The sequence below is a fragment of the Prunus mume genome, linkage group LG2 (genome assembly GCF_029339155.1).
Source record: "Prunus mume cultivar Tortuosa linkage group LG2, ASM2933915v1, whole genome shotgun sequence".
Lineage (NCBI taxonomy): Eukaryota > Viridiplantae > Streptophyta > Magnoliopsida > Rosales > Rosaceae > Prunus > Prunus mume.
The window spans coordinates 27,823,033-27,894,361 of record NC_142699.1 but is presented as its reverse complement, the minus strand read 5'-3'; the positions used below and the strand labels follow the sequence as shown (position 1 = coordinate 27,894,361).

The 71,329-nt window shown below is 36.5% G+C and overlaps 7 protein-coding genes and 4 pseudogenes across 13 annotated transcripts; 3 read left to right on the top strand and 8 right to left on the bottom strand.

Moving 5' to 3' along the window:
- The first annotated feature begins 7,947 nt into the window (after positions 1–7,947).
- On the top strand, positions 7,948–18,179 carry LOC103324143 (TNF receptor-associated factor homolog 1a-like). 4 transcript variants are annotated; one of them, XM_008226181.2, is made up of 13 exons: positions 7,948–8,308; positions 9,142–9,365; positions 10,288–10,399; positions 11,213–11,301; positions 11,405–11,473; positions 11,559–11,688; positions 12,163–12,321; positions 12,688–13,036; positions 13,843–13,955; positions 14,728–14,878; positions 15,531–16,006; positions 16,087–16,294; positions 16,603–18,179. In XM_008226181.2, the coding sequence occupies exons 2-13, from the start codon at positions 9,188–9,190 to the stop codon at positions 17,980–17,982; spliced, it is 3,414 nt and encodes a 1,137-aa protein (XP_008224403.2). In that variant the 5' UTR covers positions 7,948–8,308; positions 9,142–9,187; the 3' UTR covers positions 17,983–18,179. The 4 variants fall into 4 exon arrangements, with proteins under 4 accessions (XP_008224403.2, XP_088901099.1, XP_008224404.1 ...); XM_089044973.1 differs by having other exon boundaries at positions 7,997–8,308; positions 16,087–16,213; XM_008226182.2 differs by having other exon boundaries at positions 7,997–8,308; positions 15,507–16,006; positions 16,087–16,213.
- Positions 18,180–27,189: 9,010 nt separating this feature from the next.
- On the bottom strand, positions 27,190–27,751 carry LOC103324144 (glu S.griseus protease inhibitor-like). Its single transcript, XM_008226183.3, has 2 exons — positions 27,654–27,751; positions 27,190–27,511 (listed from the first exon to the last, which is right to left on the bottom strand). The coding sequence occupies exons 1-2, from the start codon at positions 27,673–27,675 to the stop codon at positions 27,306–27,308; spliced, it is 228 nt and encodes a 75-aa protein (XP_008224405.1). The 5' UTR covers positions 27,676–27,751; the 3' UTR covers positions 27,190–27,305.
- A 5,143-nt stretch (positions 27,752–32,894) lies between these two features.
- On the top strand, positions 32,895–34,715 carry LOC148919968 (ASI1-immunoprecipitated protein 1 pseudogene; annotated as a pseudogene). Its single transcript, XR_016123613.1, has 3 exons — positions 32,895–33,095; positions 33,208–33,276; positions 33,950–34,715. The product of XR_016123613.1 is annotated as an ASI1-immunoprecipitated protein 1 pseudogene (transcript).
- Positions 34,716–35,781: 1,066 nt separating this feature from the next.
- On the bottom strand, positions 35,782–36,440 carry LOC148919967 (glu S.griseus protease inhibitor-like). The gene is made up of 2 exons (XM_089046270.1): positions 36,285–36,440; positions 35,782–36,166 (listed from the first exon to the last, which is right to left on the bottom strand). The coding sequence occupies exons 1-2, from the start codon at positions 36,301–36,303 to the stop codon at positions 35,973–35,975; spliced, it is 213 nt and encodes a 70-aa protein (XP_088902396.1). The 5' UTR covers positions 36,304–36,440; the 3' UTR covers positions 35,782–35,972.
- A 2,056-nt stretch (positions 36,441–38,496) lies between these two features.
- Positions 38,497–39,087, bottom strand: LOC148919966 (glu S.griseus protease inhibitor-like). Its single transcript, XM_089046282.1, has 2 exons — positions 38,974–39,087; positions 38,497–38,863 (listed from the first exon to the last, which is right to left on the bottom strand). The coding sequence occupies exons 1-2, from the start codon at positions 38,990–38,992 to the stop codon at positions 38,670–38,672; spliced, it is 213 nt and encodes a 70-aa protein (XP_088902408.1). The 5' UTR covers positions 38,993–39,087; the 3' UTR covers positions 38,497–38,669.
- Positions 39,088–43,322: 4,235 nt separating this feature from the next.
- On the bottom strand, positions 43,323–44,722 carry LOC148919965 (uncharacterized). 2 transcript variants are annotated; one of them, XM_089046334.1, is made up of 2 exons: positions 44,596–44,722; positions 43,326–44,280 (listed from the first exon to the last, which is right to left on the bottom strand). In XM_089046334.1, exons 1-2 carry the CDS (start codon positions 44,717–44,719, stop codon positions 43,454–43,456), a joined length of 951 nt encoding a protein of 316 aa, XP_088902460.1. In that variant the 5' UTR covers positions 44,720–44,722; the 3' UTR covers positions 43,326–43,453. The 2 variants fall into 2 exon arrangements, with proteins under 2 accessions (XP_088902459.1, XP_088902460.1); XM_089046333.1 differs by having other exon boundaries at positions 43,323–44,719.
- Positions 44,723–46,038: 1,316 nt separating this feature from the next.
- Positions 46,039–48,718, bottom strand: LOC103324218 (serine/threonine-protein kinase BLUS1 pseudogene; annotated as a pseudogene).
- A 6,710-nt stretch (positions 48,719–55,428) lies between these two features.
- Positions 55,429–60,572, bottom strand: LOC148919964 (inhibitor of trypsin and hageman factor pseudogene; annotated as a pseudogene).
- Positions 60,573–61,448: 876 nt separating this feature from the next.
- Positions 61,449–62,293, bottom strand: LOC148919963 (glu S.griseus protease inhibitor-like). Its single transcript, XM_089046511.1, has 2 exons — positions 62,219–62,293; positions 61,449–62,108 (listed from the first exon to the last, which is right to left on the bottom strand). Exons 1-2 carry the CDS (start codon positions 62,235–62,237, stop codon positions 61,915–61,917), a joined length of 213 nt encoding a protein of 70 aa, XP_088902637.1. The 5' UTR covers positions 62,238–62,293; the 3' UTR covers positions 61,449–61,914.
- A 4,979-nt stretch (positions 62,294–67,272) lies between these two features.
- LOC103324145 (ASI1-immunoprecipitated protein 1-like) lies at positions 67,273–69,097 on the top strand (annotated as a pseudogene). The gene is made up of 3 exons (XR_016123517.1): positions 67,273–67,501; positions 67,591–67,659; positions 68,333–69,097. The product of XR_016123517.1 is annotated as an ASI1-immunoprecipitated protein 1-like (transcript).
- Positions 69,098–70,162: 1,065 nt separating this feature from the next.
- Positions 70,163–70,815, bottom strand: LOC148919962 (glu S.griseus protease inhibitor-like). The gene is made up of 2 exons (XM_089047588.1): positions 70,667–70,815; positions 70,163–70,547 (listed from the first exon to the last, which is right to left on the bottom strand). The coding sequence occupies exons 1-2, from the start codon at positions 70,683–70,685 to the stop codon at positions 70,354–70,356; spliced, it is 213 nt and encodes a 70-aa protein (XP_088903714.1). The 5' UTR covers positions 70,686–70,815; the 3' UTR covers positions 70,163–70,353.
- Between the last annotated feature and the right edge of the window lie 514 nt (positions 70,816–71,329).

The following is a 71,329-nucleotide window of genomic DNA, read 5'->3' as shown; positions in this document are numbered from 1 at the left end:
ACTTGAAAAAATATTAAAAATTAAAAATTAAAAACTAATCGAGAACCAAAAAGCCAACAACCACCACCATAGCCCTAACAATCAAAGTGCCACACACAGTGAGATCCACCATGGGGTCGACCGACCCCATGGCAGATCTTGGATTTTAGTGGTAGGGATTGGTTTTGCCCTTGGCAACCATGAAAGTGACCCCATGGAGAAGAAGAAGCCGATGGGCAGTTGGGGTTCTTTTTTTTTTTCAAAAAAAAAATTTGCTTTGCAAAACGACGTCGTTTTGGGCTAGGACTTTTAAAAAATAATTTAAAAAAAAGGGCTGCAACTTCTTCACAACACAGACTCGAAAATAGACCTCCAAAATCCAAATTTTCATATTTCTCCTCAACAACAACCTTAACCCCAATCTCCCCAAGACCTCCACCACTATCTCCTCCCTTGCCGCTTTTGAATGATAGCTTGTTGGTTTATATTGAGAGAAATGTTTTTACTTGTATTGAAAATAAATCTATAATGCTACGTTTTCAAAATATGAAACCTCGTCGTAGACAATTGTAACTTGTAATATTGTTTTTGACATTAATTATGAGTGAAAGTACTATTGTTTCATTCGTCCAAAAAAAGAAGAAGGTACTATCGTTTCATTTTCAATATTTTTTTTTCATCTTAAAAAATTATTGGGTAGTTTACATTATGACCCCATGAGTGGCAATTCCTGCATCCGCCACTGGCCACACACCTAACCCCAACAACAACCCGAACCACCTCACTGGCGGCAACCCTACCTCCATCTTTCACGTTCTGCTAGAAAACTAAGAATGAGACAAAAAACTCATATCCAAACTAGCTACAAAGATCAAATTGGATGGTGATGCAATCAAATTTAATAGGTAACTGAGCTCTTACAAAATAAGGTTGGGAAGAATGGGTTGCGTTAAGAGAGGTGGTGGAAGTTTTGTTTTGTTTTTAAATTTTTTTAAATAAAATATAGTTATTTTATTAAAGTATTAGTTTTTAATAAAAAAAATATTAATGTTTTATTATTTTAAGAATATTTTAGCAAAAAGAATTTGTTTGAAATAATAATTAAAGGATATTTTAGGAATAATTATGGGTGAAAAGATAGGATTGTGTATTTTTAAATTTACATGGCGGGTGGAAAGATAAGGTAGGTGGAGAAATAAGACAAGAGATGGAAATATCATCACTCTAGAAAAAATATTCCTCTCATTTAAAAAGGGGGGAGCCATTAGAGGAAGAGAAACCAAAAGTTTTCTTGAAAGATGCATTAGATTAATTGTGCATGTTTGGTATTCCAGAGAAAATTAATGAATATTAAACGTAAATCCTTTGCATTAATTGCCTGTTTGACATTGCTTATTTGGGGCTATAAGTGATTATTTTAAAATTTTTGAAAACCCAATCTGTTTGGTAAAAGATAAAAAAATCACTTAATGTAAATAATTGCTATGAGAGAAAGTAGGGATCGCCATTTGGCCCATAGGCTCATGGGCCGATAGGGGCCCACTGGGCACATCGAGAAAAAGCCTAGCTCAGCCCATTATGGGCCATGGGCTGGCCCAACTTGTTAGTTAGTGGGCTGGGCTTGGGCTTAGGTGCTTAAAGCCCAATCCGGCTCTTTTGAGCCCACGAAGGCCTAGCCCAACCCGCCCATCAAAGCTCGGCCCGTAGGCCCATATTTAATTATATTATATATAACTTATTTCTTATTATATTTAATTAATTAATTATATATATATATATATAAACTTATTATATTTCCTTCTCTCTTACTAAAAAATGTGTTTCCTCTCTTTGTAAAAGCACTTCGGATCCTCTCTTTGTTATTATTTTTATTTATATTTTTTTTGTCTTTTCCATCTAGCGATATGTGTCCATTTTTTAATTAATACTAGCACAAACCTCAAGTGGGCGAGATACTTCCTTATTACATTATAAACTTAAGTAAATGGAGTAACATAAAAATAAAAGGTAAACTACCTAATACCCCCCTGAACTTTCACGCTTGTCGAAATCTCCACTGTACTTTTTGCTTGCCAATTTAGTCCTCATACATAAATTTTATAGCCAATTTACTCCCCACCATTAGTTTTTGGAAATTTCCATCAAAATGCCCGTCAAATATAAGGGTAAAGTTAGCATTTTACAAGGTATAGTATTAAGAAAAATAAGGAAAACATTATAAAATCAAATAGATAAAAAGAAAACCTCCCACCAATTTCTTCTCCCTCATTTCCTAACCACCACTACATACCACTCCCTTGCACTTGTAGAAACCAGAATCCCCTCCCTTGATTTCTTTCTCCCTCATTCCCCACAGATCCTCCATTTTTTCCAATCCCCTAACCCTCATAACCTTAACTAGCACCCATTACCTTTGATTTCTTCTCCACCCACCTCCACCCCTACAGATTTCTTCTCCCCTCATTCCCAAACCACCACTCACAGACCCCTCGCCTCCTCCTACCCCCACATGCAAACTATAATCGCCTCTCCCCTCCCCCCGATTTATTTCTCTCACATTCGAGCTCTGTGAAGAACGAGAGAAAAAAATTAATTTTTAATTTAGTAGTGAAGTATATGCTTAACATGGTGCTTTTTTAACAGAGATTTGGATGGAAATTGCCAAAAACTAATAGTGATGAGTAAATTGGCGATAAAATTTAGTATGAGGGCTAAATTTGCAGGCAAAAAAGTTCAAGGTGGAGATTTCAACAAGCGTGATAGTTCAGGGGTATTCGGTAGTTTACCAAAAAATAAATGAAGTTAAAAGGCCAAAAACATTTACTTAAATGCTGAAATTGGAAATAAGGTAAGCTCCTAAGGAAAATAAAAATAAAAATTGGAAAAAGCCCGGCTTGTCCCATCTCGTTATTTTCTCTCTCATCCTGAAGCATGGCTCAGTCCAAGGCTTGTTAAATGTGGGTGGGGCTTGGCCCTACCCGTCCATTGGCAATGCTAAGAGAAAGCAATTAGGGAAACCAACTAATGAGCTGCTTTCATTTTTTTGATTATGCGGTAATCAAGTAAGTTTTGAGAGGTGCTGGACTTTAATGAAAATTTTAGAATTCCAAAAATAACCCCATCTATTTCACTCTCACGTCTCTCTTCTCCTCATTTTAGTCTTTTCCTTCCCATTGCTCTCTTCCACGTTCATCTAAGCTCCCCCTTCTCTGTTTCTTCCATTCGTTCTTTAATTTTTCTTGTTGGATCAATTGAAGCCTTCTTTAAAAGCTAAAAGACTCAAGTAAGAGACATATTAGGTTTATTTTTCTTTTCAGTTTCCTTCTTCTCAATTAGGGGTAGGGAAGTTCACTTATTATGGTACAATTTACAAATCGAACTGATATGATAACAAAGATCGGCAAGATTATTATTATCCTTCTTCCTGTAAACTCTAGAAATGCCAATATCATAGTCACTCATTCTCTGGAGAAACCCTAAAAATAGACCTTGTGATCTTCCTTGAGATTACTGATTCGGCAATTACAACTGGAAGACAGAATAATTGTAAATGAGTGAGATAAAGCAGCCATGACTCGTTCCTTTTGTTAGCATCTTACTGATGAAGAATAATCTTTAGAAATGGAATGGTAAAGGTTTTTTCATTGAACAAATGCTTTTCTTAAAGGTGACTCAAAAACCAATATGGACCCCATAATTCGATTATTTAAATAGACAATTCCTTGTTCATACTTGTTAAAAACCAAATTCTTATATATATTTTTTTAATTAGAAAAGGCTTGAGAGAGTGAAACCCAACTCATTTCATTTTATACTACAAAGATAACAATAGCTTGAGTAAAAAAAAAAAAAATTATGGTTTTTAATTAGATGCTCCATTTCAAACCATAGACTAGTCCCCTAAATAATTTCATTATTTACGCAGAAAGTTTTAAACACTTGAATAGAAGAGCTATTTCACCATAATGTTCTTTTTAGTCATTATATACAGCTTACAACACTTTCACACAAAATTTACCAAATACTCAAAAACTGATTATTGTACCAATATCACTTTTAACAAAAAGTTTCCCAAACACCAAACTGGTTTATTTGACAAATGATTTCTCTCATAGCAAATCTGACAGTGATTATTTTCACAGCACAATAATGTCAAACTGGCCCTAAAGAATTTGCATTCATTTTTAGTTGGAATGTTAATGTTAGGAAAATATTGGAAATAAAAGCCCAAATCGTTATATATAAAAATTTGTTGGGGCCATGGCTGTCATCCCTCGACGCACAGGCCCAAAGCCAGCCCTATATATATAAAGTTGATTTCATAGAACTTGATAGACTTCATAGAACTTGATAAAAAGATTTTAGAGTGTTTAAAAAGATTTTGTTTAAATGCCAGATTTCATAGAACTTGATGGAACTTTAGAATTCGTATAGAACTTGATAGACTTTCAGAAGACTTTTATATAATTTTTTAATAAACTTTCTTAAGATTACATTGATGTTAATTGAACAACATGAAATAAAATTTTAAACAACATGAAATAAAAAACCAAATTCATAACATCTTTTTCTTCAATAACATGAAATAAAATCATGTTTAATGAAAAGCAAAATTCATAAGAAACATAGTGACAAATGTATTACAAATTTGAAAGAAAAGATTAAGGAAAATATTTAACATTCATTCATTTTCCTTGATTCGCATTGTTGTCATTGTGCCCAGTATCTCTCCACATATCCAAAGCTATACAAACTCTCTATTCATTAGCATTCTGTCGTTGCTGCTTTTGTGTTTGGAAAACTAGTTCAGGATCTCCTTTATTAACGGGTAACGATAAAGATGAAGAAGATTCGTTCTCTAATTCAACAGGAAATTCATCAGATCTACACACTTTTAGAAGAAAGTTGTATAGTCCGACACAAGCTAACACTATATTTGTTTGTGTTGTATATGAATGGAGGTGCTGACTTGAAAATTGTAAATCATGACTTAAATATACCAAATATCCTCTCAATGACATTCCTCAAGGATGAATGACGAAGATTGAACAACTCAACTTCATTTGCATGTGCATGACCTTGACCACCAAACTCTTGGAGATGATATTGAACACCTAGAAATAGAGCCAAAAATTGGCGTCGATTTGGAAATCCACAATCCACCAAGAAAAATTTACCTGATAATAGATTACATATATGTTAGTATCCAATGTATGACCTAATGTAAACTATAAATGAAAAAATTTAAAAATACCTTGTGGCACTTTAAGTCCATTCCTCCTTGTTAAAGCATCTTGTAGTACTCTTGAATTGTGAGCTGAGCCCTCCTACCCACTAAGGACATATATGAATTCCAAATCAAAGTTACAAGCTGCTAAGACATTTTGTGATATCGTACCGTGACGAAAAATCATGGACCCTAGTAACAAAGCATAAACCCTAACCCCAAGCATAACCCTAATTACAAGTAAAACCTGTAACCCCAAACTATACCCTAATAATAAGAAAAACATGATGAAGAAAAATCATGGAAAAAGAAAATCCAACGAGGTATTGATCAAAGAAAAAATAGGGAGCATACCTTCACAGATTGAGGAAGGAGGCCGTTCGTTTACATTGCGAGAGAAAAGCTAGGGCAAGAGAAAAACGTCTGATGAAATACTTGGGGGAAGGTTGGATTTATTATGGTCTTTGTTATTTATAGCTCTTCCCTTAAAACCTACAAAAATTTATCACTTAATGAAATCCTTCCAAATATATGACCTTTTGAATACACCTAGATTTGATTCAAGTTTTTTATAATCCTTAATTGAATACACCCATATTTGAATGGACTTTTTAAATGTTCATACAAGTTGGAATTGAATACACCTAGAACTTGTAAAACCTCTTTTAGGGCATGTTTACGTATCAGTAATAGAGAAAGTAAGGAATAAGAGAATTAGGAATCGGAGAACAACTGAATCGGTATAGAAGAATCATTCACATTAAGCTGTTTACTAAACATATGGAATTAACAAAGGAATGAGGTTGATTCATGTTGTTATTGTTTATTAATTTTCATCAATCAGAATCCAAATTAATTTGATTACTAAAATGCCTTGCACATTTTCACCACATCACATATATAATTCTCAAATTGGCTAAGGAGACCAAACTAATCCTGTAGCAAACCAGTAAGGCGGTGCTAACATGAGGAATCAATATGTTGAACAAGATGAACATCAAGAGCCCAGTTCAATGATAATGTTAATAATGCCTTTGTCCAGAGCTAATTTCAAACCAAAAAAAAAAAACTCCAATAAATATATATATCTTGCAACTAGTAACTAGTAAACAATCAAATAATAATAACCTGCATACTCTTCATACATTAAATGCATGGAACTTCTTGGAAATGAGTTTTTATTTTTATTTTTAGGGTTGGAGTGTCTTGGAACTTCTTCGTGTGAGTTTTTATTTTTTTTAGGGTTTGGGGTGTTTTGGAATTATGGTAAAGTGGTAATGGTATTTTTAGAAGTTACTAAGAGAAAACATGAATGAGAATCGTATCGACTACTCCCCATAGTTGATCTGATACTTAGTTATGAGGGGATGTGATTACGGATTTTGAGGTGGGGCCCACTTATTTTTTCATTCCTATTGCAAGTAAACGCAGGAGAAGTCAGGAATGGAAATCATTCCCTTTCCTCCCATACCCATTATTGATACGTAAACGTGCCCTTAAAGTTTGTATAATCCAAATTAAATACAACCGAATTTTAAAAATCTTTTTAAACGCTTTATAATCCTAATTGAATACATCCCCCCTTAGATAACACAATTTTGTTCATTTGAAAAATTGTGCAAGTAGTTTTGTTTTTTAATCAAATAGAAACTTCATTAGGTAAACTTCAACGGTACAATCAAAGATATCATCAATACATTTAAAATACCAATACCAAAAGGGCAACAAACTAACATGCTAAAATCAAAACTAACGCGGACAAAAACTGCACAGTTCAAACTACTAGCCCACATCACCTCAATTAGTCATAAGCCCAAACAAAGCCAACATAACCCTAAATCAACCTATGAGCCTAAAAGTACCCTACCACCACCACCACCTGAAGAAGCGTCGTCGTGACTACATCGACAACTGCATCCGTAACATATATGAGGAAAATATGATTTCAAGCGATCTACCTGCGCATAAGAGTGAACAAATAAGCGAAAACAACAACTTTGCCAAGAACAATTGGGTGATTTGCGGCAACCTCCATAAAAAAGATGAAGAATCAAATTTAAAGAACATGAGTGGCATTTGGGAGCGGGTTTTGAGAGTAGGATTTGATTGAGAACATAAACTAAAAGGAGTGATAAGGAACTTCAATTTGACCATGGCTTAGAAGTAACCACCATAAGAGGATTTTTATTCAAAACGCTCCAGTGGACTTATTCACTAACCTAAAAGAAAAGACGAGAATAGAAGAGGAGGATGATGGGCAGTGACATTTCAACCTCCTCCCCCTCTCTGAAATTTTCCTTTAGGACTCACAGAGGAAGAGAGCGGCTAAGGTTTTTGTGCAAGTAGTTGAACAAAATAGAATTTGTTATGTACAAAGATATTTTAATAATCAAATTGGTTTTGATTCTAATTCTTCACAATAATAATTGGTTTTGATGCGAATCATTTTATTTTCATTTAGATTTCAGCAGTTAGTAAACAGTTTAATTGGTATGCATATGACTGACTCTATTTCCTAATTAGTCCGATTACTCGTTAGTCCAATTACTAAACATGCCCTTATACACCCAAACCTAAATAAGAAAAAATGGGTCCCACAAGGTGCAAGGCCAGTGAACGAAGCTCCATGCCTAGTGTAAAAACATGGAAGGAACTACTCTAGGCAGCATTCGTCCACCGACCCTATATAAGCCTCCGCACCGCGACCTCTGCCCCTCTTTTTTCCTTCAAATTGTCGCTCGTGAATTTTATTTTTCTCGAGTACAAAATCCTTTTGATTCTCGCATAAAATTGGTTCTTATAATAACAGAAGGAGAAGAGCACCATCCCTTTTGTTTTTCTATATCTCCATTCTCCACCTCCTCAGACAAAACAAAACCCACAAAAAAAAAAAAAAAAAAAAAAATCCATAAAATGAAAATTGAAAAAACCTAAATTAAATAAAATTAGATTTTCTTTTTTGGGTTCCGCCTTTGCTCAATTCTATCTCTCTCTGCTGCTCCTTCGACCCCTCTCTCTCTTTTTCTCTCTTTCTTCCTCTCTCTCTCTAGAATCTCAGAGCTTCCGTTGGCCATTGTGAATAAGCTCTGGTCTTCGTTGCAGGTTCGTATTACTATTCGATCTATACGATGTCCTTTAGGAGATTCCGTTTTGTATTTCTTCTTTAATTTTTATTTTCGCCTCTGTGTTTCAATAGGGTTTCTATTTGATCGCGTTTAAAGGTGATTGATTATCCGCGATCTTAGTTCTATTGGTTCAGATTATTGTGGGTTTCTATTGGGCTTGAGTTTCCTGCAATTGGGTTCATCAAAATGGTTCTGACTTTTTAGGGTTTTTGATTAAAGAATTTTTTGCTTTCAATCTGTTTGGTTTTAATTCAGCTTGGTTTCTTCAAGTATTTGAAGTTCCGTTTTAGGGTTTATTGATATTTGGTTTTTCTGATGTGGGTTTTTGGTTTAGGGAATGGTAACTCATAAGCTGTTTGGTTCCAGAGAAAATCATTGAAAAAAAGTTGAAATTAAGTTTCTTATTTCTTGCGTTCTATGTCGTTTTGAGTCTTGATTGCTGTAGAACTGTCATCATCTTAGCTAATTAGTCAGTGGAGTTGAGAATTTTGTTCAGTCAGGTCCCAATTAAATAATGTATTATTATTATAAATTTTACGGTCTTCTCCTTGCATTTACTAGCAACCAGTCCGGACAGAAGGGTTTTTCAATTTGTCAATTTTAATTACAATTTACCCCTGAAATCAAAAAGTTGTGATGCATGTATCTTTGGGATGTAATCGACATTTTATTTTTGGGTTTTTAGCATTAAGGTGTGATTTGGTACCAGGAAAATGGCTTGTAGTGTGCACATTCTTTTTTTCATGTGATTGGGGGTTGAAATCCTAATGTTGATAAATTTTTTGTTGGCGGGTTGTTTTTCTTATCTAGTGAGCAAGGTTGAAGGAGTGTGAGGACAGGAATATTGGAGTGGGAAATGGCTGGGATTTCTAGTGAAGATTCTGGAGTGGGAAGGTCTATGGAGGGGATTTCAAGTGGGCAGCGCTGCCTGTCTGGGGAAGCCTTAGCTGAATGGCGGTCCTCTGAGCAGGTGGAAAATGGAACCCCATCTACTTCGCCCCCTTATTGGGACTCTGACGACGACGACGACGGTGGTATAATTTTTATTCACTATATGCTAAATGCCTTGTTTTGTGTGATCCTTTTTTTTTTCAATCAAATACCGGGCTTGTGGAACTCAATGCATAAAAAGAATGATATGTACTTGGATTTGGATTGTGGGAAATGTAGCTGCCAATGTTTTATGGTTTCTCTACAAGTGATTTTGCCAATTTCTTTCAAATACATTTGCCTTGGTCATATTTAAGTTTTTATGCACATGTTGCATCATCAAAAGAGGATATGCCTAACCCTTTTTCTTGAAGTTTGTTAACCTTGTGTGAAAATGTTGGAGAAGTTCTCTTGGGTGTTTATCCAAATCACCTCAAGTGGGAGGTCAATTTGGCTGTCCTAGAGAGACAATGAGAGAGAGAGAGAGAGAGAGAGAGAGAGAGAGAGAGAGAGAGAGAGAGAGAGAGAGAGAGAGAGAGAGTGTGTGTGTGTGTGCGCTCCACTTTTGCCAATGCTTTGCTTGGTTTGACAAAAAAAGGGCTGGAGAATTTGTTCCATATGAATTTTTAAATATTTGATATTTTCAAAAGTACACCTGTTCCGCTTTATGTTTTCTTTTCTACTTGAAACATGTTGTGAGGTGTGTTATTTTGAAAATAGAGGGGGTTTCAGTTCAGAAAATGCTTTTGAGTGCTCGTCTCTGCACGGAATTAGTTTCATACTATGTTATATTTCCCCAAATTACTGACTCTATATGTTGCTTTCATTTTTCCTTTGGTGTATTGCATTTCTGACTTGCCTATCACACCCACATGGAGTGAGAATTTAATCTTCATTTAATCCATTGCAAGAAATAATTTTTACTGTATATTTTCCATATCATCTATGCTAGGGAGTGATTTTGCTTTCAAATTTTATTATGATTATTTTGTTAAAAGTTCACAAACCTATCTTACTTCTTTATAGGGCCCAAACCGTCTGAGTTATATGGAAAATATACATGGAAGATAGAGAAATTTTCTCAGATTAACAAAAGAGAACTTCGTAGTAATGCCTTTGAGGTTGGCGGCTACAAATGGTATGAAACTCTGAACATGATTATTTGCCATACAGCATAGATGTTCAGCACAGAAAAAGTTTCTTGTTATGAATTTTGTTTTCTTGGTTATGTTTCCATATTCAACCTACATGCTGCAAGTTTATCCATGGAATCTGTAAATTTTTATGCATTTGTATCAGCATTTTGCACCAACTGTGTTAGTATATTGAGACACTTGTATAGTTAGGGTAAAACACATTTTTGGTCACTGTGTTTTGACCTGAAAACAGACTTGGTCACTGTGGTTTTAATTTTCCGATTTTAGTCACTGTGTTTGAGTCTGTTAACAATTAAAGTCCAATTTTTAACTTATGTCAAATAGAATGAAAAAAAAATCTGAAAAACATCAAATTGAAAAAAAATGAAAATCCATCAGCCCTTTTTCGTAATGAGTATATTATGTTTTGTATTTTGTACATTACGTTTCCTCTTCCTTATTCTTAATCATGCATGTGATTGATATACTAATTGATTTTAGTCATGGGGGTTCTATTCGAGACCCAAAATTTTATCTTTGGGGGTATGAATAGTCTCCCTTATAATTTCTTTTATATATTATATATATTAAGTACTCTTTTTAGTTAATTACAGATTCCATTTGCACCCACAAAACAGCATGTAGCAAAAAATGCCTTTCTGAAAGGTTGCACAGGTTTTGTAGTTTGAGAATTATGTATACACGCTTGCAAAAAAGTTCCCCTTTAAGTTTGGTGCCTAATTGCCGATGAACACATGTGGCTTGCTTAAACAACCATTTTAAGATGTGAATTTTAAACTTTTGTTACGTGGCAGGTATATTCTAATCTATCCCCAGGGTTGTGATGTTTGCAATCATCTCTCTTTGTTTCTTTGTGTAGCTAATCATGACAAACTTCTTCCAGGTGTGCTATATTTAATTTGTTGGAGTTCTGATGATCGATTTTCTTGATTTTTTTTTTCTTCTTGTGGTGTAATTATAGCATTTATTGTTTGTATGTCTAACAGGTTGGAGTCATTTTGCACAGTTTACAATAGCTGTGGTAAATAAAGATCCTAAGAAGTCGAAATATTCTGGTTGGTTGGTTCATCAATGTTTTAGTTGTAGTGGGCTTTCAATTTTATCCATTACCACTTTTCAGAAAATGCAAATTTTTTGCAGATACATTACATCGATTTTGGAAGAAAGAGCATGACTGGGGGTGGAAAAAATTTATGGAGCTGTCAAAAGTATTAGATGGGTTTATTGATGCTGACACTCTTATAATAAAAGCTCAAGTTCAAGTGATCAGGTGATGGTTGTTTAATGTATAAATTTTTTACTGGAGCACCGATGTTTTATTTCTGACTCCTACATGGGAAAAACTATCATAATTAAGTCTCACCATGGCCCGATTTTGTTTTACATAAGTTATGGTATTTGATTTAAAGGATACGTTGTAGTTAAGGATAGCACTGCATCTCTGGTGGTGATATTGAAGGGACCCTCTTCTTACTGTCTTTTTTATTCTTATTTTTAATGTTTATAAATCTGACTTTCTCATCTGTTATGATTTTGAAGGGCACTCTCTTCTGGTGGCCTTTCTTTTATTTATTTTAAATTCCAGCTTTTGATTGCAAAGTTCTTCATAAAAAAATCACACCTTTTGGTTTGGGTGGCTGCATATTGTTTGGGTAACTTTATATGTTACTTTCTGTGTTTTAATTTGCCATGCATTTTAATCGTCTTTGCAAGAATTATATTTCTTTGCTTCTTGGTTTTATAGGGAGAAAGCAGACCGGCCATTCCGCTGCCTTGACTGTCAATATAGGAGAGAACTTGTTAGGGTATACTTGACAAATGTAGAGCAAATCTGTCGTCGTTTTGTGGAGGAGAGAAGAAGCAAACTTGGAAAGTTGATAGAGGATAAAGCTAGATGGACAAGGTATATCTTTGCTTTGGAACTTTCTTATCATGCTACAGCTTAAATAATAAAGTTGAAATGATCACGATTAGGATTGGCTATACAATGCCTTATCTTGGGAAGACATGATATATTGAAAGCTTTCTTTTACAGTTCTTGTGCGGTTCCTATAAATGTGAATTACCATGAATGTAATGGCATTTTTGCTGTATCTTCTGGACTTCCGTTAACATGTTGACTTGGGTGCATGTGTTTGTAATGTAAGCATACAGATGCACATGTATGTATGCATGCATGCATTCTCTTCTGTTTGTACAAATGTTTTTCTTAGCTTACGGGTTAAATATTGTCTATTTTATAGTAACATTTCTTTTGATATGGTTGCAGCTTTCGCTCCTTCTGGTTGGGTATTGAACAAAATGCTAGGCGCCGTATGTCCAGGGAGAAGATGGATGCAGTCCTGAAAGTAGTCGTTAAGCATTTTTTCATTGAGAAAGAAGTCACATCTACATTGGTAATGGATTCATTGTATAGTGGTTTGAAGGCTCTTGAAGGCCAAACTAAATCCAAGAAAGGTAGGGTGAAACTATTGGAGGCTGAAGAAATGCCAGCACCAATTGTTCGTGTGGAGAAAGATGCGTTTGTATTGGTGGATGATGTGCTATTGCTACTTGAGAGGGCTGCCATGGAACCATTACCTCCAAAAGATGAGAAGGGTCCTCAAAATCGTACAAAAGTGAGTTGCTAACATCCTATGTTGAGCAGTGAAGTTTGGATTGGTTTTTCTGATGCATTTAAGTCCCTATTGTTGGTTGTGTGGTATTGGGGATTACATCCTTTCTTTTAGATATTACTTCGTGATGTTTGTGCTTATTGATTTAATTGATTTGTCAACTATTCCAGTTTCATTCATGTCAAGGACTTTGGGAATCAGTATCGGGGTACAAAAGATAATCTGAATATAAACTAAGTTCTTGTTAACCTAGTATTTAGGTTTAAAGTTCTGTTACCTTTTGAGGAAACAAAGGAAAATTTTCTACCCATTGTTTTCACAATACTTACTGTGAATTATTCTTCACCTCAATGCTTTTGGATATGTCAATACTTCAAACACTGTTATATTCTCTTTATTAATTTATTAGTTTAGTATATCTTCATGTCTAGTGCCATTGTTCACTGTTCAGTTACTGATTAACTGGTTAACTTACTACGGCCTATGGACTGTATAGTTGCCAATAATATGAAGCCCCCGCACCCCTTCTAATGGGAAGTTCCAGCCCTTTGTTTTAGTCAAATTTTGTTCACAAGGGTAAAGATCTATATATTCTGGTGTTTTAGTGATTTAGAAGGATTCTATTAGGACTTTTATTACCTTAATGGGGTGGAAAATTTCTATGTCTAATTTACTAAATATCCTACTAATTGTTGTCGAGGATATGTAATGCATTATGAGTGTGATTGAAAAAGGAGGAGGGCTGAGATACTTAAGGAATTTGATTAGTTTTGCTTGATCTCTGAATAACCATTCTGGTTTTTCTGCAGGATGGAAATTCTGGAGAGGACTTCAACAAAGATTCTATCGAGCGAGATGAAAGACGTCTTACGGAATTGGGTCGTAGGACTGTGGAAATATTTGTGCTTGCCCATATTTTCAGGTATCCTCTTAGCTCAATATGTGTTTTTCTTGCTGGTATAATTATTGAGTATTGTCCCACAGTATTTCTTGTAATTGCCCTTGGTCTTCTTTTTACTAAATTAGTTGTGAATCCCACTTCATAATATTGCAAATTTGTTTCGCGCAATGTGCAGGGGGAGTTATGGTTAATGAATTATCTGTTTGTGAAATGTGTGGTTGATAATGGATATGGATTCTTAGTATTTTGTTCTTAGCAAACTATCTTTTGTATATTTGCTTCCACAGTAAATGGCATGCCATTTTTTAATCCAGGGATTGTGGTTCCTGGGACTACACAAAGTGAAATAGGTGGAGTTATGGCCACTAATTTCGTTCATAAATACATTTTGTGTACGTTGAGTTAGGCTGGTGCCTGGGGAGTGGAATCGAAAATGACATAATTTAGACCATAACCTACTTTGGATCGTCATTTCTCAAGTATTGTAATACTAGAAAAGAGCATTAAGATGTGGTTCTCCATTGTTGGTGAATTAGTATACATACTGTTGAGAATTTTTTCAGTGTCATCAACATTAAAGCTAGAGTTAGCCAGCTTTCTAATGAAGTTAGCCATTTTGTTATAGTTGTTTGAATGTCACTTTGAGTGATGAATTATCACTTTTTTAGATAATGGTAGATATCTTTAGACCATGTTGCCTTTTAACAGTATGAATGGTTCAACAATGACAATTTGATCATATTTATGCGTCTAATTTTATTAATGGTGTATTCTTTGCCCTTTTTACGTGCAGCAATAAAATTGAAGTTGCCTATCATGAATCTGTTGCATTGAAGAGGCAAGAGGAACTCATCCGTGAGGAAGAGGCAGCATGGCAGGCTGAAAGTGAGCAAAAGGCAAAACGAGGAGCAACTGAAAAGGAAAAGAAGTCAAAGAAAAAACAGGTTTGGTTCGGTTTAGAGTATTATGATATTGCCAACTGGCCTGTTCATGCGATTCAGTAGTTGAGTCTTATGAAATGTTCCCTTAACAGTTATCAGCAGAACGACTGTATTTGTTAATGACATCTTAAGTCCTGTGCTCTCATCTAAACTCACCAAATGGATATTTAAAAAAGGCAATTCTGTTTTAGAAGTGTTATTTGTAACCTTTTCTATTAGCCTTGGTTGGAATGCATATTTTTTGCGAATATTGCATCAGTTATTATGCATGGATTCTGATCAGAACAATGTATCTTTTGGCTTTATTTTGTTCCTGCAGTGCACTCTCTGATGTTTTACTAAGTATGGGGTGTTTATTTGTTGACTTTGAAAACAATATTGCCACCAGGGATCCCTTTTATACTAGTCTTACTGTCTAATCTCTTATTTTGGTCCTTCAGATAGGTGAAAAACTGAGTTAAGAAAAGCTTTTCCCAGCTTTATGGTGGAAATAGATAAACTAATAATCAAATGCAACATTTCTGTTAATGTTTGTTCAAACTGAAACCACTGCAATGAGGGGAATGGGGTTGGTAGGTTTGAAAGTTTGTCAAAAATGATAATTCCTCATTTTCCCCTTTGATTCCGACAGGCATCCCTTGCTTCTTTTCTACAGGCTAAACAGAAGAGGAATAACCGGAAGGGGAAAGACAAAGGGAGGGAGGAAAGGCCTGATATACCAGTACAAGAGAAACAAGAAGAAGAAAACCCCACTGAGGAAATGAAAGATTACACAAGGGATGAGGAGCAACCGGAGCTTGAAAAGCCAGAAACACTGGATGATGTATCTGATGTGTCTGATTCAGTGGATGGTGTTACTGAAGTACCTCAGCCTGATTCTGAAGACAGAGATGCTGGTCCAATAAATTGGGACACTGACACATCAGAAGTCCATCCTCCCACTGAAGCCAGCAGCAGTGGAATTAGTGGGCTGTCATCTGTGCAAAATGGAGTATCTGAGAGAAAGAGCCCATCTGTGATGGATGATAGTTCCTCAACATGTTCCACAGACTCAGTCCCATCAGTGGTAATGAATGGGCCATATAAGGGGAACTCCTTTTCTAATTACAAAAACCAAAAATCACCTAGCAGGTAAATATAGCTCGCATTTCTTGCTGTGCAACTGTGATCATACAAGGTACTTTATCATTTTCCTGAATTCAAAATTGCAGGGGGAAACATCAGCGTGGTAAGGCAACAAGTGATGGGAATAATTGGCCAAATGAGATGGATAATCAGCCTTCTGGACCTGTAGCTGATGCAGGATTTCTGAATGATGTTTCTGGAAGTAGTAATAAGGTGCGTGAATCTGAGTCTGAGCCTGCTGTTCATTCATTGCAGGATCGGATTAAGTGGCTGGAGCAGCATGTTGTTAAGAAGGTGATAATTTCTTTCCTTATAATTTTTTGTGGTCTTCCATGACTTGAAGATTGCCTTGCTGTTGTTGGCCTTCACCACCTGGACCCTACTGGTTACTTCTTCTATCTCGTATTTCTAACTGTATAATTGGTTCAAAGGTCGTACAGTCCCCAATATTTCCTATTGTACTTGCACAATTGTCATTATTCCTTGCCACCCATACTCTTTAACACATTAGAAAGCTACATTTATCATCATAACTTGCGATTTTGTTAATTTCTTATTTTTCACGAGTGTGACACAACTGTTGTTTGCATTTCATGTTATAGGAGGAAGAAGTTGTTTCACTGCAGAAAAAATTGAGTATCAAGGATCAGGTTGATTTGGAAAGACCGTTGAAAGAGAAGACATCGGCAGTAACATCCTCACCTGGAAGCCCACCTAAAATTGTGCCCTTGATGGGTCAACCGAAGTCAGAGTGCCAGAGTAGTGCTGTTATAGATTCTGTTCCACTTAGGAAGGGATCCTCAATCAGTGCCCAGCATACTGATAGAGTGACACCTTTGACTACTACATCCCAGAATAACTGTGTGTCCAAACCTGAGACTCAGAAGGCTGCAACTCCAAAACCAGCTGAAAAAGCCATGGCACAGCAAGTGCCTGTGTTGTCTAGGCCTTCCAGTGCTCCTCTGGTTCCTGGTCCCAGGCCTACTTCTGCTGTTGTGCCTATTGTTCAAACAGCTCCTCTGCTTGCTCGTTCAGTAAGTGCAGCTGGCCGGTTGGGTCCTGACCCATCACCAGCAACTCATAGTTATGTTCCCCAGTCATATAGAAATGCCATTCTGGGTAACCATGTAGCTTCAGGTTCAACTGGTATGACGCATAACTCTCCAACCTCAGGAGTGAACCCATCCCCAGTATACTCACAGTCACCAGCCTTGGTATCTGCCCCAATGTTCTTACCTCAGGGCTCTGAAATGATGGACCCAAGCTCAGTTAAATCAGGTTTTTCGTTTGGGATGGTAACTCGGGATGCGTTGCATAATGGACCCCAATGGATGGAGAGTTCTCAAAGGGAATCGATCAAAGGCATGAATTACGATCCTTCCTCCTTGCTTCATGATCAAAATTTTGACTTCTACAAACCGCCTTTACATGGCAGGCCACAGGAACATTTGTCCACTGAGTTCCCAGCCTGTACATCTGGGCGTCAGACCCAAGGTGTATCGGCCGATGAATTCCCTCACCTTGATATCATCAATGATTTGCTTGATGATGAGCATGGCTTTGGAACTGCTAGAGGAAGCTCAGTCTTCCACCCCTTCAGCAACGGGCCAACCCACTTAAATCGGCAGTTTTCTTACCCCGGTGATTTGGGCATGTCTAGCGACACGGGGTCTGCAACCAGCTCTTGTAGGTTTGAGCGGACACGGAGTTACCAAGATGATGGGTTCCAGAGGGGCTACTCTTTAGGGGGACATTTCGAATCACTTAGGGAATTTACACCGCAAGCTGGTCCGCCACCTTATGTGAATGGGCAGATTGATGGGTTAATTCCTAACCAGTGGCCGATGGCAAATTCTGATCTATCTGTACTTGGCATGAGGAACACAGAATCTGAGGGCTACCCTTACTACAGTCCTGAATATTCGAACATGGCATGTGGGGTGAATGGGTACACTGTATTCCGGCCTTCAAATGGTCAGTGAAGAGGATGGTTAGTGAAGAGAATGAGCAACGGAACCTACCCACAAATTAGTGGGTTGCTGTCCGTTGTAATAATGTACTTGAGGAAATTGTTGGGTCGTTACATTTGGAGTGAGGTTGTAATCTTTTCAGAAGAAAACATTTTGTAAAGAGTGTTTCTTCCATCCTTTTCATAAGTTAGAAATGAAGCTTTGATTTATCCTGGGGTTTTCATGGTTCATGGCTGTAGCAGGCTTTTTGACATTTTAACTTATTACTTTTGGCCCATCACCGCTGTGTGGTCACTGTTCTTCTCATGATCTATATGTTAACTTCTCAAGAAATGCAGAGATGGATTTTTTATTGGAGTTCGACACAATCTTTTTTTATTTGATTTCCTACCAGTGTTTTTATGTGTTTTTGGGTATTGGAGAGAGAGAGTCCCATTTGGAATTTGGATTTGCCTATCGTAATGGATGACTTCAGAATATTCTTCTCACCATACCATGTACGCATATTTGTCCGCTTATGCATAATGGGATCCCCAAAGTGTCAAGTCCCATGAACTTTCCCTATACCGTTAAAACATTAAAACAATTTGGACAATATTCAGACATCATTAACAATTTGGTGACATAAATAAATCGATGAATTAAGATACGTGAAGGGAAAGAAACACAATTCTTAATCCTCAAAGACCCGTAACATTATAGTATATCCCATACTTCAAATAATCAAATATTATACGAGTGTCGCTATTTGGACCATATTTACTGATCACATTGCAGATCACATCTCTAATACAGTTGGATCCTACATACATTGATGGGCCGTTAATAAATATGGTATAAGTAACATTATTGATATTACACATATAAAATACCCCTATGAAAAGGAAAGTGGAAAGCAAAACCTTGGGATTAAGTTCAAATCTTTCTCCCTTAAGCTTATTTAATTGCTCACATGACCTATTCAATTTTGTTGAACTCTACTTGGAGACGAAAAGAATGGTTTTAAACAAATCCACCCATTAGTCAACAGTCAAATTCCTCCAAATCACTATAAAATAATACCAAAGTTCCTCAGAGGTTTCAGCTATAAATACCGTAACTCCGTCATGAAGTTTACACATACGTTTATATCTTAATATCACTGCACCTAACAAAAATATTATGGGGCTTGTCAACTTTGCTTTGGCTGCGCTGCTGCTTCTGTGTCTTCTGCATGTACAACCCAACAAAGCTGGCAGAATTCTCTATGCTGAAGCGAGGCTTATGAAGCATGAACTTATGAACTTCCAGTCTCTTCCGAGAGGTGATCTGCCTCCTTCCGAGTCTTCCAGGTGCACCTACATCCCCGGTACTGGGGGATCGGGCTGCCCACTCAAGGTCAAGAACTACGCAGGCCATGGCTTGTCTCACCATGCTTCTGCTTATCCCCGTCTCATGGTTCCATTTGGTGTGGCTACCAACCATAAATGATACTGATATCATCAAACACCTGGTGGAGTACCGTGTACGTTACTTCAAATTTTGGAGACTTGAAACTTAAGTTTTCTGGTTGAACTTAGAAGAATAATATGATATACAAAATAGTACCCACATAGATTTAATTTCGGTTTTTCTTGTAACAATGTTACATGTAATTTGTACATTCATTTACTCTGTTCAATACCTTCATTTCTCGGCCTTTGGCTAAGATTAAGTGTAAAAGTTGATTTATTCCTTGCGGAAAAGACCTTATCATCTGTTGGGGTTTTTTTACGCCAAAGGCTTTTTACGTAGGCCAAGCTTGTACATCTTTTTCCTTCTTTTCGTTGTATTATATTGGTTGATTATTGAATGAAATCCAGTTATCTCGAATAAAAAAAAAACGTAATCCAGTTTTGTGCACTGTGGCCTGACTAATGTAGTTGTGTTGATCCATTATACTTTTTGGAATTATAAAAAAAGGTTGGCGGTTTGGCAAGGAGAAAGAAAAATGTGCTCTCAACCTGAACACGCTATATATTTGGCTGGCAGTTTTTCTTTGACTGGCGCTATAGTGATCAAATTTCCAACATATGCGTGCCTTGTTAATAGACAGAGAGGAAACTGGGATATGCTAATTATTTATTATTTTTTAAAACCCTAGAACTATAAACTCTCACTTTAAAGAGAAAGACTTCCATGAAATGGGGATAACACTATTTCCCCGACCAATAACGCTATGATACAAGTGATAACACTTCCACGTGCTATTCCCGTTGCAACTAAAGTTTTTATCTACTTAAAGGGCTTAAGCTTATATAATTTTAAAGTATACGTTTACATTTTCTATACAAATATATTTCAAACTAGTTGTAGACAACAGATTATTTTATTCAACTGGCATATGCGAAGCACTTCCAAGTGTCCATAAACATGAGGCAATTAAACAAATGATGATACGAAGGCCTTTATCTTGGGTATAATTATTTAGACATACATGTGTGTGTTTAGTTTTAATCAATATAAAACAAAAAAAGAACTAAAAGGTGTGTCTTGAAGATCACATGCATCACATTCACAGCTACAAACACATAAACATGGAACAACAATACATAGCTTTAATTACTTGTTTTCTTTTTGTGGCCATTTTTCATATCCGCCGTTAATTTGACTAATCCTGTGTGCTGCAGTGTGCTGATTTTGAACTCTCAAAAGAAAGATATGGATCATGCGTAGAAGGCGCGTGCTACTTGTATTTCTCTATATTTTCTTCCTTATTTATCATGTGGAAATTTTGTGGAACTTACAGCTTCACAAGTTTGACTAATTTCATGGTTAACGGAAATTGATTGATGCATGAATATGTAGTTGATATTTTAAATATTGACTTCAGTTTCTTTGGGCTAGAAAAAATGATGCCACAAAGCCTTCCTGTTTCATGAAAATGGAAAATGAAAATGGTGGACATATAGACATCGGTTTTTTGCACATATTGTCAAGTCAACGTTTGATTTGGCCAAGTTTGAACGTGGAACCTTTGCTTTGGACATTCTTTCACAGTTTTCATCAGTGGCGGATCCAGGATGGGAAAGCCAACTGGGCGGAACTTACATATTAAATTTGACGGTACGAGTGAATTTCATTAATAAGCAGAAAAAAATACATCTAGTCATAGGGTCATAATGAGTTTTACCCTCAAATACATCTATACATAAATAAAAACTTAACAACAAAAACAAAAACCACAAGTAATTTCAACAAAATCACAAAATTTTAAATCAATCCCTACATAAATCCTAGAATACTCAATTTTAAATTAAAACTATAATTAAAGATATAGAAAAATTAGATAATTAGAAAATACTTTTTGTTGTAGAAAGTAGAGGAAAATATACTGCCAAGTTGTCCACTGCCCAGCCAAGATAACAAGAAGATGCAACAAATAAAAGGGGAAAGAATATGTTGTTGCCGTCAGATTGCCATAGAATAGATGAGATAAACAAGCTGATGTGATGTAGCCAAAAAGAAGAGAGAGAAGATATGAGACCACTTCCTCTTGGATGGGCAACATGTGTATTGGGTTAGCTTTTATTTTTTAAATTTTGGGCTGCCCTTATAACATATGTAGGTTTTAAAAATTAAAAAAAATTTTGGGATGGTCAGGTACCCATCCTGCCCTGTGCATAGATCCGCCACTGGTTTCCATAGTTTCATTCTAACTTCGTAATTATCAGGAAAAGTAATTTCATCCAAGAAATGGTCACATTGTCTACGTAGGGAGGAGATTTTTTAGTATAAAATAGAGAGAAAATGGATGGACGAAAAAAATAAGGGAGGGAAAAGGGGATGAGTGATGAACGATCCAAAAAACAATAGCATTCTTTTGAGTGGCTTACCCACCAAGTTACATACAAAACCTTTGTCAATGGGGTCTAACATAGTGACAAAGGGCCTTAACTTGCAAACTAGTGGTCTCAGGTTCAAACTCCCATGACACCAATTGATGTGTGTGTAAGAAACTCACCTCCTCTTATAGTTTAGACTATCACTTATATTAAAAAAAAAATACAAAACTTTTTGTCGATCGTTATATGTCGGTTTTCATTGTTTGACAACAAAAAATATACATTTATTTCTTTACTTAATTAATACAAATTAACGAAACATAAGCATGCATCCACTAGTATTTCTAACAATATTCTGGAAAAAATATATGCGCGCGCGTTTGGATCAAGATGAGCCTAGAACCCCTGCAAAAGAAAAGATAAGCATAAAGCAATAAGGTGTGTTTGATTGACTGCCAAAAGACAGGAGAGCCTTGATCTTAGTAATTCACATGTTTTAGCTAAGAAAATATCTGTGTGATCAAATGCGAATACACGTCCTACAATCTTGGAGGTCGTCGGTCGTCAATCTTTTCAGAATTTAATTCCACAATCTCCATTTCATTTTCAGGTACGCAATCTGAACAAGACAATTTAAGGCTCTATCGGTCTGTCTAGGCTCTATTGATTGAAGGCTTAAGCAAACTCTACGAATATTCCCACGCAATATCCGGAACAACATATTAAGGCTAGCAAAAATTGCAGCTTTGAATTTTATATATTTATAATTTTTTTTTCTTAAGGAGGTGATTAATATTCCACTTCACCTATAAATATAAATATTATTGCTGTGTGTTAGGGTAGCAAAATAAAGATTAACAAACCCTGACATGCGGCAAAGCATCCAATTATTGTTGTTTATGGAGTTACTATAACCGTTTTAACTTTTCAAAAAGCACAAATATTTGTGCTAAAGTTTATTTTTTATTTTATTTTTAGGGACCATCAATTATTGTGTAGCAACATTTAGGTAGACTCTTGCTATCATTTGCCATATGATGATCACTCACTTTATTGAAAATTTACAAATCATAGTCAAAATGCAAAACCAAAAGTCACTTTTGGTTTCAACCTAACCAAAAGTTAATCTGTTCGTTTGAGACTATGAAATATATAATTTAGAATCTATACCATTGGATCTCAAATTACTTTTAACACTTTCACCGAACAACAATGTGCATCAAAACTTCTCATCCAATTCAATATTTGTGGGGGCTAAATCTCACGTATCATGGCTTAACCCATATGCCACAACTAAAAGATGTGGGATGATCAAACTTTCCTCCCACTAGAGAAGTGCAGAGCGAGGAAGATGCAAATCGCTCATCTGATCCCACTAGCATGAAGTGGAGGACGGGATGCGCAAAGCTAAGGAAATAAGGCCAAACCCAAGTACTCGAAGCGCTATAAAAATCCAGCTAGACCTCCAGCCAAGGGACGAGAAATTCAATTGAACACTAAGAGTACGCTGCACAGACATTGACTTGAGTGTTGGAGTGACTTTTGCAGGTAATCACCCCATTTCCACCATTCGACCTCGGAAACGTAATCCGGAGTTTTCTTTCAACCAAGGAAGCATGTGGACTTCAGTCAAGAACATGTGGAGGTATTTCTTCTTGAAAGAAATCCTGCTCCAACAGTTGGCGCCGTCTGTGGGAATCGTACAAAAAGTCATAATGAGAAGCCATGGATACACTATTGCCTTAGGAGCTACAATGGGGGCATGAATTAAATCCCCCAATAGAGAAGAATTTCTATACTCTCTTTCCTCTCCCTTCGCGCCTAGAGCTTATATAAGAAGAACAAAAGCAAAGCATAAATGGTTTTACAAATGAATGTATCTCTGTCGACCGACCTCTTATAACAAAGGACGAAGATTGGGAAAATAATTCACAGAAGTCACAGGAAGAAGTTTTTCAAAAGCAAAGATAAGGTTTGATGTGGCCGGCTTAGATATTTGCCTTAGGCTCTAGCAACAAAGCCTGGTCTGATATGACCAATTGAAATTATTTCTATCCAATGCATGTGCTTCGATAAAAGATAAATAAGAGCAACATCTGTAAGCAATAAGTGATGCAAGGTAGTAAGTACACCTACGGAGCTAGGCTTGTTCACCCCCTCACACAAAGACTAGATTGTGGATTGCTTGGGAGTCGATGAAAAAGAAAAGGAGAAACTGAGGGCATATGGAGTCCAAAAGGTCAGCAAAAAAAAAAAAAGGCATGGACACCTTGGATCGGTTGAGAAACCGAAGGCGCACAGGTCCAGAAGGACAGCTAAGAGGTTTTGGGGCCCGCGTGGACGGCTCAAGTGCAAGAAAAAAAGAGAAGAAGAAGACGAAAAAAAAAGTTCGTGAACACCTTGGATCGGTTGAGAAACCAAAGGCGCACGGGTCTAGAAGGACAACTAATGGGTTTTGGGGCCCGTGGGACCGCTCAAGTGCAAAAAAAAAAGAGAAGGAAAAAAAAAAAAGAATTTCGTGTACACCTTGGATTGGTTGAGAAACCGAAGGTGCACAGGTCCGGAAGGATAGCTAAGGGGTTTTGGGGCCCGCGTGAATGGCTCAAGTGCTAGAAAAAAGAGAAGGAAAAAAAATAAAAAAAGAGAGAAACCAAGATACATGGGACCCATCGGATTGGTAAAGGCTCAAAACCAAGCGCACCCCAACTGGGGTTGGGATCGGCTAGCAAAAAGAAACCAAGAGACATGGGACCCACCGGATTGGCAAAGGCTCAAAACCAAGCGCACCCTAACTGTGGTTGGGATCGGCTAGCAAAGAGAAATCAAGACGCATGGGACCCACCAGGTTGACAAAAGCTTAAAACCAGGCGCACCCCAATCCATTTGGGATCGGCTAGGAAAGAGAAACCAAGAGGCATGAGATCTATCGGATCGGCAAAGGCTCAAAACCAAGCATACCCCAACTGGGGTTGAGAGATAGGCTAGCAAAGAGAAACCAAGAGGCATGGGACCCACCGGGTTGGCAAAAGCTTAAAACCAGGCGCATCCCAATCTATTTGGGATCGGCTAGGAAAGAGAAACCAAGAGGCATGGGACCCACTGGATCTGCAAAAGCTCAAAACCAAGTGCACCCCGACTGGAGTTGAGATCAACTAGCAAAGAGAAAGCAAGGATCATGGGGCCCACCGGATCGGCAAAAGCTTGAAGCCAAGCGCACTAACGGGTCGGTTAGCAAAGAGGAAAATGCGCATGGGCCCACCGGATCGGTAGAGGTGCAGAAATTCAAAATAAAGAAAAGGGTCCACTTGCACATGGGATCGGCTGTCTGCACTTGGATACTCCACATAGGGATAACAGTCCACAGTTGGAACTTGAAAAGTTAGCAACGTGCATAAAAATTCATATTTGAATATTTCACATGCAAGGTGTGAAAGAAACATACATGTGTCGGTGATAGGCCAATAGGAATCATATTTTTAGGCTTGACCAACAAGCCCAAGGGAAAAAGTATGGCTTATCTGGCTCAGCCATGAGCCCATCAGGATGACATGCACTCAATTTGAAGAAAACCTGTTCCAAAGTCCCACTTAGATCATTTTTCCCTATCCACTCGCGAAACATGTAGAGAGGAAAAAAAATGGGGCACTGTGGGGCCAAATCTCACGTATCATGGCTTAACCCATATGCCACAACTAAAAGACGTGGGAAGATCAAACTTCCCTCCCACTAGAGAAGTGCGGAGCGAGGGAGACGCAAATCGCTCATCTGATCCCACTACCATGAAGTGGAGGACGGGATGCAAAGCTAGGGAAGTGGGGCCAAACCCAAGAACTCAAAGCACTATAAAAACTCGGCTAGACTTCTAGCCAAGGGACGAGAAATTCAATTGAACACTAAGAGTACGCTGCACAGACGACTTGAGCGTTGGAGTGACTTTGCAGGTACTCACCCTATTTCCACCGTTCGACCTCGGAAACATAATTCGGAGTTCTCTTTCAACCAAGGAAGCTTGCGGACTTCAGTCAAGAACCTGTGGAGGTATTTCTTCTTGAAAGAAATCCTGCTCCAACAATATTATTCCTTCTAACTAAATAAAAATGAAATAACTAAACAAATAGTTTTTTATTTTTTATTTTTAATTTTCCTATTAATCATGCTCTTTATTTACTTGAAAATAATGAATTAAGAGAGTTTCTGTGGGAAAGATTGCAAGGGAAAGACTCGTAGTAGTGCTTCTTATTATTCTATCAGCAGCATCAATGTTGGTGGAAGCTGATGAGCACAACAATGTTCATCGGAATCTCTCCTCACTTGTTACAAATTCTAGTGCAGACTTCTTTCACGTTCCAAAATTCATTTATACAAAAGTGAAGAATGTTTGCGTTAAAATTGTCAACAAGGTGAAGATGAAAATTGGAATTACCAAAAATGAAGTTGGCGTTGTAAAAAAAACAAGGGAAGATGTCATGGCTAGAGCTTGTGGGCGAAAAAGGGGAGGTGGTAAGATCCAGGATTAAGGCACACAACCCATCGTTAAAAGTAATCATAACAATAAGGGCATGTTTACGTATCAGTAATTGGTATGGAAGGAAAGGGAATGATTTCCATTCCTGACTTCTCCTGCGTTTACTTGCAATCAATAATGAAAAAATAAGTGGGTCCCACCTCAAAATCCGTAATCACATTCCCTCAAAACTAGGAATCAGATCAACTAGGGAGGAGTAGTCGATACGATTCTCATTCCTGTTTTCTTTTAATAACTTCCAAAAATACCCTTATCACTTTACCATAATTCTAAAATTAATTTGGATTCTGATTCATGCAAATTAGTAAACAATAACAATGGGAATCAATCCCATTCCATTGCTAATTCCATATGTTTAGTAAACAGCTTAATGAGAATGATTCTTCTCATATCGATTAGTAGTTCTCCGATTCCTAAATTCTTTGATTCCTAGTTTCTCTATTACTGATATGTAATACATCCCTGAGTTCCATACTGGCAATATTAAAAGGGTTCTTGTTCACGTTAATCGCTATGGCACTGTCGACCAAGTACCTCGTAGAGGTTGATTAGGATTAATTCAAAGTGAATTTTGCATATAAGTACAGGAGGACACTCAAACACTTGGGTTTTAAATTAAGGAAATTATTTCAGGGGAGGGGGACCAAAATTGGATGTAAGGGGGCTTGGAGTTATTTCCAATAAATTCTTTCCATTTTTATATTATATATAAATTTATACAAGTGATAATCTACTCTAAATTAATCTAAATATATATTATATATATATATATATATATAAATTTATACAAGTGATAATTTCGCATTGTTGATTTACAATAATTTTTTGGTTATTAACATAAGCACAACCTTAAGTTATTTTTTGTTATTTAAAATTATAATTAATGCTCAAGAAGGTGTAATATTCAATATCATACAAGACGCAATTAAAAAAAAAAACACAATATATATCCATTCCATACTTTTTAGCAAAGACACACAAATCCAGTTTGAAATTAATATCCTTGCCTACGCTATCTTAGGCGCTGCAGTGACAACACCTTGCTCATCAATCCAGACACGAACCCTGTCGCGACGGAAATCCATGGTGATGAAGGACCCTTGATTTATTGTGTGGGCTTTGAGCGATGGATTTTCTTTCATTATAGTGGCTACTGCCTCCTCTCCTTTAGTCCCCACCAGCTCTGGCCATGAACTCTTTCCTGCTGCTGCACCTGCATGCAATAACATCAACCAACCCACAAATTAACACATAATTAGCGATGTAGAATTATAGCTTAATTAATGATCCGATCATGATATGAAGGAAGCAAAACGATAGTGATGTGTGGTGGTAAGATGTAGAGAAAATCTCACCAGTGCTTGTGCTACTCGCCATCTTGGTGGTTATCACTATTTCTTGGTAAAGAGGTTGTGGGAGGAAATGGGTATTTGAAGTGGGATGAGTTTGGATGTTTTAGCCTTTGGATTTGTGTGTGGCCGGCCGGGATAAATAAAGGTTTGACTATGTACTACATTTTGGCAGGAGGTCAAGAATTTTTTGTTTTTATTATTATTATTTTAAGAAGATTAAATACAAATGTGATGGGTGATTGAGAAATTGTGGTTGATTATTTACCAAAACAGAGAAACCAAGGTGGATTCTCTTTCTTGTGTGTGCACAAGGGATACAAATAAATAATCCAGAAAAGAGTACCCAATCAATGACAAATGGAGCCTTCATCTTTTTTTCTTCAGTTCTCAATTGGAAAAGGAGGACAAGGATGCTTTTAGAATTATATTGGCATTGATGGTACATTAAGAAAAGTCAATGCACATTCTGATTTCAGATTCTCTTTCTCTTTCTTGTTCTGCTAGTCATCTTCTTATTCTGGCTTCTTCTTCTAAAGAGTTATTAAACGATGATCCAGGTTTTCGAGTACAAAGATAAATATATTTAACCACTTAAATTACAAGATTCTTATAAGTAGTCTTATGAGAAAATAATGTAACATAAAGCGGATCCTAAATCAAATTTAATAAGAGTACGTACCATTAACATAGTGATCTCTCTATATCTTAACCTGAAACCACTTCTTTAATTTGCTGTAAATCCAAGTTTTTAAGTGGTCCTCTTGTAATTAAGTCACACACACACACTCACTTCCATACGTATAATACAACATCCATTTTATTTAATGGAAAAACTTGATTCTTTAAAATTAAGGAGGAGCTCCTTCTTGTTAACCTCTACCGGGGGACGGTGGTAATGCCAACTTTCCCATTCACCTTGCTGATAATTTTACTACCAGCTTTCTTGATTTTTGTATGAATGATTTTTGGAACGTAAGTCTTCACTAGAGTGAGCAAGAAGTGAAGGGAGATTTAGGGAGGAAAGTGGAGAAACATATTGGACATGGTACTCATCAGCTTTCACCAACACTGATGCTGGATAGAAAGCACCATCACCACAACAAGTCTTCCCCTCGCAATCACTTCCATGGCTACACTCTTAATTTCATAAAAGAACCATTTATAGGAAATTAGAAAACTCATTCTCTAGTTAATTCCTTTCTTAAGAAAACGGAAGAATATTTAAATCGAGAGAAGTTTGCATGCCCGTTAAATTTTGTGGAGAATGATTTGTACTTGTAACTACTTTTAACTTTGAAAAGGTATCACTATACCAAGAGTTATTGATTCAAATTATATAAATTTTAGTTGATATGATTCATTGGACATCTTACTCTCTCTTTTTCCACCGTCGGAAATATCCAGATATGACACATCTGTTTTTTTGGCTGCATTAATCTTTGATGGTTTTGAACATTCATGTGATTGAGCTTCTTTGTTTTGTTTTTTGGTAATGCCAACTTCATTTTCGTTTTTCTTGGTAATGCCAACTATACCCTCCACCCTGTTGAGAATTTTACTACCAAATTTTTTTATTTTTGGAATCTTAAAATCTTCCCTAAAATTAAAAGCAGGTGGAGAGAGACTTTGGGAGGGATGTGGATTATTTTTTTGAACATGGTACTCATCATCATCAGCTGCCGCAAACAATGGTGATGATAAAATATTAAGCACCATCACCACAAGCCTCCCCCTTCGAAACCATTTTTATGGCTGCACATGTTACGTACATTCATTATTTTCAAGTAAATAAAAAACACTATTTATGGCTGCACAAGTTACGTACATCCATTCTTGATTTGATTAGGAGCATCTTTTGGTTAAGGTTCCTATGTTTGCATGTGTTGTTAAGATGTAAAGGCCTTTTTAATTTTATTTATAAATATAAAGAAAAAAGAAAATGTCAAGTGACTTCTGGTTCGGCGTTTAACTATGGTGAACATGAGTTTCCAGGCAAAAAAAATAAAAACAACATAAGATTACTATGTTTTACTTACACCCCGAAAGAGGATGGTCCAATGTTGGTATGTCAACTCTGATAGCAATACCCTTCATGTGAAAAGCCACTTCAATTAATTTCCTCTCTCATTACAAGCAAATATTGTATGCAGGTTTTGCGTTAATACAAATGATGATCTATATTACTATAAATTAATCTAATTTACAGAAAAGAGGACATTGTATTGGGTTCATTTTTACACATAATTTATCATGTTATTCACTCAATATTTTGAGTTAGTTCTTGACATTTTATAGCATTTGACTTTCTTTTTGTGTTTTCATAGATTTTACCTTGGTTAGAATGAAAATGAGCTAAAATGCATTATTGGTTATTAAGTTTGTTTTTGTTCATTTTCGTAGGTCAACTTCTTAGCCTTGAATCAGCATGCTCCGATGCTCAGATGAGGTGAAGATCTTCATGAAACTTGTTCTAATGGATCTTGACATATCTGAATTTGAGCTCCATTGAACAAGTATAGCCTATTCAACCGATCCAGCATTTTACCCTAGCTCTAGAGGTTTGTCTTGGGCTAGTTTTTACCACCATGATGTCATCTTGATTCTTCTTGTTACCATACTATTTGGTAACAAGAACTTACCTTGATGGAGTGCAATTTTCTGAGACAAAGAGCACCTTTGTGAAGACAATGCGTCTAGATTGATTATATGGAAAACCCATTAAGTTCAATCTAGGTGTGCCTTCCATATTCTCTTTGAACTTAATGGGTTTTCCATATAATTAATTCAAAGTACTAAGCACACCTAGATTGATTATATGGAAGGCACGAGTATTGTAGCACTAGCCCCGCACTCTACTTATATTAGAGAGAATCAATGCGTCTTGAATCACTAGACCCGGTCTTGATTGCAAACATCTTCATTAAGACTTTTAGAGTTCATTACTTGAGTGTCTATGAACATGAGTAAGATTGTTTAGAGTGGATTCCAAAAACCCTAGTGTTTCTCATCATTGTAAGCCACATTTTGATATTCATTTTTGTTAGGCTTGTTAAATTAGAATTGGGTTACTTTTTTGTGTGTTATATGTTTGAAATTGTGAGTGTTCTTTCCACTCAATTGTATTCATTTATGTATTTGTTTTTTACATTTGGCCCACGTAGAGTTCTTCATTTTTCTGTATTGAATCCAACCATATAAAGAATGGGAAATTTGGATAAACGGTTGGAGAGTTATAGGTCAAAAGCTAGATAGAGGTCGAAGCTGAAAATAGGGGAAGTTCCTCTCGGGTTCAAAACGACCGTTCGACTTGTTCATGCGACTGGTCTCCTTCCATCTTGTTTAAACAGGCCACAATTTGCTTCAAAACAATCGGTCATCACTGTTCATGCTACCGGTCGTCACTGTTCACTGGGTGATAAACAAGTGATAGAGTAGTGATAAAGGGGTGATAGAAAGGTGATAAAGGGATTATAGAAATTCCTGATTGTGTTTATCTTTGGTTTCTTGTTTTGTTTCATTTCTTTTACTTTTCTTTTCTCATTCCTAGTTTCCAATTTGTATCTTACCTTTGTGTTGTGTTAAATAAGTCTTCTTTTTGTACTCAAACTAGAACTTTTAGTAAGCCGACAGTTCCTCGTGGGATCGACCCCATACTTATAAATCTATACCCTAATAGATTCGTGCACTTGCAGATATTTTTAATTGGATGATTAGCACATTAATTTGTGCCAATTATTAATACAACACATTGTCCTCACAAAACTGATCTAGTCCATATTTATAAATACCGTTTGTAGTTTTATTACACGACGAGGGAGATTTACAAACTCCTCAATTCAACATTTAGAAAGGAACAACAATCACAAATAATCGAAAGTAAAAGGAATAATTATAATGGAAATGCAAGCTCTATCTTAGCTAATTAACCAATTATGGGAGGCCTTGTGACAAGTCGATCATCTTTATCAACCCATACCCAAACCCTATAGCAATCGTAGTTGGTGATGACATATGTTTCTCCGTCAACCACAATCTTAGCAGTCACAATAGGGTTCTCTCTCTCAATTGTTGCTTTGGCAACCTCCCCCTCCACTCCAACAAGCTCTGGCCACGAACCCTTGCCTGAAAATAAAAAAATATACATATATATAAGAAATTGGCACATATCTCAGAAAAAACTAAATAGAAAGAAAAGAAACGAAGGAAATTGGCTACTACTTTACCTTCACATTCTGAACCCATCTTTGATTAAATGATTGCTTGCTCTGGTTTAGTCTCTTTGCTTCTCTTCTCTATTTGTATGCTTAAATTTGTGTTAGAGATGAGTACATATACATACGTATACATATATATATATATATATATATATATATTAGCATTTTGATTGCTTAACGTAGTTGGTCTTGGTAATCGACTCTCATTATGGACTTTTAGCTGTTGCTTCTTAAGATTCAAGTCTTCTAAAACGAAGAAAATTTGACTTTTATGAGTTATGTTGAATGAGTTTAAATATGCGGCCATTAGATATTCAAGTTCTTCTGCCGTCCAAGACTACCAAGAACTCGAAAGCAATCAGAAATTTCTTCTCTTTTTCGTTTCGGTCACTAGGAAAATTTTGAACAGAAATTTTTTAAGATCGTGACTAAATAATGAATTAAGTAAAAAATACTACTTAATATCTTAATTGTTAATTATACTAATGGTTTGTCAATTATATCTCGATTTGTATTTTGGTCATACTATAGTCCTCATACTCTGTCACAAGTGGCATTTTAGTTCTTCTCGTTCACCGAGTTCATGGATTAAAAATCAGGATGCCACCTCAAATCATTAGGCAAGTGGTGTATTGGGAATATATATAAAAATTTCTATTTTTAGGAGAAATACTTAAATGAAATAGGGATAACACTTTTGCTATTCCCGGCCAATCACGTTATGTTACGCATGATAATTTTTCCATGTAATCTGTGATTAGCCGGAAATAGCAAAACAGTGTTATCCTCGTTTCATACAAGTTTTTCTATATCTCTAGACACCCAATAATAAAAACAATTTCCAAAATTTCCAAAATTTCCCATTTAATTAAAAATATTAGAATATAAAAATATTTGAAATGTGGAATTCATGTTATTAAACAAACAAAGCATTCCGTTTGTATTGCATTTAGTTGAATTCATGATTTGGTTCACATTGGTGTGATTGGCTTCGGCCTTTTATTGAAGGAAATTCGATTTTGACCCAAAAATTAAAAAACAAACAAAGCCACTCTACAACATGAGAAATAAAGCCCAAGGCCCATCACTCGAAGACGGGCCTTCTCTTCTGTCTCTGAACGACCCTTAGAGAGCGGCTCTTCTTCTCCGTCGTCTGCTTCTCTCGCCGCCGCCGCCTCCGCCGCCGCCGCCTCCGCCGCTTCCACCGGTCTCTCCTCTCAATCCGAACCAGGTCAGAATATTTTCTCTCTCTTTCATGTCTTCGATCCTCTCTCTTTCATGTCTTCGATCCTCTCTCTGTGCTTATCATCCGCTAACTCTCGCTCTCATTGCCAATTTGGCAGCCTCTCACTCTCTGATCGCCTTCGTCAAATTGCTTGATTCTCAGGCTTACTCTCGCATCTCAATATCAGGTATATCTCTTCTTCCTCTAATTGCTCTGGATCTGAATTTGAATTAACAAAATTAGGGTTTTTCTTCGAAATTAAAATTTGGGTTTCATGAAATTAATTAGGGACTTCATTTTTAATTGGGCTGTAGGCGGTTTCTGAGGTAAATAGAAAGGCCTAATAAAGGATTTTAGGGTTTACATGTACCTTATGCATGCTTCTGGTTCTGTTATTTGATGGAAATTAATTAGGGCTTTTGCTTATTAATTGGATTGTTTTTAGGTTCTGTTGTTGGGTTGCATGTATTGTTTAGGTTTTGGTGGATGTGATTGTGAATGTTGATTAATTGGGGGATTGGGGCTTTGCTGGAAATTGGGACTTTTGCTGTTTAAGTGGCTGTTTTTAGGTTCTCTGTAGGTGATTAATTTGCTGCTTGCTGTCAGATTATGCATTCTGTGTTGCTGATTAATTGGATTGTTTTTAGGTTCTTTTTTCGGTGTTATGCTATTCAGTTCTTGAATGATGATTAATTGGTTATGTTTCTGCTGCTTCAAGGTTATGTTATCATTGCTGGTTACATTTTGGTGCATAAATAGTAGAATGGTATTTTGCTGGTTATAGTTTGGTTAAACTGCATGTATTGTTTGCTGGTATTAGCTGTACAATTTAGCGAACTTTTTGAGTTCTCTCTTATTAGGGTTTTACGCATTGTGGCATATGGGGACGCCAGAAGCAAAGTATGCTGCATTTGAGGAGAAGGTCAAACGAACTGTTTACCTCGATAACATCTCACCACAGGTCACTGAAACTGTTGTGAGAACTGCTCTTTCACAGTTTGGGACTGTGAAAAATGTTCAGTTCATTCGAAATTACTTGGAATCAAGGAACATCCCACAGTGTGCACTGGTGGAGATGGAGAACCTTAGACAGGCTGATGTTATTGTCTCAGAGTTAGCTCAATTGCCTTTCATGATGTCGGGGATGCCGAGGCCCGTGAGGGCACGTCGTGCTGAAGTGGAGATGTTCGATGATCGCCCTGCAGAGCCTGGAAGAGGGATATTTTGTCGTTGGTTGGAGCCAAATGATCCGGATTTTAAAGTGGCACAAGAACTGAAGCGTCTTACTAGAAACCATGCTGCTGAAGCGTCATTTGTGCTCAAGCAACAACTCCAGGAAGAAGAGAATCTTGCAAAGCAGCAGAACGAGGCTCTTCAAGCAAATTATAAGAAGTATGACATGTTAGATAGGGTAATAGCTGATGGGACTGTTCAATGTTTGGCAAGTCATTATAATATACGACAAGCAGATGACGGATAGGTAGACTTTTACTATGTAGGCCGTTCAATGTTTGGCAAGTGTGAAAGAACTTGTTCATTACCGTGACATTTAGATATCCTCGCCTTTTGTTTAAATATGTAGACTTTTACTCACTCTGTGAATAATAATATCTCTGTTTCACGTAATATTTTGGTTTGTGATGTATTGGCTTTAGAAGAGATGTATATTTATAGTGAATCATGAGATAGCTTGTGGGTTGTCATTATTGACTATTTACATATGTAACGTAGGCTGTTTGCTTTGTTGTTAAGATATTATTGTGATGCAAAATGAAGAATAATAATTTGGTATGCAATGAAAATGAAGAATAGTATTTTGGTCAGTAGATACACACGTGCAATTTCCAACAACAACAGTCATTTGTACAATCCACCAACTTAGATGACAGGCTTTGACAGAACTAGGATGGGATTATTGGGGTGGGCTGAAGAAGCCAGGAAATGGGTGAAATGAGCTGGGATGAGACTTTTAGCAGGGGAAGCCGTATATCTCTACTTAGAAAGTTCATCAATGTTTTTCTAAAATGGGTCAGGCAAGGGCGGAATCATGATTTTTCATAACAGGGGGCTAAAATTTACTGATAGAAGAAGTGGTCAGGATTTTTCAATACTGTAATCGGATTGAAATCTTAATATAATTTGTAAAATTTTGGTAACTTAAAAGCATTCTGCTAAAGCTGCATTTTTGATCCAGCAATGCAAGAAGAAGACAAGCTTGCAAAGCAGCAGAATGAGGCCCTTAAAGCAAATTATAACAAGTATATATGATAGATATAGTGTGTGGCTGATGGAACTGCTCATCGTTCGCGTGTTGCAGATGACTGATAGGGTTTTCTTGAGGTTGTCCCTCCCCCAAGAAAGTTTAGTGCATTTGTATACAATAAAATATTTAGTAAATGATGTTTTCTTTTAGTAAAGCACTTCATTTGGCTTGAAAAAAAAAGTTCAGTTTGGCAGTAGCCTCTTGATTTTGCAGTCATTTTATAATTAAATAAATAAATATACTACTGGGTTTAGCTGTGTTGCATCTATAGATGAATTTTAGAGGCTTCATTGATGGACATGGATTACAGCTTGAGTGGTAACTGTGGAGCTTTCCAAACACCAAAATAGAAAGCCAATTTCCAACCCATGTCTACTTATTTTTACTGATTGAGCAGAAACAATTACTAATTGAAGAGAAGAAGATAAGTTACTGTCAACTTTATCAAACCGTTCTTATTAGCTTCATATAGAATACATAGACAGAAAAACAAATTATGTTCGAAAACAATTATACAAATGCATGGAGAATAGAATTCCTTATTTCCTTATTTCACGTAAATTTCTTCAAGTCCTGCTAAAACAGAACTGGCCACCCTGAAGTGAAGTCCTGAGTCTAAACTAACCAATACTAGGGACCCTTGTAACAATGCCCTCAGTATCGACCCAAACACGAACCCTATCGCACCTGAAATCAGCAGTGACAACCGACCCTTCTGGCACGATCTGAGCATCAACTGAAGGATTCTCCCTCTCAATTTTTGCCTCTGCAACTGTACCCTGAGCTCCCAGAAGTTCAGGCCATCTATTCTTACCTGCATATATATGAACAAAATAATAAAGTCTGACAGCCTATAAACTAAAGACACCATAACAAGTAATTTAGCTTATATTAGTGGCATCTGTAATCGTACAGAAGAACTTGTTCATTACCTCGACACTCAGATGACATCCTTGCTTTCTATCTTAATATGCAAACTTTTCCTCTCTGAATAATAATCTATCTGTTTCTTAGCAATATTTTGCTTGTGAGGTATTGGCATCAGGAAGAGATGTATATTTATAGTCAAACATTGGAGAGATAGCTTGTGGCTGGTCATCATTGACTATTTCGATTGGATGCTTCATCGCCAAGAGATTAACTATCTGGCTAGTATGAACTTAAACATGTACGAACAATAAGTTTGTTGTTGTTATACAAATGAAGAAATAGTACTTGGTCAAATAACAGCAATAAAGTCAGTTCTATGACGGTAATGAAATCTGGTTGTACGATTCATCACATCACCTACTTAGATGATAAGTGCTGTTGACAAAACCTGAAATATTAATACATGTAAAATAAAATTGGAAAAAGGAGGAATAGCGCTCATGTGATTTAAATAAGAATTTGTGTTTGACTGGTAATGTAATCAACTTGAACATTATTTTTTTTTTTAAATGTTGGGAGCTAAGAAAAAGTCATCATTTCAAATTTCGCATCTTGGTTTGGTTGATTGAACAATTTTGCTTGCTTTATAAGTTGATTGAACAATCTAGGGTTGACTACAAAAGTCAAACATTTTCTCCATATCTTAATTTTTTTCTTTTGTTTCAGTTTTCAAGCAGAACAATTATATTGGACTAGTTTAAGGTCTGGCATGAGCACGAGAAGGGCTTTTGCTGCCGCTAATATCATGCTGGAGCTAGCTAGGCACAAAACTGTTTAACTCATCAAATTGGACCCATTGGTTTGAAACATTTAATCCCCTCTTGAAATAATCAATTTTCAGCAACTTATTTTTATAGCAGGATCAGTGCACTAGCTTTAAATCGATGAAACACTAACATTAGCTTTTAGAATTGTTGTTTAATTATTCATAGTGTTATTTCAGTGCTTCACTGGTTTTAGTTTCAAACACAGCCAGCCCCAACTGCAATTCTGTCTTGAGACTCAAGGCTAATCAAATCGTCACTTCTGTTTTGCCCCCAGAATTTTTATTTTTCAGTCAACACTTGGATTTGTGGGTTCTCAGCAAGTAATCTCAAGAGCAGGTCTTTTCTCTGTTTGAACCACAATTATTTGCCATGGGGGTGAGACTCAACCACACTTTTGTGTCTGGTGTCCTCATCGGGTCATGCAGACGCCTATTTCATGTACTCTAGTTTACTTGGGTGGTGAAACCTGTTAAAATATCAAATTTTTATTGTAATTTTCCCCTGAAAAATTGGCTTAAGGGTGCTCAAGAATCAATGCCATTGGCCAATGTAAGACATTTGGAGGCATGAAAATTGGCTTGCAGCACAGAGAATCAATCCCATTGGCTTTTGTTTACAATTATTACTAGCTAGCCTTTGTAAAGAGATTTATTTATCGCCATTTTCAATGTTTTGAAGAGTAAAGCTGTTGTACATTGAGCTTTACCTTTACTGCGGTTGAACAGAAAGAAGAAGAAAGGAGAAAAAGAAAACTACTGTCAACTTTATCAAACCACTCTTATATGTATTGAGCTTCACACAGAATACATTGAGATAACAAAAATAAACTGACAGCTTCCAACCCAAATAATGCATGAAGTATATTACAACTCCTTATTTGCATAACATATTAATAATAATATAATTATACTTACCTGCATATGCATTACATGAATTAATTTAGAACTAAAAAAATAATTGTATTAATTACATGTATATATATTAAATGACATGACCATGAATAATATTATAAAAGGATTGTTATAAGAAGTATAACATGATAGATAGTGTGATGGCTGATGGAACTGATCATCGTTTGTGCGTTGCAGATGACTCATAGGGTTTTCGTGAGGTTGTCCCTCCCCAAAGAAATTTTAGTGCATAACAGTACAATATTTGGTAAATGATGTTTTCTTTTAGCAGAGCACTTCGTTTGGCTGAAAAAAAATAAGTTTCAGTTTGGCAGTAGCCTCTTGATTTTGCAATCATTTTATTTTCTTTTTGTTTCCCAACTGGGTTTAGCTGTATTGCATCTATTGATGAATTTTAGAGGCTTCGTTGATGGACATGGATTAAAGATTGAGTGGTATTCCAAACACCAAAATAGAAAGCCAATTTCCAACCCATGCCTACTTATTATTTTACTGGTTGAGCAGAAACAATTACTAATTGAAGAGAAGAAGATAAGTTACTGTCAACTTTATCAAACCGTTGTTATTAGCTTCATATAGAATACATAGAAAGAAAAACAAATTATGTTCGAAAACAATTATACAAATGCATGGAGAATAGAATTCCTTATTTCCTTATTTCACGTAAATTTCTTCAAACCACCCTGATGTGAAGTCCTTGGAGTCTAATTTAACCAATTGTAGGGACCCTTGTAACAATGCCATCAGTATTAACCCAAACGCGAACCCTATCGCACCGGAAATCTTTAGTGACACCAGTCCCTTCTAGCACGATCTGAGCATCAACCGAAGAATTCTCCCTCTCAATTGTTGCTTCTGCATCAGTCCCCTGAGCTCCCAGAAGTTCAGGCCATGTATCCTTACCTGCATATATATGAACTCAAAAATTAAAACTTGCGGACTGAAGACACCATACAAGTAATTTTGCTTATATTAGTGGCATCTGTAATCGTACAGAAGAACTTGTTCATTACCTTGACACTCAGATGACATCCTTGCTTTCTGTTTTAATATGCAAACTTTTCCTCTCTGAATAAGATATCACTTTCTTTGCAATGTTTTGTTTGTGAGGTATTGGCATCAGGAAGAGATGTATATTTATAGTCAAACATTGGAGAGATAGCTTGTGGCTGGTCATTATTGACTATTTCGATTGGATGCCTCGTTGCCAAGATTAACTATCTCGCTAGTATGAACTTAAACATGTACGAACAATAAATTTTTGTTGTTATAAAAATGAAGAACTCGTACTTGGTCAAATAACAGCAATAAAGACAGTTTTATGGACGGTAATGAAATCTGGTTGTACGATTCATCACATCACCTACTTGGATGATAAGTGCTGTTGACAAAACCTGAAATACATGTAAAATAAAATTGGAAAAATAAGGAGGAATAACGCTCATGTGATTTTTTAAAATCTGCGTTTGACTGGTACATATAATAAACTTGAACATTATTTGAAAAAAATGTTGGGAGCTAAGAAAAACTCATCATTTCAAATTTCGCATCTTGGTTTGGTTGATTGAACAATTTTGCTTGCTTTATTGATTGAGCAATCTAGGGTTGACTGCAAAAGTCAAACATTCCTCCAGAACCACAAGAATCCTTAGTTAGAATTGGATTCCAACTCAGCACCTTTCCTTTTGAGATTTTGAGAAGAGTTGCTCCATATCTTAATTTTTCTTCTTTGTTTCAGTTTTCAAATAGAACAATTATATTGGACTAGTTTAAGGTCTGGCATGAGCACGGGAAGGGCTTTTGCCTCGGCTAATATCATGCTGGAGCTAGATAGACACAAAACTGTTTAGCTCATCAAATTTGACCCTCTGATTTGAAACATTTAATCCCCTCTTGTAACAATCAATTTTCAGCAACTTATTTTTACAGCAGGATCAGTGCACTAGCTTTAAATTGATGAAACAGTAAAATTAGCTGTATTATTGCATCTATAGATGAATTCATAGTGTTATTTCAGTGCTTCTTTGGTTTTAGTTTCAAACACAGCCATCCCCAAGTGAAATTCTGTTTCATCACTTCTGTTTTGCCCCCATATTTTTTCAGTCTAAGAATTGGATCTGTGAGCTCTAAGTAAGTAATCTTAAGAGCAGGTCTTTTCTCTATTTAAACCACAATTATTTGCCATTTCTCTAATAGAACTGAGACTCAAATGGATAGAACACATTTCTGTTGGAGAGGTGGTCAACATTATCAACCACGCTTCTGTGTCCGGTGTCCTCATCGGGTCAAGCAGACGCCTTTTTCATGTACTATAGTTTACTTGGGTGGTGAAACCTGTTAAAATATCAATTTTAGTAATTTCCCCTTGCAGAATTGGTTTAAGGGTGCTCAAGAACTCACATTCTTTTAAAGTATTCTGTTTTTCCATTGTGTGAGACATTTGGAGGCATGAAAATTGGCTTGCTGCACAGAGAATCTTTCTCGTTGGCTTGGAATTCAAGTCGACCAATCATCGGTAGTTGATGATTTTTTTGAGGTAGAGTTTGAATGCATTTGCTAATTAAGGTTTTCAGATTACAATTATTACTAGCTAGCCCTTGTTAAGAGATTTATTTATCACCATTTTCAATGTTTTGAAGTGTTGTATATTGAGCTTTACCTTTACTGCGGTAGAACAGAAAGAAGAAGAAAGGAGAAAAAGAAAACTACTGTCAACTTTATCAAACCACTCTTATATATATTGAGCTTCACAATTCATAAACCAAAACTCAAAACACATCATCCCAAAATCCAATAAACCTCCAAATCTCAAATCCACAACTCATTTCCCAATAATATGCAACTCTCATCAACCCGTAAATACCCATATATATATATATAACTAGGACTATAATATAATATATACTTCACTCCATACTAATGTACCGGGGAAAACAATCCAACCGGGGGATTGTTAGCTGGTACAGGATTTCGAACACTAACCGCGTCCAGGATGAGTAGTCCAACCGGGGGACGGAACTCCATAGCTCACACGCCGGCACTGCCAACGACACGTGTAGCTCACAAATCTCATAACAAGTCCTACGCGCGCAGACAGTATCATCACCCCACCGGCACTGCCAACGACGTGTGTGATGATACTCAAGCAATATACATACTCTTCCCATACGCCGGCACTGCCAACGACACGTATGGAAAGTGTCTCACACACCGGCATTGCCAACGACATGTGTGAGACCCGCAATCTCATGGCCTTCCCACCCCACCGGCACTGCCAACGACGTGTGTGGGAAGCCTAGTAACTAGGGAATGGTACTCACCTAACATGCTCATACATCTCACAACCATCCCTCAAACTCACATCTTTCCACAATCTCACCACAACAACCTCTCATACTCTATACATAGACAATATAGATAAGCATCCCGAAATCCATATCAACATATTCATCATACTCAAATATATATGTCTATACTCAAAATATATAGCCAAGATGTATAAGAATATTCAAATCCATCAACCAAATGATTATTAAATCAAAATCACCATTTAAAATATATGCACAAATCTTTCATCAATAAAACCATGCATATGCTTAAAACAAAGTCCACTCACAAATAGTCCCAAGCTGCCCGGCCCCGAGAGGGTCCTGCCTGCTGCGAATGGTCAACCAAGTACCTATTTCGAGATACGAACCCTTGATTAATATCACGTACTTCCAAAATAGAAATTCACAAAAGGAAATACTTAAATCCCCAAGTTCCCGGTGCGTACGTCCAAAGGAATATCCTAAGGTCCGGTTACAAGTTTGAAAATCGCTTCCCGATCGCACGGTAATCGCGATTTCCTTAAACTTCAACTTATAGAATCGGAACATCCGGGGCTCCGATTCACGATCCGCGAATTCCTATAGGTTTCTAAGAGTACCTAGATCAACATACTTCAGTTTGGAAACGATCCAACGGTTAAAACTTATCGAACCCGGATAACGCACAATATGCGAAATCCGTTCGATAGTCAAACGACATCCAAATTTAGATCCGCGAAATCCTACGCACTCGTGACAACCTAAGGATCTCATCAAGATGAAAAACAACTTCACCAGCCTTGCCCACGCGCCGCCACACGCGCCGGCAGCGCGGGTGTGTAGAGAAATTTCCGGCGGAAAATCTCCAAGTACGAACCATCCTTCCAATCCTAGATACTACTCGACGAATGGAGCAACTTTTTCAACTACGGCAACGTCCAATTCGGACGGTAAGTGGCGGAATTTCAGATTGAAACCGGCCAAAACCTAGGTTTCAAATTCACTTCCAAACTTCAAAATCGATCCAAACCTACCCCAAAATCAGCTAGAGCATACTGAAAGGGTTCGAAAACATACCACACTCGATGGAAAACTGGCCGGAATCGCTGCGCCGTCGCGGTGAAAATCGAGAAAAACCGAACCGTTACATTGGAATCGGGTTTTCCGGGAAATGGGGTGGGTTGTGATCGGGCTTCGAGGTGAGTCGAACGGGACGGTGCCGGCTCTTCCGTTGCCGTAATCGAGAATCGAAGAGAGAGAAAGAGAGAGTCGGGAGAGAGAAACGGAAGAGAGAGAGAGTGAGGTAAAAATGAAAAATCTGATTTTTACTAAACCTTCAAAATATTTACGGTTCCGCCACCGAACATATTTTGATCGCTAAAACTTCGTTAAATCTCGATTCAAGCCTACACTGCGGTTTCGTCTCGATACCACCAACGCAACCACACCACTCGTGGTCCCAAAATCTTCCCGGATAAGAAATTGACCAAAATTACCTTTAACCCAAGAGTAAATTAATATTTTCTCTTAATTAAATTAAAATAGAAAATAATTGGAGTCGGGTGTTACAAACATTGTCCTTATCTATATTATTGATCCCGATTGGTGGCCTTAACAGTAGAAGCAAAATGAAGAATAATGTTTTGGTATACCAAACGCAGAATAGCATTTGGTCAATCAACAGTTGTAATATTTTGTCGCCCATGAAATCTGCTTTGTACGATACACGTACTTAGATAATAGGTATTGTTGACAAAATTTGGGAAAATAGTTGGGGATAACCTTATTTTATGACAACCACACCTCCGGCTGTGAAAAGCTCATGAATTTGATCCGTTAAACTGAAAACTTTTTGGAAAATCTGATATCCTTTTTTTTTTTTTTTTTTTTTTTTTGGTGGTGATAAAGACAATAGGTTGCATTTATAATTCAAGCACAAAATGTTAAATAAAGTGTATGGGAATTCTCAGATATATTCAGATTGTATTCTTCTCCAATATGTTGGTATTTATAAAGAAGTGTAAAGATGTGTTAATCCTAAGTACAGTAGGAAATAAATCCCTGGCTTGGACCCGCTTGCAGGAAATAATACAACATGCTTCCTCCACCGGAAAGGAAATGTGCGTGGATAGTCCATGAATGTTAATAAATTAGCCAAAGGTATTGCGTCTCTTCCGCATCACTTTTACCAGCCAGCAAGGAAAAATCTCAGCACGAAACAGAAGCAGCAAGCGATGGCCTGGAAAACTAGAAGACAGATGCAAATCGACTTCTCCGTCATCCTGCCAAATCGTCTTAGAAAAAAGTTTACAAGCGTCCCATCATTTGTCCCAGTCAGCAGTCCAGTGCCAGGATCAAACCTAGGAAGACGATGCCGTGGACATGGAACAATGCCGGCAAGCTGGGGCAGTGACAAGAGAAAGTTCAATACTTGAGGGACAAAGAAAATCAGGAGTGTTTCACTAAAATGGCCTAAAATCCCAGCTACTGCCATCGTCATCCCAGCAAAGTATGTGTATGTATCTCCAACAAAAGCTGAAGAAGGATACCAGTTGTAAGAGAACAACGCCAACGAGGTGGCTAATAAGGGTTGGACAAGATATAAAGAGAATGCATGTGCCATCTTATACTCAGAATCTGCAGATGCTCCAATTTGCATGATATTGTGTATTAAAATAGCAGATGCAATGACGACTGTCTGCCCAACTTCAAGACCATTCAAGCCCGCATGAATGTTGATGGAGTTTGTACAGAAAACCGCCAAAAGGCCCATGTATAGTTTATACATCCATCCTAGATCCAAAACCTCAAGCCCAACATATGGAATAAGAGGCTTCGGTATGATGATAGTTGTATGTCCAGCATAGGCCATCAGCAGAGGTAGAGCTGCAATGGATGGCAGTAGTAATTTCACCCTCCAAGGTACATCAAGAACATCATCTACAAATCCAAGCAATACCATAAAGCATATGGATGCTAATGCTGCATTGTACTCGACTAGCCAATTTGAATCTGCAGTGAAGTTGAAATACTGGAATAGGATTCCCAAGACCAAGAAAACAATTCCAACAACAATACCCAATGACTCAGGCACTTCGACAGTGCCCTGCGGGGTACCCTTTTTGTTAATGTCATAACCAAAGAGGTTGCGCCTGAGAACGTATCTGGAAGCCACGGGGATCATCTTAACGGTGACGAAGAACCCGGCAAGGCTGAGAGCCGCATTGATGAGAATCGACTTTCGAAGTTCATGTTCGATCTTGCAGTGATAGAAGATGAGGTAAAAGTATGGGATTGAGAAGAAGAGCGTGAGCTTGAGAATTACACCTGACTTTGGGGGTGCAATTGGCGGGTCTGTTAATGGAGGTTCTTTGGGTTTGGGTCGTGTGGTGGTCTCTTTTGGTTTGGTTTGTGCGGACGAGTCTGTTGAAGCTCGCTTTCGAGCTGCCATGGCTCTCTCTGTCTCTCAATATTGGTGTCACTGCTTTGATACCATGTCAAATAAAGTGTGGGGAATTCTCAAATATATATTCAAGTATTTATAAAGAAGTATAAAGATGTGTTAACCCTATACACAATAGGAAATAAATCTCAATTACAATAAGGCAAAATAGGTCAGTAACCAAAATTCTAACATAGTAAGGAACAAAACTCCTAACTAAATAAGGACTGACCAACACAAAGGTCACAAGACCTAGTACAGATACAGATAACCACTTAAAGTTATTATAAATATGGGATATTGGTTTGTTAATGTATAAATATGTAGACATTTGAGTGAGTTTCTTTTTCTCGGTTTTTTCTAATTTTTGAAAAGAAATATTATAGCCTTTAAAAGAAATAGTATAGCCGGACGGTTATACTTGGTTTTCCTAATTTTTTAAAAATAGTATAGCCGACCGGCTATACGATGTTTTTCTACAAAAGTAAACGTAAAATACTCAAATTGAACAAAAGTACATATGTATTTTTCATATTTAATATATGTATTATTGACAAAATTTTCAATAATACACACAAAATTCACGTATTATACGTATATTATTGCATACAAATAATATATATTAAAATATTTTATAATTGCCAAACTTTTAAGTTGTAATTTGTCAAAATTTTGCTGAATAAAATACATTTCTTCATATAGCCGCGCGGCTATACCAAATTATAAAAGTATAAGTAATGCAACTAGGAGGGTAATTTATTTTCTAATTTTTAAAAGAAATAGTATAGCCGTGCGGGTATACTGTGTTTTTCCCTAATTTTCAAAAAGTGAACGTACAATACTGGTATTGAATATATACGTAATTATTTTTAAAGAAATAGTATAGCCGAACCGGCTATACCCTATTTTTAAAAGAAATCGTATTGCCGTACGGCTATACTCTTTTTTTCCCCAATTTTTTAAAAAGTGGACATATAATATTCGTAATGAACATGTATGTATGTATTTTTTATATTTAATACAAGTATTTTTTAATAAAAATTTCAATAATACACACAAAATTAACGTATTATACATATATTATTGAATACAAATATTATATAGTGGTTGAACTTTTAACTTGTAATTTGTAAAAATTTCGTATAATCATGCAGCTATACCAAATTAACATCTATAAAGTATAAATAATGCACCTAGGAGGGTTATTTTTTATTTATTATTAAGTAGAATAAACGCACGGCTATACATTGTTCAAGTCTCGATTCTTAAGGAGAAATATCGAAAATATCAATACTTCTTCTTCCCTAAAACAGACTTTTAATGCTCCCACAAAACATTGATGACTATTTAACATTTATAAATAATTTCTAAGTATTCCTGACCCATACTATTATTATTTTATAAGAAAACAAACAGGGTCTTTGACTTTCATTGGATGTCATGAATATTTTGGCCCTCCGACGATAAAACAGGGTCTTTGTGCCAGCCTGAAATCTCTGCCAATGGCTGCTATTGCTGGAATATTTCTAGAACGCATTGGTCACATCTGTTTGATGGTTTCTTTGCCTACAAACGGCATGATGTAGTCGATAAATAACTCCAAACCTAGATTGTTCTGTCGAAATGAGATCTTCAAGACTGCAGGTTCTGTCTCTTTTACAATTTGCTTACTAATGATTCTTCCTCCTCCCTAAACAGACTTCTAATGTTTCCTAAAACAACGGATGACTCTTTTCATATTCCTAAGTAACTTCTTAGCATTCGCACTCCCTAATATCCCTTTATAAGAAAACAAACGGACTCTGACAGACAAATGTTATAAATGTTTTGTATCAGTATCAATAGTGAAAACAATGAGACCGATACAAGATGTTGGCAATTTGCATGAATGACCTCAATAGATGAAATGGTGTCCATCAAAAGTACAACAAAGGAATCTGTATTCTTCTGTATGAGAACAACTAGACACAAAAGCATGCCAAGAATTCACCATTAATCAAAAAGCAAAACTCTCTTGCAGTTTGCAAATATGCATGCATGTCCTGCCTCAAAATTCAACTCACATATCTCAATCAATACCAGCCCCAGTGCTGCTATATGCACCAGAAATCTGAATCCTTAGAATCTCCAATTCCATATCCAACTGGAAATTCCTCTCCCTCTCATTCTCCAACTCCACCCTCAGCCTCTCAATCACTTGCCCCACCTGCTGCTCTCTGATCACCTGTCTAGATTCCCCCCTTCTCAACATGCCATACAATTTCAGAATTTTCTGCCTCTGCTCATCCAAGCTCCCTAAGAAATCCGCCAGCTTACCCAATAGTGCTTCCCTATCCAAACCACCGCCCACATTTCCACTCAGGGCACCCACCAGGACTTCCTCATCAACACCACCACCACCCAACAATCCCCTTGTCTCACCCACATTCTCACTATGCTCACCCACCGCCATTTCTTCCCTCTCAGCTCCTATCACACCCACATTCTCACTATGCTCACCCACCGCCATTGCTTCCCTCTCAGCTCCTATCACACCCACATTCTCACTCTTGGCCTCCTCCCCAACCCGACCCGGTGAACTCGGATTCGACTCACTCCACTCAACTCCCCTGTCCTGGATGATGGTTTCTCCACCAAACCGAACCATTTTCACAGCAGAATCGCCTTGAGGCTCAACTGGGAACACAGGGACGAGACCAAACTCATCCTCATTGAAATTCCACCCACTAATCCTTCTGTGCTTAGCCCTCTGCCTCGCTGAGCTACCTTCATCATCTTCCTCTTCATCCTCGTCATGCTCAGCATTAATACCCTTCTCCTTCATCAGCCCACCCAAACCCCTGGTTTTCTTGAACCTTTCCTCAACGCTGGACAAACCCAGAAGCACATACTTCACCAGAAAATCCAAGCCCCTACAATTCTTGAAAAACGAGTGCCTCAGCAACCTCTCCGCAGTGGGCCTCTTGTTCGGGTCCTGATCAAGACAACAACCCACCAAGTCCTTAAAGGCCTTAGAGAACTTCTTGCTCTTGTAATTCTTGTCCTGACGATTTTCATAATCCGAAAAGCCGAACCTCTTCATGATCTTCAAAAGCAGAGACTTTGAAGGAGGCAAGTTTGACAGAGGAGGCCCCCCACGAGCCAATTCCAGAGCTGTGATACCAAAATACCATACATCCGCCTTGCATCCGTAGCCGTTATGCGAGTGTATCACCTCAGGCGCTATCCAATACGGCGTCTCAGCAACGTCGTTTAACCGAATCGAAGACTCTCCACTCAAATTGGCCTCATAAACAGAAGCAGAAATCCCAAAGTCTGCAACTTTAACCGACCCATTGAAGTCAATCAAGATATTACCAGCCTTGATGTCTCTGTGAAGGTGCCCTTGGTCATGAAGATACGACATGGCGTTCAGTGTCTCCCTGAGGACGACGGCAATGCAGGGCTCAGGTAGGCCGTCGGGGAAAGCAGAGGAGATTATGGATTGGAGAGACCCGGCGGACATGAACGGCATGACGACCCAAAGATGACGGTCCACAGTGAAAGAACAATAGGCGCTGAGGATATTGGGGTGTGAAAGAAGAGAGAGCATCTTGGTTTCACGTAGAATGTTGTCGAATTCGGCCCGGGATTGATCGAGATCGATGGACTTGATTGCCACGATTGTGTTGTTCATCGGCAAACATATGGCTTTGTAAACAACAGCGCTGACGCCGAAGCCAATTTCATCGAGGATTTGGTACGCAGTTGAGTCCAATGGGAATTGGACTTTCTTGGGTTCCGGGTTTTCTTGGTGAGAAGAAGAAGTCGACATTGGAGAAGAAAAAAGCAGAGATCTTGATGAACTGAATTGGGTTTTTCTGAATTCTGGGAAGTGGGTTTTGTTGGAGGAGATTGATGGGTTATGGAAAGAAAAAGAAAAATAGGGGTTTAAGCAGAAATCCTGAGAAAGGTTGATGAGGCGGTGAGTGTGGCTTTGGGACGATGCATGTGAGTGTTGAACAGCTCTGCTTTTAGCCTTTTAACATTCCAGAGTTGGGGGCTTAAAGCAAGTTATTGCATGTAATTGCAATTAGTTGGGTTGGTTAAGATAATACAGTTATTTGCCATGTCAGCATTTTCTTGGGAAGGAAGTCTTTTAACAATGTTTAATCCTATTATTTATGTTTTGTGATAGAATTAATCGAGTGTTAGACACTGAGGGGTCCACCAAAAGTTTTTTTTTTTTTTTGGTCAACGGGTCCACCAAAAGTTTGATGTTATCATAATTAGTAATACTTTTGTCATAATTATAAAATAAATAAAAAACAAATTATACATTTGTTAGAATTGATGAATAATTCAAGTTTAAAATAACGTGTCATTCTTTTATAATTTGGACTTTTTTTGGGGGTAACAAGGAAAAATTTGAGTTTTTCTTAACATTAAAACAAGGAAAAATATTAAACGAAAAAAATCATTAAACTTGAAGTCAATGGTTGAAGCTTTTTCTCTTCTCTTGCCACATAAGAGTGATTCTGAAAGGGCGCTCAACATGAGAGAGAGGTCCAGAAGTATTATGGGCGCGGTCATGGAGAGGCATCCTATTGTTAATGCAATGTTGCTGTGCAGGCGAAACATGTCGGGCTTAAATTATGTTGACTTTCTTCCATATTGGTGGGCTAGGTTCAACCCAAACTTATTGGGCTTAGCTCTGGTCATTATCAAACACAATTATTGGTGAAATTTCGTCCATATTATGGCTTCACTAAATAGAAAGCCTAATTTGAAGGCAAAAACAGTAGAATTCTTTAATGAATAAAAGAAAAGGGTATTGTCTTGCATACTAGTGGTACCAATTTCGAACCTTTATGACATTATAGTAGTGTGTGTGAGAAACACATCATCTCCTGTAGTTTAGACTTTCGCCTGTACTTGAAAAAGAAAAGAAAATAACCTTGACTTGCAAAACAATGGTTTTATGTTTGAACCATCTTGACACCTTTAATAATGTGTGCGAAAAACCTCATTTTCCTTATAATTTAGACTATCGCTTGTATTAAAGAATCATAATAAGAACAATAAAAGCATACAAACCATATTATTAATTTAGAAAAATGGAAATATCATGGACACCAGCCATGTCCCTATTGGCCTTGCTACATGAAAATAATAGAACCCAAAAATAGAAAATCAAGGAAACTATGGCAGAGAGTAATGTGATTGATGGTGGAATGCGACCCCCGTCTTTCCTTATCCGCATCCCTTCAACGATAGGGTGGTTCAACAAAATGACAAAGGTATGACAAATTTGTCCAACTCCCCCAAAAAGATGACTCTAGAAATCCCAATTGCAAAGGAAGACATGTTCAAGATCACCAGAGCAGCCATTGGAGCAAGATATAATATTGATGTTTGGAAATCAAACACCCCCATATTGTAACGCTTGAGTTGGTCAACATTGTCAACTTTGTTGGTTATGCAAAAACTGGGCTATCTTGTGACTATAAGATAACTATTCATATTGTGAAATTGTTAAACTGTGCCAGTCTTTGTAGTCAGATAGCGTGAAAAAAGATAGATTAATTAGAGGTAACGTCCTTTTGTGATCTAATGATTGTCGAGCGACTATATTTGTTTTTTGTTTTGTTTTTAAAAAAATAGTACAGCCGAGCAGCTATATTTATTTTGATCGTCGGCTCCTAATTCAAGCGGGTCCTTTTTATATGTAAACAGTATAGCCGATCAGCTGTACTCAGTTTTCTCTTATATTTTTTAAAACATTAGAAGTATAGCCTGGCAGCTATACTTATTCTGATACTATCGCAAGGAATATATATAGTATAGCCGGCAGCTATACTCGATTTTATAGCCGCTCGGCTCTACCCGGTTCGTTCTGATTATAGCCCAACTTAGCACCCCAATAATTCGAACTCAGATTATTGTGTCTTTATAAGTGAGTGATGGATTTGTTTTAAAATCCCATAACATTTCCTGATATAATCGAAGTTCAAAACTTATAGAAAGAATGTTAATTTATAACAATCAAAGAGCTTGGATAATCTTCGTCCAAAAAAAAAAAAACAGGAGCTTGGAAAATCTGAGAACCTTTTCATTCTTACTGATGAAAGGATGTTTCCTAAAACCGAAGCTTTACCACCAAATCCAGAAATCCAGTGAAACTTGAGGCATCAAGTATTAACAATCAAACATTAGGTTCATGAACAATCGATCAAACCCCTTTTTTCCTCTCTTGCTTGCTTCTGCACTGCCATTACAGCAACAAAAACAACATACCTAATATGTGCATCTATTTGGGTAGCTGCAAAATATCTAACATCAACAAAAACAACAAGAACACAACTATATTGGGTAAGGAACAAAAACATAGTTAATAACGTCAGTGAGATCAGATCCAATCTGTCATATCAAAAGGAATCAGATCTACTTCGTTGCTCATAGAAGAAACGCACTGTCTTCCATGTACATGTTAAACGAAAGAGATTGAACGGGTCCAGTACATCTCTTTATACAAAGAAACACGGCTGGGAGTAGAGAGAGAGAGAGAGAGTCAGAAAGAATCTTCTGTTCTTTTCTCGGCCGTCATTTCTTTGTATAAAAAAACCATTTTGATTGATTGCTTTTGAGCCTTCAATACCCTATTCCATTTGAAGGGAAAAGGTGAAGGTAACGCCGCTATAAGCTGAAGATGAGTGTACGGCTCTGCCTATCTATGGCTAGGGTTTAGGCACGGGAGATGAATGATGATGTTATGTTGATATTTATAGGCACAAAGATTCACCGCCTCTCTCTCTCTCTCTCTCTCTCTCTCTCTCTCTCTCTCTCTGCACACTCTCCACGGAAATCAACAGTGATAAGAAAAGCTTTTATAGTCAAAGTCAAACACCTTTATATGGTGTAAAAAGCCTTTGAGGCAACCAGAAAAAAAAGCCTTTGGGCCTTCGGGTGCTCAATGGTAATTTTCACAATTGGCAAACATCACTTTAGGTCTTTATAGTTTGTCGGATTTTCACTTTTGCCTATATGGTTTCAATTCTGACAATTAAACCCTTATAGATATCTAGCGATTCAATGGCACGTCCAATTCTGCGACGGAGTATGCGTCGCTAACATGAAGAGGTATTGTGGACAAAATTAAAGGGAATTTAATAGAATTTGTAACGTGTCCTTGAATTGCTAGGGATTTAAAATAGAGACAAAATTTACGTAAGTAAAACTACATGAACCAAAAACGACTTTTTAGTTCTTACATTTATAATTTAACCCATTTACAAAATATAGCAAATTAGTTGGAAAAAATGGGAAACAAAACAATTCCAAGCCAATTTGGTCAGACTGCTAAAATATAAATGCGGATCCGATAAAATTTCTCTAAAATATTTGATGAATATGAATTACACTATAAGGCAGAAGTAACTTATGGCCCAAACGGCTACAAGCACATTATAAGTGTTCAGGTGAAAAACTCCAAGTCAACTTGTCATCCCTTTCTATCTATATCTACAAATTACAAAGACGCGAAAAAAAAGGGTTTTAGGATTCGTGAAGGCTGCTGCTTTGGCTACATCAAATATGAGAAATTTGCAATTGCCACAACAAGATGTGCCGACCTGCTTGGATTCTCAAAGCAAAGGAGGCAGCGCTCTTGCTGAATAAAAAAAAATAGAAAACACCGAGTATATAGAAAATTAAGAAAACCCAAGAATAGCCAGTCGGCTATACTTTTTTTTTTAAAAAAAAACCCAGTATAACCACACGGCGATACTGTTCAATAATAAAACTAAAGAAAAAAGGGACCCTCCTAGTTGCATTACTTTATATTTTATAGATATTAATTTGGTATAGCCGTGAGGCTATACGAATAAAATACGTACTTGTTTTATTCGGTAAAATTTTCGCAAATTACAACTTAAAAATTCGGCCACTATATAATATTTTGATGTATATTATTTGTATTCAATAATATGTGTATAATACGTGAATTTTGTGTGTATTATTGAAAACTTTGTATAAAAAAATACGAGTATTGAATATGAAAAATATGTATGCACATGTTCAATATGAATATTGCACGTTTGTTTTTTAAAAAATAAGGAAAAAACTAAGATAGCCGCAATACCTTTTGCTAATTTAACATATCATCGCTTGCTGCTGAGATTTGTACTCGGTTTTTTCTATAAAAAATGTTAGTATGAATCCTAAAATTGTCTGAACGTATTTTGATGATCTTAGTTTGGGCCTTGGTGCTGCATCATCTTGAGAACAAACACTCTCAGTTTCACAAACATGTTTTCATTGTCTTGGTGCTCAATAAAACTCATTAAATGATATATCCATCAAGCCTCTTGTCTTACGTTAGTACATGCACACTACTTTCTTTTAAGTACCTTGAATATCTCCTCTCTTGCACTTGCTTATCTTTGGATTTACATCACACTATTGCAAGTAAGCTCTTGATCTTTTCGACATCAAGAGTCACGTCAAAAGCCTTTTATTTTTATCCTTTCTCAGAAGCAAAACAAAGAATTATCTAATTTGGTCTGTGGTATGTGGGAGTAACAAATCACTTTCCATACATTCTAAACTTGGGGAGTGGAGGCAATCAATCAACATGATATCCACTATCTTGAAAGATGGAGGTAAATAAGGAATGTGGGACTTGGAAGTTGGAAGTTGGAAGTTGGAGCCCAAGACTTAATAAAAGGCTACTTAACCCACCAAGCTGGTTTGCACGATTCACGTCCTTAATTAGATGATCCTTTATGTGACATAAACATATTGAAATAATAATAATAATAACCCTCCGTTTGGATGACATGAAATATTGAAATAATAATAATAATAATAATAATATGGAATACATACTTGGTCAACAGTATATATAAGGATGTTTTATACAAGTGTGAATAAAATAGAACAAAGTCAGCTGGTTTGCACGATTCACGTCCTTAATTAGATGATCCTTTATGTGACATAAAAATATTAAAATATTAAAATAATAATAATAATAATAACCCTCCGTTTGGATGACTTGAAAACTTGGCATTTCTTAATATAATTGACTTGAAACCTTTTTTTTTTTTAAAAGGATGTTAAAATTTGAAATTTTGCAAATTAAATGCATCATTTGGAAAGAAGCGTCCTTCCAAGGCTCTACCAAATATAAATATAGTAGAATTACCAAAACAGAGTAGCAATTTCGGTCCTTCCAAATCCCAGTTTAGCTTATGGCATAACAAATTAATACTTCTGTAGCTTTTTTTATACACTCGCAAAAACAAAAACAAGAAATATAGAGAAGAATTAAGGGAATTACTGTCAACTTTTTGAAAATATCATAATCTCTAGGCGGATATAATCGCAAGGAGGAGTATAGCCGACCGGCTATACTTATTTTAACACGTAAGTCCCCACTCGCCAGACCTTTGTTTTCAAATCCTATAACATTTCCTGATATAATTGAAGTTCAAAACTTATAGGAAGAATGTTAATTTATAACAATCAAAGTGGTTGGAAAATCTGAGAACTTTTCATTCTTACTAATTGAAAGGATGTTTCATAAAATATTATGAAATCCAGATGTCCAGTGAAACCTGAGGCATCAAATATTAACAATCAAACATTAGGTTCATGGCCAATCGATCAAAAAGCATAATCAGGCATTTCAAGAAACACTACTTCCTCCTCTTGCTTTGCAAACATCATAATCAGGCATTTCTTGAAATTTCGAATTTCTTGCCACACGTCGTCATCAACAGCTCTTATTAGAGAAAGAGCGCACTAAGATTGCATCGCCTAGTAATCAAATCCACTGAAAAAGGTTCACCATCCTTTCCAAAGAATATAGATAAATCCAGTACAAAGTTAAAATATAAACATCCCTAGGGTCTCTACTTTTGAACAGCCAATACTGTAGAAAAATATATTTGGCTTGAATGGATATTTCATTAATAACATAGAGATATATACTCGAGTTTTCCTTGTACAATAAGGAATCCTACAATCTAAGAATTCCATCTAAGGGAAGGATTGGATATATGAATCAATTACAAATTCTTTCCTATCTAAAATACATTTACTTTCTAACACTCCCCCTCAAGTTGGAGGGTGAATGTCAAGAACACCCAACTTGCGTAACATAGCTGAAAACTTCTCCTTGCCCAAAGCTTTCGTAAATGTATCAGCTAGTTGTTGTGAAGAATTCACATGCCATGTAGAAACAGTACCATCAAGTATTTTGTCACGAATAAAATGACAATCCATCTCAATATGTCGTGTTCTCTCATGGAAGATTGGATTTGCTGCTATATGTAATGCCGCATGATTATCACAATACATACGAGATGCTCCTGAAGATTGTAATTTTCCCCTGAAAATTTGGCTTAAGGGTGCTCAAGAATCAATGCCATTGGCCAATGTGAGACATTTGGAGGCATGAAAATTGGCTTGCAGCACGGAGAATCAATCCCATTGGCTTTTGTTTACAATTATTACTAGCTAGCCTTTGTAAAGAGATTTATTTATCGCCATTTTCAATGTTTTGAAGAGTAAAGCTGTTGTACATTGAGCTTTACCTTTACTGCGGTTGAACAGAAAGAAGAAGAAAGGAGAAAAAGAAAACTACTGTCAACTTTATCAAACCACTCTTATATGTATTGAGCTTCACACAGAATACATTGAGATAACAAAAATAAACTGACAGCTTCCAACCCAAATAATGCATGGAGTATATTACAACTCCTTATTTGCATAACATATTAATAATAATATAATTAACCAATTACAGGAACCCTAGTAACCAAACCATCTGTGTCGACCCAAACACGAACCCTATCAGGTATGCATACGAAATCTGGGGGGACAATGGTTCCTTCCACCACCACCTCAATGTTGACCGAAGATTTCTCCCTCTCAATTGTTGCCCCCCCCAACCCCAACTTCCAACAGCTCAGGAAATACATACTTACCTGCATATGCATTACATGATTTAATTTAGAACTAAAAAAATAGTATTAATTACATGTATATATATTAAATGACATGACCATGAATATTATAAAAGGATTGTTATAAGAAGTATAACATGATAGATATGTTAATTCCTTAAAGCCATAACATGTTTAACACTAACCTGAGTCTGACATGGTGCTGGCGCAGATTGGATGATGCTTTGGAACAGATTGGCAGTGCAAGGTATAGAAGTTCTTCTCCTGAGAATCCGATCCTTATAGCTATAACTCTGATGGGTGAATTTCTGTTTAGCTGTGTTGTGTTATTCGGATCTAGGAGGGAGCCTTCTATTTATATGCATCTCTCTAAGTGTCTTGCCCATCAAGAAACACTTAGAGATATCCTTCATGCTATAGGATTAATCCATTCCAATCCTTGTAGAACTAGGAACCCTTAAGCCTTCATTATCCTTATTGAACACTGTTTGAGGCTTGCCTAATCGAGATAGGTTTTGAGTTCCTAATAAACAATAAGTCTTTGTAATCCTAAGTTGATTAGAAGATCACTTTAGTAGGTTTAATGTAATAAACCTTCTTACATTCTCCCACTTGATCAAATAATCAATTTAGACTTATTGTTCATTACTTAATGGCCATGTGGAACTCAAAATTCTCTTGTTCCTTTTATCAAGCCACTGTCATTTTGAAAAATTCATAAAGGACTATCGAAGTACATGGATATATAACATCCAAGACTTTTATAATCACATACATGAATCTGCAAAACACATAAGGCTTCCAACTGGATTGAAAAACAAGAACTGTTTTTGGTTTTACTATATGTGTGACAAAACTGAACAGTTCTTTGCCCACCCTTCAAAACTACCAAGGTTTGAACAATCTTTAATGACTCATTCATAGATTCAAACTGTAAACATAATGTTGACATGATTACAGTTTGGTCTTTGTTCTATTTGTCATCCATAAATAGCAAATGCAGAACATTGTATAAGAGTGATTTTGAAAGGGCGCTCAACATGAGAGAGAGGTCCAGAAGTATTATGGGCATGGTCATGGAGAGGCATCCTATGTTGTTAATGCAATGTTGCTGTGCAGGCGAAACATGTTGGGCTTAAATTATGTTGACTTTCTTCCATATTGGTGGGCTAGGTTCAACCCAAACTTATTGGGCTTAGCTCTGGTCATTATCAAACGCAATTATTGGTGAAATTTCGTCCATATTATGGCTTCACTAAATAGAAAGCCTAATTTGAAGGCAAAAATAGTATAATTCTTTAATGAATAAAAGAAAAGGGTATTGTCTTGCAGACTAGTGGTACCAATTTCGAACCTCTATGACATTATAGTAGTGTGTGTGAGAAACACATCATCTCATGTAGTTTAGACTTTCGCTTGTACTCGAAAAAGAAAAGAAAATAACCTTGACTTGCAAAACAATGGTTTTATGTTTGAACCATCTTGACACCTTAAGTAATGTGTGTGCGAGAAACCTCATTCCCCTTATAATTTAGACTATCGCTTGTATTAAAGAATAATAATAAGAACAATAAAAGTATACAAACCATATTATTAATTCAGAAAAATGGAAATAGCATGGACACCAGCCATGTCCCTATTGGCCTTGCTACATGAAAATAATAGAACCCAAAAATAGAAAATCAAGGAAACTATGGCAGAGAGTAATGTGTGTCCAACTCCCCCAAAAAGATGACTCTAGAAATCCCAATTGCAAAGGAAGACATGTTCAAGATCACCAGAGCAGCCATTGGAGCAAGTTTGGAAATCAAACACCCCCATATTGTAACGCTTGAGTTGGTCAACATTGTCAACTTTGTTGGTTATGCAAAAACTGGGCTATCTTGTGACTATAAGATAACTATTCATATTGTGAAATTGTTAGACTGTGCTAGTCTTTGTAGTTAGATAGCGTGAAAAAAGATAGATTAATTAGAGGTAACGTCCTTATGTGATCTAATGATTGTCGAGCGACTATGCTCGTTTTTTTTTTGTTTTTTAAAAATAGTATAGCCAAGCTATACTTATTTTGATGCGTCGGCTCCTAATTGCAAGGCAGTCCTTTTTATATGTAAACAGTATAGCCGATCAGCTGTACTCGCTTTTCTCTTATATTTTTAAAACATTAGAAGTATAGCCGGCAGCTATACTTATTCGATACTATCGCAAGGAATATATATAGTATAGCCGGCAGCTATACTCGATTTTATAGCCGTCCGGCTCTACCCGGTTCGTTCTGATTATAGCCCAACTTAGCACCCCAATAATTCGAACTCAGATTATTGCGTCTTTATAAGTGTGTTAGACGCAAAACCATTTTGATTGATTGCTTTTGAGCCTTCAATACCCTATTCCATTTGAAGGCAAAAGGTGAAGGTAACGCCGCTATAAGCTGAAGATGAGTGTACGGCTCTGCCTATCTATGGCTAGGGTTTAGGCACGGGAGATGAATGATGATGTTATGTTGATATTTATAGGCACAAAGATTCACCGCCTCTCTCTCTCTCTCTCTCTCTCTCTCTCCACGGAAATCAACAGTGATAAGAAAAGCCTTTATAGTCAAAGTCAAACACCTTATGGTGTAAAAAGCCTTTGAGACAACCAAAATAAAAAAGCCTTTGGGCCTTCGGGTGCTCAATGGTAATTTTCACAATTGGCAAACATCACTTTAGGTCTTTATAGTTTGTCGGATTTTCACTTTTGCCTATATGGTTTCAATTCTGACAATTAAACCCTTATAGATATCTAGCGATTCAATGGCACGTCCAATTCTGCGACGGAGTATGCGTCGCTAACATGAAGAAGTATTGTGGACAAAATTAAAGGGAATTTAATAGAATTTGTAACGTGTCCTTGAATTGCTAGGGATTTAAAATAGAGACAAAATTTACGTAAGTAAAATTACATGAACCAAAAACGACTTTTTAGTTCTTACATTTATAATTTAACCCATTTACAAAATATAGCAAATTAGTTGGAAAAAATGGGAAACAAAACAATTCCAAGCCAATTTGGTCAGACTGCTAAAATATAAATGCGGATCCGATAAAATTTCTCTAAAATATTTGATGAATATGAATTACACTATAAGGCAGAAGTAACTTATGGCCCAAACGGCTACAAGCACATTATAAGTGTTCAGGTGAAAAACTCCAAGTCAACTTGTCATCCCTTTCTATCTATATCTACAAATTACAAAGACGCGAAAAAAAAGGGTTTTAGGATTCGTGAAGGCTGCTGCTTTGGCTACATCAAATATGAGAAATTTGCAATTGCCACAACAAGATGTGCCGGCCTGCTTGGATTCTCAAAGCAAAGGAGGCAGCGCTCTTGCTGAGTGGAGAAACGATTTGCAAAATCGATTATAGCCGCGCGGCTGTACTATTTGTTTTTAAAAAAATTTAGAAAACACCGAGTATATGGAAAATTAGGAAAACCCAAGAATAGCCAGTCGGCTATACTTTTTTTATTTTATTTTAAAAACCCAGTATAACCGCGCAGCGATACTATTCAATAATAAAACTAAAGAAAAAAGGGATCCTCCTAATTGCATTACTTTATATTTTATAGATATTAATTTGGTATAGCCATGAGGCTATACGAATAAAATACGTACTTGTTTTATTCGGCAAAATTTTGGCAAATTACAACTTAAAAATTCGGCCACTATATAATATTTTGATGTATATTATTTGTATTCAATAATATGTGTATAATACGTGAATTTTGTGTGTATTATTGAAAACTTTATATAAAAAAATATGTGTAGTGAATATGAAAAATATGTATGTACATGTTCATACGAATATTGTACGTTTGTTTTTTTAAAAATGAGGAAAAAACTGAGATAGCCGCAATACCGTTTGCTAATTTATTAACATACCATCGCTTGCTGCTGAGATTTTTACTCGGTTTTTTCTTAAAAAAATGTTAGTATGAATCCTAAAATTGTCTGAACGTATTTTGATGATCTTAGTTTGGGCCTTGGTGCTGTATCATCTTGAGAACAAACACTCTCAGTTTCACGAACATGTTTTCATTGTCTTACGTTAGTACATGCGCACACTACTTTCTTTTAAGTACCTTGAATATCTCCTCTCTTGCACTTGTTTATCTTTGGATTTACATCACACTATTGCAAGTAAGCTCTTGATCTTTTTGACATCAAGGTTCACGTCAAAAGCCTTTTATTTTTATCCTTTCTCAGAAGCAAAACAAAGAATTATCTAATTTGGTCTGTGGTATGTGGGAGTAACAAATCACTTTCCATACATTCTAAACTTGGGGAGTGGAGGCAATCAATCAACATGATATCCACTATCTTGAAAGATGGATATAAATAAGGAATGTGGGACTTGGAAGTTGGAAGTTGGAAGTTGGAAGTTGGAAGTTGGAGCCCAAGACTTGATGCAGAATCAGAGCAGTGACTAAAGGATTCTCCCTCTCAATTGTTGCCTTGGCAACTTTCCCCTCGGCTCCCACCAGCTCAGGCCATGAATCCTTACCTGCATACACCCCAACAAAACTTGTTTTAATTACATGCATTAATTAAAGGGCACCCATATAAATTTATGTATAATTAGTGGGATTTATAAGTCTAATTAAACAAGAACTTTATAATTACCATTGAATAGCTTGTGATATGTTGTTTGTGAGGGAGGGAGGGAGGGATGCATATTTTATAGTGTATCATTATCATTGAATAGCTTGCGTTTAGTCATTAGGGATTGACTTTTCGAAACTTCTATAATTAGCTGAAACTTTGCTTTCTTCTTCTCTTTTTGTTTTTATTTTTGTATTTTTTACAAACCGATATTTAAATCTGTACTATATGGGAAAGGAGATCCGAACTCGAATACAAGGGAACTAGCACCCATATTACAGGCGCACATAATGTATAATTAATGATTGATGTTTTTATTTGAAATATAGAATACATACTTGGTCAACAGTATATATAAGGATGTTTTATACAAGTGTGAATAAAATAGAACAAAGTCAGCTGGTTGCACGATTCACGTCCTTAATTAGATGATCCTTTATGTGACATAAAAATATTAAAATAATAACAATAATAATAACCCTCCGTTTGGATGACTTGAAAACTTGGCATTTCTTAATATAATTGACTTGAAACCTTTTTTTTTTAAAAAGGATGTTAAAATTTGAAATTTTGCAAATTAAATGCATCATTTGGAAAGAAGCGTCCTTCCAAGGCTCTACCAAATATAAATATAGTAGAATTACCAAAACAGAGTAGCAATTTCGGTCCTTCCAAATCCCAGTTTAGCTTATGGCATAACAAATTAATACTTCTGTAGCTTTTTTTATACACTCGCAAAAACAAAAACAAGAAATATAGAGAAGAATTAAGGGAATTACTGTCAACTTTTTGAAAATATCATAATCTCAAGGCGGATATAATCACAAGGAGCTATACTTGGTTTTTAATTTTTTTTTTAAAACATACAGCCGCACGGCTATACTTACGTGCCGGCCTGTTCGGATTCTCAAAGCAAAGGAGGCAGCGCTCTTGCTGAGCGGAGAAACGATTTGCAAAATCGAGTATAGCCGCTCGGCTGTACTATTTGTTTTTAAACAAAATTTAGAAAACACCGAGTATACTTATTTTGACACGTAAGTCCCCAATCGCCAGACCTTTGTTTTCAAATCCCATAACATTTCCTGATATAATTGAAGTTCAAAACTTATAGAAAGAATGTTAATTTATAACAATCAAAGTGGTTGGAAAATATGAGAACTTTTCATTCTTACTAATTGAAAGGATGTTTCATAAAATATTATGAAATCCAGATGTCCAGTGAAACCTGAGGCATCAAATATTAACAATCAAACATTAGGTTCATGGCCAATCAATCAAAAAGCATAATCAGGCATTTCAAGAAACACTACTTCCTTCTCTTGCTCTGTGAAATTGGTACTCAGGTGACGATGGGTAAATTTAAAAGATATTCAACCAAGAACGCAGCAAACTTCACACACTCTAAACCTTGACCAAATACTCTTATGACTAGTCAACTGTCATATATGAATTACACCAAACAATAACATACACAACTGTCATATAGAATACATAGAAAGAAAAACAAATTATGTTTGAAAACAATTATACAAATGCATGGAGAATAGAACTCCTTATTTTATTATTTCAGGTAAATTTCTTCAAACCACCCTGATGTGAAGTCCTTGGAGTCTAATTTAACCAATTCTAGGGACCCTTGTAACAATGCCATCAGTATTAACCCAAACGCGAACCCTATCGCACCGGAAATCTTTAGTGACACTAGTCCCTTCTAGCACGATCTGAGCATCAACCGAAGAATTCTCCCTCTCAATTGTTGCTTCTGCGTCAGTCCCCTGAGCTCCCAGAAGTTCAGGCCATGTATCCTTACCTGCATATATATGAACTCAAAATTAAAACTTGCAGACTAAAGACACCATAACAAGTAATGTAGCTTATATTAGTGGCATCTGTAATCGTACAGAAGAACTTGTTCATTACCTTGACACTCAGATGACATCCTTGCTTTCTGTTTTAATATGCAAACTTTTCCTCTCTGAATAAGATATCTCTTTCTTTGCATCAGGAAGAGATGTATATTTATAGTGAAACATTGGAGAGATAGCTTGTGGCTGGTCATTATTGACTATTTCGATTGGATGCCTCATCGCCAAGATTAACTATCTCGCTAGTATGAACTTAAACATGTACGAACAATAAATTTTTGTTGTTATAAAAATGAAGAACTAGTACTTGGTCAAATAACAGCAATAAAGTCAATGCACATTCTGATTTCAGATTCTCTTTCTCTTTCTTGTTCTGCTAGTCATCTTCTTATTCTGGCTTCTTCTTCTAAAGAGTTATTAAACGATGATCCAGGTTTTCGAGTACAAAGATAAATATATTTAACCACTTAAATTACAAGATTCTTATAAGTAGTCTTATGAGAAAATAATGTAACATAAAGCGGATCCTAAATCAAATTTAATAAGAGTACGTACCATTAACATAGTGATCTCTCTATATCTTAACCTGAAACCACTTCTTTAATTTGCTGTAAATCCAAGTTTTTAAGTGGTCCTCTTGTAATTAAGTCACACACACACACTCACTTCCATACGTATAATACAACATCCATTTTATTTAATGGAAAAACTTGATTCTTTAAAATTAAGGAGGAGTTCCTTCTTGTTAACCTCTACCGGGGGTAGGGTGGTAATGCCAACTTTCCCATTCACCTTGCTGATAATTTTACTACCAGCTTTCTTGATTTTTGTATGAATGATTTTTGGAACGTAAGTCTTCACTAGAGTGAGCAAGAAGTGAAGGGAGATTTAGGGAGGAAAGTGGAGAAACATATTGGACATGGTACTCATCAGCTTTCATCAACACTGATGCTGGATAGAAAGCACCATCACCACAACAAGTCTTCCCCTCGCAATCACTTCCATGGCTACACTCTTAATTTCATAAAAGAACCATTTATAGGAAATTAGAAAACTCATTCTCTTGTTAATTCCTTTCTTAAGAAACCGGAAGAATATGTAAATCGAGAGAAGTTTGCATGCCCGTTAAATTTTGTGGAGAATGATTTGTACTTGTAACCACTTTTAACTTTGAAAATGTATCACTAAACCAAGAGTTATTGATTCAAATTATATAAATTTTACTTGATATGATTCATTGGACATCTTACTCTCTCTTTTTCCACCGTCGGAAATATCCAGATATGACACATCTGTTTTTTTGGCTGCATTAATCTTTGATGGTTTTGAACATTCATGTTATTGAGCTTCTTTGTTTTGTTTTTTGGTAATGCCAACTTCATTTTCGTTTTTCTTGGTAATGCCAACTATACCCTCCACCTTGTTGAGAATTTTACTACCAAATTTTTTTATTTTTGGAATCTTAAAATCTTCCCTAAAATTAAAAGCAAGTGGAGAGAGACTTTGGGAGGGATGTGGATTTTTTTTTTGAACATGGTACTCATCATCATCAGCTGCCGCAAACAATGGTGATGATAAAATAATAAGCACCATCACCACAAGCCTCCCCCTTCGAAACCATTTTTATGGCTGCACATGTTACGCACATTCATTATTTTCAAGTAAATAAAAAACACTATTTATGGCTGCACACGTTACGTACATCCATTCTTGATTTGATTAGGAGCATCTTTTGGTTAAGGTTCCTATGTTTGCATGTGTTGTTAAGATGTAAAGGCCTTTTTAATTTTATTTATAAATATAAAGAAAAAAGAAAATGTCAAGTGACTTCTGGTTCGGCGTTTTAACTATGGTGAACATGAGTTTCCATTAAATTGATCATATAGAAAGGACTTGGCCATTCATGCATCATCTCAGGCAAAAAAAATGAAAACAACATAAGATTACTATGTTTTACTTACACCCCGAAAGAGGATGGTCCAATGTTGGTATGTCAACTCTGATAGCAATACCCTTCATGTGAAAAGCCACTTCAATTAATTTCCTCTCTCATTACAAGCAAATATTGTATGCAGGTTTTGCGTTAATACAAATGATGATCTATATTACTATAAATTAATCTAATTTACAGAAAAGAGGACATTGTATTGGGTTCATTTTTACACATAATTTATCATGTTATTCACTCAATATTTTGAGTTAGTTCTTGACATTTTATAGCATTTGACTTTCTTTTTGTGTTTTCATAGATTTTACCTTGGTTAGAATGAAAATGAGCTAAAATGCATTATTGGTTATTAAGTTTGTTTTTGTTCATTTTCGTAGGTCAACTTCTTAGCCTTGAATCAGCATGCTCCGATGCTCAGATGAGGTGAAGATCTTCATGAAACTTGTTCTAATGGATCTTGACATATCTGAATTTGAGCTCCATTGAACAAGTATAGCCTATTCAACCGATCCAGCATTTTACCCTAGCTCTAGAGGTTTGTCTTGGGCTAGTTTTTACCACCATGATGTCATCTTGATTCTTCTTGTTACCATACTATTTGGTAACAAGAACTTACCTTGATGGAGTGCAATTTTCTGAGACAAAGAGCACCTTTGTGAAGACAATGCGTCTAGATTGATTATATGGACAACCCATTAAGTTCAATCTAGGTGTGCCTTCCATATTCTCTTTGAACTTAATGGATTTTCCATATAATTAATTCAAAGTACTAAGCACACCTAGATTGATTATATGGAAGGCACGAGTATTGTAGCACTAGCCCCGCACTCTACTTATATTAGAGAGAATCAATGCGTCTTGAATCACTAGACCCGGTCTTGATTACAAACATCTTCATTAAGACTTTTAGAGTTCATTACTTGAGTGTCTATGAACATGAGTAAGATTGTTTAGAGTGGATTCTGAAAACCCTAGTGTTTCTCATCATTGTAAGCCACATTTTGATATTCATTTTTGTTAGGCTTGTTAAATTAGAATTGGGTTACTTTTGTGTGTGTTATATGTTTGAAATTGTGAGTGTTCTTTCCACTCAATTGTATTCATTTATGTATTTGTTTTTTACATTTGGCCTGCGTAGAGTTCTTCATTTTTCTGTATTGAATCCAACCATATAAAGAACGTGAAATTTGGATAAACGGTTGGAGAGTTATAGGTCAAAAGTGGATAGAGGTCGAAGCTGAAAATAGGGGAAGTTCCTCTCGGGTTCAAAACGACCGTTCGACTTGTTCATGCGACTGGTCGCCTTCCATCTTGTTTAAACAGGCCACAATCTGCTTCAAAACGATCGGTCATCACTGTTCATGTTACCGGTCGTCACTGTTCACTAGGTGATAAACAAGTGATAGAGTAGTGATAAAGGGGTGATAGAAAGGTGATAAATGGATTATAGAAATTCCTGATTGTGTTTATCTTTGGTTTCTTGTTTTGTTTCATTTCTTTTACTTTTCTTTTCTCATTCCTAGTTTCCAATTTGTATCTTATCTTTGTGTTGTGTTAAATAAGTCTTCTTTTCATACTCAAACTAGAACTTTTAGTAAGACGACAGTTCCTCGTGGAATCGACCCCATACTTATAAATCTATACCCTAATAGATTCGTGCATTTACAGATATTTTTAATTGGATGATTAGCACATTAATTTGTGCCAATTATTAATACAACACATTGTCCCCACAAACTGATCTAGTCCATATTTATAAATACTGTATGTAGTTTTATTACACGACGCGGGAGATTTACAAACTCCGCAATTCAACATTTAGAAAGGAACAACAATCACAAATAATCGAAAGTAAAAGGAATAATGATAATGGAAATGCAAGCTCTATCTTAGCTAATTAACCAATTATGGGAGGCCTTGTGACAAGTCGATCATCTTTATCAACCCATACCCAAACCCTATAGCAATCGTAGTTGGTGATGACATATGTTTCTCCTTCAACCACAATCTTAGCAGTCACAATAGGGTTCTCTCTCTCAATTGTTGCTTTGGCAACCTCCCCCTCCACTCCAACAAGCTCTGGCCACGAACCCTTGCCTGAAAATAAAAAAATATACATATATATAAGAAATTGGCACATATCTCTGAAAAAACTAAATAGAAAGAAAAGAAACGAAGGAAATTGGCTACTACTTTACCTTCACATTCTGAACCCATCTTTGAGTAAATGATTGCTTGCTCTGGTTTAGTCTCTTTGCTTCTCTTCTCTATTTGTATGCTTAAATTTGTGTTAGAGATGAGTACATATACATACATATATATATATATATATATATTAGCATTTTGATTGCTTAACGTAGTTGGTCTTGGTAATCGACTCTCATTATGGACTTTTAGCTGTTGCTTCTTAAGATTCAAGTCTTCTAAAACGAAGAAAATTTGACTTTTATGAGTTTTGTTGAATGAGTTTAAATATGCGGCCATTAGATATTCAAGTTCTTCTGCCGTCCAAGACTACCAAGAACTCGAAAGCAATCAGAAATTTCTTCTCTTTTTCGTTTCGGTCACTAGGAAAATTTTGAACAAAATTTTTTAAGATCGTGACTAAATAATGAATTAAGTAAAAAATACTACTTAATATCTTAATTGTTAATTATACTAATGGTTTCTCAATTATATATCGATTTGTATTTTGGTCATACTATAGTCCTCATACTCTGTCACAAGTGGCATTTTAGTTCTTCTCGTTCACCGAGTTCATGGATTAAAAATCAGGATGCCACCTGAACATGGAATGGTTTAAATTACACCCAATGGTCATCTTTAGGCAAGTGGTGTATTGGGAATATATATAAAAATTTCTATTTTTAGGAGAAATACTTAAATGAAATAGGGATGACACTTTTGCTATTCCCGGCCAATCACGTTATGTTACGCATGATAATTTTTCCATGTGGCAATCTGTGATTGGTCGGAAATAGCAAAATAGTGTTATCTTCGTTTCATACAAGTTTTTCTATATCTCTAGACACCCAATAATAAAAACAATTTCCAAAATTTCCAAAATTTCCCATTTAATTAAAAATATTAGAATATAAAAATATTTGAAATGTGGAATTCATGTTATTAAACAAACAAAGCATTCCGTTTGTATTGCATTTGGTTGAATTCATGTTTTGGTTCACATTGGTGTGATTGGCTTCGGCCTTTTATTGAAGGAAATTCGATTTTGACCCAAAAATAAAAAACAAACAAAGCCACTCTACAACATGAGAAATAAAGAGCGGCTCTTCTTCTCCGTCGTCCGCTTCTCTCGCCGCTGCCGCCGCCGCCGCCGCCCCGCCGCCGCCGCCCCTGCTTCCACCGGTCTCTCCTCTCAATCCGAACCAGGTCAGAATATTTTCTCTCTCTTTCATGTCTTCGATCCTCTCTCTGTGCTTATCATCCGCTAACTCTCGCTCTCATTGCCAACTTGGCAGCCTCTCACTCTCTGATCGCCTTCGTCAAATTGCTTGATTCTCAGGCTTACTCTCGCATCTCAATATCAGGTATATCTCTTCTTCCTCTAATTGCTCTGGATCTGAATTTGAATTAACAAAATTAGGGTTTTTCTTCGAAATTAAAATTTGGGTTCCATGAAATTAATTAGGGACTTCATTTTTAATTGGGCTGTAGGCGGTTTCTGAGGTAAATAGAAAGGCCTAATAAAGGATTTTAGGGTTTACATGTACCTTATGCATGCTTCTGGTTCTGTTATTTGATGGAAATTAATTAGGGCTTTTGCTTATTAATTGGATTGTTTTTAGGTTCTGTTGTTGGGTTGCATGTATTGTTTAGGTTTTGGTGGATGTGATTGTGAATGTTGATTAATTGGGGGATTGGGGCTTTGCTGGAAATTGGGACTTTTGCTGTTTAAGTGGCTGTTTTTAGGTTCTCTGTAGGTGATTAATTTGCTGCTTGCTGTCAGATTATGCATTCTGTGTTGCTGATTAATTGGATTGTTTTTAGGTTCTTTTTTTGGTGTTATGCTATTCAGTTCTTGAATGATGATTAATTGGTTATGTTTCTGCTGCTTCAAGGTTATGTTATCATTGCTGGTTACATTTTGGTGCATAAATAGTAGAATGGTATTTTGCTGGTTATAGTTTGGTTAAACTGCATGTATTGTTTGCTGGTATTAGCTGTACAATTTAGCGAACTTTTTGAGTTCTCTCTTATTAGGGTTTTACGCATTGTGGCATATGGGGACGCCAGAAGCAAAGTATGCTGCATTTGAGGAGAAGGTCAAACGAACTGTTTACCTCGATAACATCTCACCACAGGTCACTGAAACTGTTGTGAGAACTGCTCTTTCACAGTTTGGGACTGTGAAAAATGTTCAGTTCATTCGAAATTACTTGGAATCAAGGAACATCCCACAGTGTGCACTGGTGGAGATGGAGAACCTTAGACAGGCTGATGTTATTGTCTCAGAGTTAGCTCAATTGCCTTTCATGATGTCGGGGATGCCGAGGCCCGTGAGGGCACGTTGTGCTGAAGTGGAGATGTTCGATGATCGCCCTGCAGAGCCTGGAAGAGGGATATTTTGTCGTTGGTTGGAGCCAAATGATCCGGATTTTAAGTGGCACAAGAACTGAAGCGTCTTACTAGAAACCATGCTGCGGAAGCATCATTTGTGCTCAAGCAACAACTCCAGGAAGAAGAGAATCTTGCAAAGCAGCAGAACGAGGCTCTTCAAGCAAATTATAAGAAGTATGACATGTTAGATAGGGTAATAGCTGATGGGACTGTTCAATGTTTGGCAAGTCATTATAATATACGACAAGCAGATGACTGATAGGTAGACTTTTACTATGTAGGCCGTTCAATGTTTGGCAAGTGTGAAAGAACTTGTTCATTACCGTGACATTCAGATATCCTCGCCTTTTGTTTAAATATGTAGACTTTTACTCACTCTGTGAATAATAATATCTCTGTTTCATGTAATATTTTGGTTTGTGATGTATTGGCTTTAGAAGAGAAGTATATTTATAGTGAATCATAAGATAGCTTGTGGGTTGTCATTATTGACTATTTACATATGTAACGTAGGCTGTTTGCTTTGTTGTTAAGATATTATTGTGATGCAAAATGAAGAATAATAATTTGGTATGCAATGAAAATGAAGAATAGTATTTTGGTCAGTAGATACACACGTGCAATTTCCAACAACAACAGTCATTTGTACAATCCACCAACTTAGATGACAGGCTTTGACAGAACTAGGATGGGAATATGGGGTGGGCTGAAGAAGCCAGGAAATGGGTGAAATGAGCTGGGATGAGACTTTTAGCAGGGGAAACCGTATATCCATACTTAGAAAGTTCATCAATTTTTTCTAAAATGGGTCAGGCAAGGGCGGAATCATGATTTTTCTTAACAGGGGGCTAAAATTTACTGATAGAAGAAGTGGTCAGGATTTTTCAATACTGTAATTGGATTGAAATCTTAATATAATTTGTAAAATTTTGGTAACTTAAAAGCATGCTGCTAAAGCTGCATTTTTGCTCCAGCAATGCAAGAAGAAGACAAGCTTGCAAAAGCAGCAGAATGAGGCCCTTAAAGCAAATTATAACAATTATATATGATAGATATAGTGTGTGGCTGATGGAACTGCTCATCGTTCGCGTGTTGCAGATGACTGATAGGGTTTTCTTGAGGTTGTCCCTCCCCCAAGAAAGTTTAGTGCATTTGTATACAATAAAATATTTAGTAAATGATGTTTTCTTTTAGTAAAGCACTTCATTTGGCTTGAAAAAAAAAGTTCAGTTTGGCAGTAGCCTCTTGATTTTGCAGTCATTTTATAATTAAATAAATAAATATACTACTGGGTTTAGCTGTGTTGCATCTATAGATGAATTTTAGAGGCTTCATTGATGGACATGGATTACAGCTTGAGTGGTAACTGTGGAGCTTTCCAAACACCAAAATAGAAAGCCAATTTCCAACCCATGTCTACTTATTTTTACTGATTGAGCAGAAACAATTACTAATTGAAGAGAAGAAGATAAGTTACTGTCAACTTTATCAAACCGTTCTTATTAGCTTCATATAGAATACATAGACAGAAAAACAAATTATGTTCGAAAACAATTATACAAATGCATGGAGAATAGAATTCCTTATTTCCTTATTTCACGTAAATTTCTTCGAGTCCTGCTAAAACAGAACTGGCCACCCTGAAGTGAAGTCCTGAGTCTAAACTAACCAATACTAGGGACCCTTGTAACAATGCCCTCAGTATCGACCCAAACACGAACCCTATCGCACCGGACATCGGCAGTGACAAACGACCCTTCTAGCACGATCTGAGCATCAACTGAATGATTCTCCCTCTCAATTGTTGCCTCTGCAACTGCACCCTGAGCTCCCAGAAGTTCAGGCCATCTATTCTTACCTGCATATATATGAACAAAATAATAAAATCTTAACAGTCTATAAACTAAAGACACCATAACAAGTAATTTAGCTTATATTAGTGGCATCTGTAATCGTACAGAAGAACTTGTTCATTACCTCGACACTCAGATGACATCCTTGCTTTCTATCTTAATATGCAAACTTTTCCTCTCTGAATAATAATCTCTCTGTTTCTTAGCAATATTTTGCTTGTGAGGTATTGGCATCAGGAAGAGATGTATATTTATAGTCAAACATTGGAGAGATAGCTTGTGGCTGGTCATTATTGACTATTTCGATTGGATGCTTCATCGCCAAGAGATTAACTATCTGGCTACTATGAACTTAAACATGTACGAACAACAAATTTGTTGTTGTTATACAAATGAAGAAATAGTACTTGGTCAAATAACAGCAATAAAGTCAGTTCTATGACGGTAATGAAATCTGGTTGTACGATTCATCACATCACCTACTTAGATGATAAGTGCCGTTGACAAAACCTGAAATACATGTAAAATAAAATTGGAAAAAGGAGGAATAGCGCTCATGTGATTTAAATAAGAATTTGTGTTTGACTGGTAAATGTAATCAACTTGAACATTATTTGAAAAAAAAAAAAAATGTTGGGAAGCTAAGAAAAAGTCATCATTTCAAATTTCGCATCTTGGTTTGGTTGATTGAACAATTTTGCTTGCTTTATAAGTTGATTGAACAATGTTTTGAAGAGTAAAGCTGTTGTACATTGAGCTTTACCAAACCACTCTTATATGTATTGAG

Bases quoted from the DNA above. Each gene is read 5' to 3' on its own strand.
- LOC103324143 (XM_008226180.2), top strand. From the start codon at position 9,188: ATGGCTGGGATTTCTAGTGAAGATTCTGGAGTGGGAAGGTCTATGGAG. The intron at 11,302-11,404 runs GTGTGCTATATT...TATGTCTAACAG, and splicing joins TCATGACAAACTTCTTCCAG to GTTGGAGTCATTTTGCACAG. The intron at 12,322-12,687 runs GTATATCTTTGC...ATATGGTTGCAG, and splicing joins GATAAAGCTAGATGGACAAG to CTTTCGCTCCTTCTGGTTGG.
- LOC103324144 (XM_008226183.3), bottom strand. From the start codon at position 27,675: ATGGCGAGTAGCACAAGCACTG. The intron at 27,512-27,653 runs GTGAGATTTTCT...TATTGCATGCAG, and splicing joins GGCGAGTAGCACAAGCACTG to GTGCAGCAGCAGGAAAGAGT.
- LOC148919965 (XM_089046333.1), bottom strand. From the start codon at position 44,719: ATGGCAGCTCGAAAGCGAGCTTCAACAGACTCGTCCGCACAAACCAAA.